Below are 67,313 nucleotides of genomic sequence, written 5' to 3'. Positions count from 1 at the left end.
CATGTACCAATATGCTGCTTTTTCGGTTTTTTTCATCCACCCTGCTTCGCATACAGCAAAAATGCCAGTGTTGATTTTCAGTGTTAGTAGAATTCAATAGAGTCCGAAGTTAGTCTAACACTCTAATCGAAAGTTAAAATAATACATCGAGTTGATCTCCTGAAAGTGTTGGTGTGATTTTAGTCGTTACTGCATTTTAACCACTGTGGGTGTTAAATTAGACCACACCTTCATTTCCTGTGGAGCTTCGTGATTGGGAATCTTCTGGTCGCCATTTTTCCTTGCTGCTGCGGTAAGTCTTCATCTGGCTAAATATTAAGCTTTAGATTGATGTTAGAATGGGTAACCATGACAATCTAGTAAAAAATAGTATTTATATCAAAACATACCATTCTTTAAGTGTTGCATTTGAATTTTAATTATTTTTGTTTTAGCTGGGCTCAATGTTAGCTAGAACTCTGCAAAAGTACCAAGCTACTTTCCTAATATTCATTTAGCACAATCTGGGTTATTGGCAGACTGTAATGAATATTTTTACGAATATATGTCGCCAGTTTTTATTAAATGCCTTTATCAGTTTTTAAATTAAACTACCAAAGCCTTAGGTCTGTGGTCCTAAACTCCTGCCCAGAGGCCACTTAAAGCGCCCACGCCATCTCTTCTTTAAGTGGGCCTTGTATGGCTGGAGAGGCAGAGAAGCAGGAATGCAAATTTGGGCTTTGAAGTGAATTTTTTTTTGTATTATTAGCCAAAAATGATTTAATATGGCAACAGTAAGAGTGTTGGTTACATTCCCTGCAAGGGCAGTGTGGAACTGTGGCCATGTAGTGGGAGAACGCCGTGTGTTTGAGCTGAGAGAGAGGGAGAGAGTAGTAGCTGTTACACGAGAGAAATGGGGAAGAAGAAAAGCATGTAAATATAATAATAAACCACTGGCCACCAAAAAGGAGCCTGGCTGCATGTGCTGTTACAGACTGACTGTACACTGTGTTCGCTTGAGAGTGCTATGTGTCTCGGCAACCCGGACGATAGCTTGAGGTGTCTCACGACGCCCGGTTTTGAGCCGCGGACCTGGCTGTAGGCAACAGAGAGAGTGGCAACATGTGGAGGAATTGGCTTTTGTTAGTTCAGTGAGAGTCTCAAAACTAATGTGTACACTTATTTCTATAGCTTTTTTTTTTGTTAAATATGAACAAATGACAGCAGAAGGGCTGCAAAAGGTCAGGATTAGAAAGAGAGTTCACCAGGCTCATTTGGTAGTCTAAATTAAAGGCATCATTAGTTAGATAAGAGGGGGAAAATGCGTTCATTTTGTAGTTTTGCCTTAGTTATATAATATTTGAAATTGAAACAAAATAAACTAAACGCTACATTGTTGTGGAAGATTTGTGGGTGTGTTCTAGGTTTCTGTTTTCTGTTTTTTACTACTTGAACACTGAAGTGGCCTCAGTTTGAGATGCCGTGACAGCTCATTTAAGTTTGAGACTCTGTCTTTAGGTGGAATTAGGACGCTTAAGGGCATCTGAGAGACTTTTACACTATAATGTGGTCTGCAGATCTTGTAAATTATGGGAATTTCATAATAGGCCATGTGACTTCGTAGCTAGCAGGGTATTTTTCCTTTTAGATTAAAATTTTTCTACAGTAAATTCAGGGCCTTCAGCCCAAAAATGAATAAGTAGCTTATATTAGGGTCTGTTAGAGAGTGGGGAGTGGTTTTTATGTATTTAAAATATATAAAATAAGAAAATAGAAATATATTTTAACTGACCCCTGGGATAATGGAGAGGAATACTGCTGGGCAGGCCATGTTACACAGTTTGAACTACTTCTAAGATGGATTCAAGGATGTTTTTCTCACAAAAATGAATTTGGCCTCAGCCTGAAGTGACTAGATATGCTAGATATTCCGTAAAGAAATGGTGCTATATGCTTCGACCTTATTCTCACTCTTTGGAAGGTGGTGATGTGCTGGTTCTTGATGTAGATGAAGAAATCAAAGTTAGCTTTTCAAGGAGGTCTTCTAAGTATTCCTGTGAACTTGTGTGTTCAAATGTGAGGGCTACACTGGTGGACAGAATGCAAGGGAGAGGTAGTAATTTCAACTGACATGTGGAAACATGCCAAAGATACAATAAGGAAGGTGACATTTCAATATAGGTAGTAAGTGGTCTAAGAACCTGCCACAGTCATCTACCGTCCTGACCTTTTCCCAAGATTTCAAAAGACCTGGCTTTGTAAGGCATAAAATGATGTAGTGAGCAGCTTTGGTTCCTTTGTTTGTTTTCTAAGTTAATGTGTTGTTTCGCTGTTATACTTTGTGTCGAAGATTGACCTGGCACTTGGCAATGCTGTTTGTTGGGGAGGAAGTGTCTACTAAGTTCCCTTGTGTAAAGCGGCCAAATTCAAGCCAAGGATCATTCCAGATTGCAAAAATCTGTCCTTAGAGTACAGAATTGGCTGAGTCGCTCATGTTATTCTGATTTAGGGTGGTATGTAAGTTGAAATGGTAGGATTTTGTACGCCTCACAGCATTTGCTTAATCTCTAAGCAACATACAATATATCATCGGACCATACCGTAAACCTTTTACTACAAAATTGGAACACAGAAAGCTGTCCATTTTCTAAATCACATTGGCCTTCTGTTCATGCCTTGTATGGTATATGAAATGTTTATAAACAAAGTTAAGTTCCTTGAAATGATATCGAATGTAGTTCTGAAATAATAAAAAAGTTACGAATCTTACTATTGTTATGACTCGATATGGATTAATGCGGTGGCTTGAAGATTTTAAGCCCTCTCAGAAATAATTTGTGGCGGCCAAGGCACTGGAAAACGGGGCTTTATCGGAAAAATTATCGGTGTCTAAAAATGTCACTGCAGAATTGCTAAGTAACGCGGAAAATGACTGTTGTGGTTCTTAAATGTCAGTAAATGTGCATGACCTTACCTTTTATCTGTAGCCTGGGATCATGGTGTTGGCCACAGCTTTTGCTGCTTCAAGGCGTTACTCCAAGACCTATGGGAGGGAAGTCTCAAAGATTAGCACATCTGATGCTGCTCACCACCCAACAGAAATTCCATCATGCATGATTTTTAGAATTGTATATTTCTCTTTGATGAGAATAAGATGCAAATTATCAAGGGCTGATATTTTAAGATGGCAAGTGAGATCCAACGTGCAGTGTGATGTGGTATCTATCCCAGATAGGCTTTGTGTTGCAGGACTTTGATATGTTATTGCTCTGGCTTAAACTAAATGTACACATTACTGAAATAAAAATAATTAAAGCGCACAGAGCAAAGACATTTTAATATTGTTATAATTTGTGGCAGCCATGCCTCAACATCAGATCACCAATTTGGGTTTTTCTAATGTGAATCACTTGCTCTTTCTCTCCCCAGGTGAGGGGAAGTGCGAGGCTTTTTCTTAAGGCTCACTTCCTCAGCCATCTGGTCCTGTGTGTTGGAGAAAGAAAGAACATCATCCAGAGTTTCTACAATTATCCTAGGATCAAAAGGTCTGTCCCTCGTGTGACATAGATGGGAGTTGTAGGTCTTTGATGGTGGCAAAACTTTCAAGGTACATTTTGGCTTTACGTCCTTGATAAGGCATTGGACAATTTCTATACATCTGGTCCAGACCTATCGTGTATGGTATTGATGTTGGCAGTGTGAAGGAGGAGTCCTCGGGCCAGGGAAACAAGAGGGAAGCCCTTTCTTATTGTGGGTTGTGCTTCCAAAGATATCCATCATCCAGTACTTTGACTGGAAAATGTCTATCCGTTAAGTACGGTAGATATACCGTTGTCGTTGCTCAGCGTTATTTAGATATCTGAAGTTCCAGCAGGCTGGTCAAATTTATAGAAGGCTTTTGGCTGTCGACCTGGGTGGAGAGCCTGATGTCTACCATCCTCTGCAGACGCATTTGGTTACAGGCGGCACTTATTCCAGAAAGCGCATGGATTATGTCTACACTGAGAGGTCACTAATACTTCTTTTGGTTTGTACCCACCGATGGAACTTCTGCTTACAGCTGCAAATGTGGCTCTATCCCATGACAATTACTACAGAATTCCAGCGAAAAATAATACTGAACATGTGCAGCTCTGCAGTCAAGTACAATCATCAGGAGTCTCCTGAAAGTACTGTGCAGTGTTTAGTTAGCTCCATTGGAGGAACTGGTTAGCTTAGCATCCATGTACATGCAAAACAATCTGGTTGCTGACTGTCAACTCTATTACGTCCAAGAGAAACCTTAGAAAAGTTGAGGATTGCTTTTGATCAGCTTGAAAAATCCATTTTCATGTCTTAACATGAATCTAAAAGGATAAGAGCATTTGACAGCACAAATGGAAACAGTTGAAACCGCGAGCATATGTTCTTGCGTGCGTTTTGATGTACGCAAAGATAGAACAACAGGACATACAGGCAAGTTCCTGTCAATGATAAACGCCATGTACGTTCCTATCATGGGATCCCTTTCATCTGTTTCTCAAACAGTGAACTTTGTAGCAGTTTCCAAAAAAAAAACAAAACCAACATGGAGGATTTTACAGAGATTTAAAATGATGGCTCTTACTTCAAAATCACAGTTTATTCTCACAACAAGAACATGCTCTCCAGATCCAGCTCTACTATGATGATTTTGAAACTGCTATAATCCTTTAGGCTCAAAAAAAGGGAGTGCACAAACTTGATTGTATCTATTTTGTTTTGAGAAATTTGCCACCAAAGTTAAATTCTGTGTTGATGAAACATTCATCTTGTAGCCCTTTTTCATCTAGTAAGACTTAAAAAATATGGGTTTGATCCCATCCTAAAGCCACTTGTTGATGATCTAAAGATTTTAGAGACTGAAGGAATGCAAGTGCCCTTTCACAGCCACACCTGTGAGTGAGGGTTCGTGACGCTTTTTCAGGGTCAAATTCAAGCACTTTTTTAAGCACTTTCAAGGTCCTTTTAAGCTTTTCCAGCACACAGTTGCAGCAACTGTGACGCCTACTAGTAGAACTGACACACAAAAACAAAACGACTACACTACACACTAACTACACAAGACAATGTACACTAACTTGAGACTCCAAACATGATAAACATCACAAATCAATCACGACAAACTCTCTCTTTTTTCGCCACTGCTGTCTCTTCCCAAACAACCAAATACTACATGTTGTCAGATTATTTTTTGATTGGTCGATTATGTTACATTTTTCCACCAATAGGAAGGAGCGTTTTTTTTCACCTACAAGCAAACAGTAGTTGCTAACTTAATAAACTTCTGTCATATTTGCAAAGTTTAGATTCCCTAGCATTTTTTCTTCATAAAAGTCAGTAAAAGATGAAAGCGCAGTATCAGCTTTTACTCTCAACAAGAAAGCGGGTGCAAACGCAGTCAGTTCTTCTAATCTTTTTACCTTAGTGCTGTTTTGTGGATCACAAGGGTTTAAAACACTTATAAACATACATAAACACAAAAGCTAACTCCACCAGAGTGCCTATTCTGGTCACTTTTGCCGTCCAAGCCCGGGTAAAGGAGCTGGCTTGAATTCGTGAGTATTAAAATAATAATTAAGTAAAAAGAAATTTAATTTGTAGTTCTAATAAACTCTAAATGCATTTAGATCGCTTTTTTTACTCACTTTATGTCTCTTCCATACATGTTATTTCTCTCTCCAACATAGGTTAATTATATTAGCGTGACTAATTATGCAAATTAGTATGACGCCATTTAGCGACTTCTAGCTGACTTTTAGGACAGCCAATAGCTATTTTCCTTACTGAGGAGTTGCAACACTGTGTTAAAGCGTGTTTACACCTGCTTCCGCTAAAACGAAGTTTTTACCGCTTTTTTCCGGAGTAAACGTACTGTTTTATCAGAACCCCAAAATGCCTTTACGTGACCTATCAACACAATTTAAAACTGGTATATAGCTTGAAGTCCGCACGTTCGACCCCCAGTTGAATGTGTGGGGTGGACTTGGGTCCGCCGACCCCAGAGGGTTAATCAGAAAGCCTGTTAGCTATAGCAGTGTATCGGGCTAATGTTTAAAGCTTTCTACTTGAGTAAATTAACTCTATATTACTGCTGGCGGTAATGTTAGCTAAGTTCACAGTTATATTCGTGATTAGCGCCTGCCATACTGCATCACACTCTCAGTGCATTTCAATCATTTTCTCCAGCGAGTTTGATAGCTAGCAAAATAATAACCATAATTTAAAAAATAGCATGTAACGTATACGTACTGGAAAATTATTTACTAGGACTCACCTATCATGCGACTGAGAACGCAAACTCCGCCATTGTTGTTTTCTCATCAAACACTCATTAAAACAGCAACCTACAGGTATGTTAGCGACCCATCCCCCGACTGTCCGAGGGAGGGCAACAGTATATTGAAACAGACGCAAGGGCAGCCCAGGCGGGAAACTTTTGCTTTTGCTTTTTTATGACTATTTTATTTCTTCATCTGATAAGAAAAACAATTCAATCAGATAGTTATGCCATTGCGAATGAAATACAGTTACATTTTCAAGCACTTTAAGCAACCACATCTGAAATTAAGAATTTTTCAAACTCTTGAAAGACGCATATTAGAATTCAAGCATTAAGGATTTCACACCCGATGAACCCTGTGTGTGAGAGGTTCGCTTTCTTCAGATTACAGGTGACAACTTGGCTTTTATATAGCATTTTTGGTTTTGTTGAATCATTTAGTGCAAACTATTGTTGTAGATTTTGTTTAACTGATAAGACAGTTGCAGTCAGTTTTTAGTGAAGATCATGTAGGCTTAACACTACGCCCAAAGAACTTCATTACAAACACTGTGGTGCCATTCAACAAAATCCTGCTTTGGCCTCAACATTTGGTGTAAAAAAGAAATTTCACTCAATTCACTTCAAGCTTTTCCATATTTCAGACAACTATGCTGTAGACATTATGTATGATCTACTAGAGGAGTGGTGCAGTATGAGTTAAAGCTTGTGCGTTTCAGTATTTGATTAAGACCTCTTTGATATCCTTGAATTCATTGTCACAGAGAATTATAAGCTTTAACTACGGATATGCACAGAGAAGGAACAGGCCAGGTGGCTAAAACTGGATGACAACAGCAAAGATCTTGGGCTTAATGCTGTGCAGTCATGGTGTCTTTTGAATAGCCCATTGATTTTTGGAGATATCGCTTGCAGAAATGATGGCCATTGAACTTGCTACTTTTGTTAGTTCAAATTAGAACATTGTTTTTTCTCACCCATTATAACTCACGGCATGACTTGCTATTTGAAACATCTGATTGCCGATCATCACAAGGCTTTTCAAATCTCTCTTTCCAGAACGGAATTTGATTCCAAAGCACCACCTAATGATCCATTACCCACGCTGTATTAGAAAAATTGGGCCACTCATACATATGTGGTGCACATGAGATTTGAAGTAAAGCACAAGTTCTTCAAAAAGATCTGTAAAGAACTTTAAAAATATCACAAAACACTAGTAAAAAAAAAAACATCAGAATCAATTAGCCTTTTCATTTTGAAAATTTTTATTTTAAAAGATTACTGTTTGGCTCCATTAATGAAGTCTTGGCCAGCAGTTTAAAAAGGCAGTGAAGCACTGAATAAAATGTTTGACGTTTCTTCTAGTGTTTCTACAACTTCCTGGGTCAAAAGCTATGGCACAGAATATCAAGTTGGGATGTATGTTTGTTCTGGTGTTGAAAATGAGATGCCTTGTTCAGTAAGATTGTCAATATAATTGTTAGAGATTGCAATGCTTATCTTCTAACTTGTAAGGCTTCAACAGTATATTTCAATGATCACTTAAATGCATTTGTTATTGAGGATGGATTAGATGTCTTTGCACCGATCTCTGTATATGATCTGGTGTACTATAGACCTTATGATAGGCAATTTTCAAATGAAAACTGATGACAAAAATGTACATTGTCCCATACTGTAATTTTGTATAACTTGTTTGCATGTGGTGTATCAGAATACAAAGTATTTTGGAACGTTAATGTCTTGTATTTCTTTGTAATGTAGATGTTAGGGGGTTAATTGTAGCAGTAGAGATATCAGATTAATGGGAGTTTATTGTAATCTGGTGGTATTAATGATTTGACTGACACTAGTGTTAGTGTTAGAAAATAAAACACTATTCAGTGTTGAATTTTTAAACACCAGGGCTAGTGTAAAGTACTACCAAAACACTATTCGGGTGTTAATTTTAACACTTAACACCAGTGTAGAATATTTTTGACACTGGTCAGTGTTACTTTAACTCTGTGCAGTGTTAAATAACACTAGCTCATTGTTAAAAATATAACACTTTAAAAAGTGTTAATTTAACACTCAAAAGAGTGGACACATATAGACACTTTTCTAGTGTTAAATTTAATTCACAGTGTCAATTTGACACTGGTGATTTTGCTGTAGGTTTAGTAATCAGAGGGTAGAACCCTCTTCCAAATAATAACTCAAAAATCTGATGATGCCTTATGATTGGACATTTTTAAAAATCAATATTATTATCACCGCAAATACAGAATGTCTTAATTCCCTTTACCTTGCTCAATAAAACTTCTACTACATCTGTGAATGTTTCTAGCAGTGTCCCAGGCCTCCTATACACATACAAGTAACAATTATATTACTCTTTTCTTTCCATTTCTATTTTACATGTCACACACTCCATTAAATCATCAATAGCCACAGACATATATTCAACCTGTTTACACTTCAAATCACTATCAACAAAAGTGCCACACCTCCTGCCTTCTTATTAGATCTATTTATATGATATAATTCATACCCATCCAAGGGCGTAGATTTGGTTTTGGCATTGGTGGGGACGGATGATCAACCAATCGTGAACTCCGCGCTGTTTCTTTTTTTTTGTTTTCCTTTTTTGTCTTTGCTTCTTTGATAAAAAAGCAAAAGGAGAAATATTCTTGCCTACATATGTTATTCTACATGCTTTTAAACCATTTAAAATTACAATTCATGGTTTTATATGTGAATTATATAATGTTAAATTATTTAAATAAATGACTGATTTTAGACTTTGAGTTTACTTCAGCCATGCTAGTATTCCATATAAATAACCAGGTATCATACAAAATAAAAAGCTTCAAATACAGTCATGACAATAAAGAATATGACTTAAGGACTTAATAACATTATTTGTTATAGTACACCAACATGTCTTTTATACATTAGTACTAAGGAACACTGAATGACCTGGTGGTTTTGGTCCATAAAACTACCATCTAAGATTACCACAAAGTAAAAGATCTCTCAGCAAAAATTATGCAACATTTTAGGCACTATTGCCCGATCAACTCAGTGAGCTGGGACTTTTATTCTAAACATGAACTACTGTTACAACAACTCAATGTCCACTTATGTGAAGGAGTAATATACTGTCTATACCAGGGTAGGCAACCTTCTGATGGCGAGCAAGCCATCTAAAATTTCCCTCAGAGGTCAGTGTGCCATATGATTGCATTAGCAATAAATTTAATAACGCCTATATTAACAGAAATACATACTATATAGAACAACTTTTATTGAATTATATTTGTTCACAGATGTTGGCAGCTATCAGATGTTGGCAGCTATCAGCTTAGTAGTTATCAAAATATTTCGAAACAAAAAAGACTTTTTATCAATAACAAGAACTCCATGACAGCAAATGAACTGTACAACAGAAAATACAAATGCTATTTATGGTCTCCTCACAACAATGATAAGTAAAATAAATCAAATAATATGGCATGTTTGTTAATACAGGGATACACATGTTAATGTGATCTTGGTCTCCCACCAGAGACACAGGTTCCCGAGCGGCTAAGACACTCTTCATGTGAGAGAAAATCTGCTCACACAGATATGTAGAGCCAAGTACTGTCAATAAGGCTCTGCAATGCTCTGAAGACAGTTAAACTTGTCAGTGTAGTGATGTCCGGCCTGTGAAAATGCAGCTCCATGAACACGCACAGCTGTGGATTCCAACTCAAGTTGGCGTTGCATTAACTGGCATTAACTCAGCCATTTAATGGGGAGACAAATCTAGCTGCTCATTAAAGATTTCTGGTTTGATCAGAAAAATAAAACATTGGTCCATACACCTGAAAGTCCCAAAAACACATTGGGAATTCTGTCTTGAGTTCACGGATGTATCCGTATCTCCGCAGGTTGATGCTGTGCTGAGCGAAAGCTCCCGAAGCTTTTGAAGTGTCGGAATGTGAAAGCTAACAACGCCCCCTCAAACAAGAGATGACGGACTTGGCGCCAGAAAAGTCGATCAGCTGATCATTGATCAGTTTCATGATTGAAGTAGCAACAGGAGGGGAGAGAATGAGAGAAGAAGAGGCAGCTGTGCAGATTAACTCCAGCTTTGTGTCTTTTTCCATTGTAGCTGAAGTCCGGGACAAACTGCGCCCTTTTAAGCTCAATACTGAAACGCAGAATATTTTCTCTGAATACGAGACGATTCCGCCTTTTTACGGGACGTGTTGGCAACTCAACTAACTAACCTTATGAATAAAATAAAGTTCACTACAACAATGTTGATGAAAACTCAATATGCTAGCTAGCACGAGTATTTAGTTATTGTAACTGACTGTAAAAAGTCAGCACAATGAAAATAAACTCCACCTAAACTTGGTTTATATCTGACCCATATAGACTGCAGGCAGTGGCGGTCCTAGCTCTGCTTGGCGCCCGGCGAACACTCCTCTGGCGCCCCCAACCACCACCACCACACACACACACACACACACACACATAAACACATTAAGGATTATACATTAACATAAAACTGTTGTCGAACCATACTGAATTTCGCCAGAAAACACACACACAGACACACACACACACACACACAAACAGCCATCATAATTGCTCATAGAATGAGAACAGGACAAATCAATTGACAATGACTAATTAATATTAAAATCTGTAACATAATGTATTGTTTGAGTTTAGTCTGTTACTGTTACTATTTTTACCATTTTCTTGGAGCAACTGTAACTCACATTATTTCCTTAGGGATTAATAAAGTATTCTGGTTCTGATTGTTTCAGGATGACCTGCCATTATCCAATGACACATCTGCTTACCTGGATCTTTTGGCTCGTTTCTCCTCCTCTCTTTTCTTTTTTCTAAACTGAGTAATTCTGATGGCTTTGAAATTATCTTGTCCATCTTACATTGGTTTTAATTGTGCACTCCAGTATGAACACAAATCCCCAACCGAGGATCGCCACAATATAACCTAATAGACCTGCACCTTAGTTCACAGATTCACTTTATCTATGTGTATTACTGGGATTTCGCACAACCCAGGATTCATATCGAATACATAATAGGCTTGGATTTACAAATTATGAATGAAATGTGTTCTATTTGGAAGCAGCACATGAATGCACTTTAGAGCCATTAATGTAGCTATGTGTGTGACAGAATGCAGAAATCTAGCTTATTGAACATATTCCAACCCCCCAAAAAGACAAATTATGGAATTTTCTGCAACTGAATATTTCATTAATTTTGGTTGGTCTTCCTTGAGTTTACCATTGGCTCAGTGGGCATTATAACCTACAACTCTTGCACCAACTTTGAAGATAACAATGAAGTTGAAAATGTAGTTGTTCACCAGCATCGCAATTCCATTACTTTTTATCATGGCTTACCTTTGGTGTGGTTTGCAAAGTGCTTCAGAAAGATGAGAAAATCTGTTTCTTGCACCCATCCTGATTTATTTCCACTACCAATACTTCCTACTGGTCCATCTCGACACAGTGGTTCGCATAATGTATGTGGGGAACACAAACAGTGGAGGAATTGTGTTGCCAATGGCATTAACCGCATATACATAGGCTTAATTAGTGAACCTCTCTCTCTGCTGATGTCGCTGTCTCAACTTGTTTAATATAAGTTAGTAATGGTGGTAAGTTGTAACATCTGCATTATTGTTACAACTAACCCAGACTGTTGCTGTTACAACCGGACCCAGACTCCTTATAGCTACGAACTAGCTAACATTACAGCCAACGGCAAAACATTAGCACTAAAGACCTACACAGAATATATCCCCTTATGACATACAAGCAACATAATTTAAGTTTGATGAGTTTAACTGCAAAGCAGATAATGCTATTAGAAATTGAAATAAAGTAGAAAACTTACTTTTTGGCATACAAATTACTTTTTTCAGTGTTAAATTGTCTGTGTTTGACAAAATGTGCTGATTTTTCACATGTGATAGCAGAACTGAATTGGGCATGCACAGGATGAATCACATCATTTGAAACTTAGTCTCTGATTGGAGAAATTGGAAGTGTTACAATCTGACCCATCGTTACATCTATCCTCGGTCTCCCCATATTTATTTTCTTACTCTTTCTTATATTTATTAGTTTGTTTCACTTGCACTGTTGTGTAACTGGAGCCTCGTCGCCTCGCCCCTCTATATCCTGGACTGTATGTGAAGTAGATGACAATAAGTTTACTTTGACTTCAGCGCTGTAGCGCACCGAGGCTCTCGCTCACTTCTTCTTCGTGTATAATTTCAGAAAACATCGCAAATTATAAGTCTGTATCATAATGTCTGGTGTTTGTTTGTTGCCTTTGTTTTATTTAGTTTTATTTTGCGAGTTGGCTATTAGACGCCGCCCAGCCAGCCACAGAACTCTCACGCCCCGCCTCTCCTCCTCCCTGAGTCATAAAGCAGCAGGCTACACCTTTGCAACCAGGGCGCCTCATCTCCAGCAATGGGCGACATAGAAACCCATCGGTGCCTATGTTATTCCCAGATACGCGCTGGCATGATGTCGGGCAGCATGAGTATGAGCAATTTTTTTTTTTACCGACAACCAGGATGCCGCCCGGGCAACCGCCTCCGTGTCGCCTCGTATCTAAACCGCTTACTGACTGCAGGTCATAACTTCTACCCAGTTCAGTTCACCTGACACTCGGACCGGTGCTGCCTCGGGTCTCTGCTCCTCCTGCCTCCCCTTTCCCTCATCCACCTGCTGGCCTCCACCACTTGCTAATGTTACTGAATCAGTGGAAGCTACGCCATAGCCACCACCAAACAACTGAGTTATTTTACACACCGGCCAGAATCTGGCCAATCCACCACCTTTCATTGTTTATACCACTACAAAAATCATCGGCTCCACCGAGCGTGCCATCAGTTGTGGCACGCGTGCCCAGGGTTGCCGACCCCTGGTCTATACTATGCTGTCCTGGTGGACATGGCAACACTTTTTTTCATGGTTACATACAGTTTTAGACTGATGTGGGCCAAAGCCTAGCACATACCTGCCAACCTTGAGACCTCAGAATTAGGGAGACATTCAAAGGGGTTTTTACAGTGTTTACTTATCGGAAAAAAATAAGTTAAATGTCACCGGCCTGTTCCGGGGGTGTCCAAATTCAGAGGGTGCGTCCACCTGAGGACCCGACCTTCGTGGTCTAAGTGGGCCGGGTCCTCCGGAAGCCGGGTAGACCGGAAATAGCGACTGTGAAATTGGGGGTCTAGCCTTCATAATTACGCTCACCTCTGCCGTCTGCTCCTTGCTGTGTAAATAAAAATAAAAATATAACCGGACGCTTGCGTAGATTCTCGACCATCTCACGCTTCTGTTTAATCAGTTTTCTGTTTGACATTTATTCAGCTGTGTGAAAAACCCCGGAGGAACCCTCCCGAGGATTAATAAAGTTTTATTTAATCTAATCTAATCTAATAACTTTAATCTCAGCCAAACCGATTTACTCACGAACAAATAAAAACACTGAAAAAGGCCAAACAATAACATGTTTAAGTTATTTGAGGTTTACACAACTACATTCTCGCCTGAAAATATGTTAAAAAGTTTATTTCACGACCCAGAAAGAGTAATTAGAGTAATATTATACTAAGTAGCTGCAGTAGTAGCAGCTATTGTTGGAAACTGGGAATTGGCTGGGCCAATCTAGGATACGGGTCTAGCAGATTCACTTGTGGTGTTGACCTCTAGTTGTACTTTCACACTGAGAGTGGTGACATCAGTAGGTGTCGGGATATTGTAGTGGACAGAAATCTGAGAAACAAACTTGGGTCAGGTCCACAGAATTAATCATACCTCACTCCACCCTGCTGTCACTTTTCTACACCACGACATATATTTGCACACATACTTTTCCTTTTATATTCATGCCTATATGTATCTTTTTTATCTTATTATTTATCTGTCATATCTCTGTTTCTACACTCATTTTATACGAGTGATTGATGTTTGTTGTGCATTTGCTGCTATCACATCTCAGTTTCCCTCTGAGATGAATAAAGTTTCTCTGATTCTGATACAGACAGAAAGTGAGTTTATTAATTTTTGCTCAATTCTCTAATTTAGTGTAAAATAGAATTGTACTAGGTTTCTTCCTGTTAAAGGGAGTTTTTCCTTCCGACTGTCGCGCGTGCTTGCTCACAGGGGGTCATATGATTGTTGGGTTTTCTCTGTATCTATTATTGTACGATCTACTGTACAATATAAAACATATGAGGCGACTGTTTTTGTGATTTGGCGCTATATCAATAAAATTGAATTGAATTGAATTGAATGAAAACACATTTATGACATCTGAAAATGCTAATCTTCTTTACCATTTTATAAGGACAAAAAAAGCCTTTGTTTGTCACCAACCAGGAACTGGTCACATGATGCTGTCACTGACCTGCACTGAAGCACATGCAGTGCCCTTCACCTCCAGCCTGTATTTTCCTGACACGTCCTGCAGCGCCTCCTCCTGGTAGAGCAGTTTGTTGCCCTGATTGACATCAAATGTCAGCTGACTGCTGGGAGCCTGAACTGTCACTGTGCTCCAACCTTCAGGACTGAACACCAGAGTGGAGTAGAGAGCCAGAGCCTGAAGAGCCACCACTGTGTCCTACAAGATGGATTCATTTTGGTTAACATACACAGCAGCTGTCATTTGTAAGATAAGATAAGATAAGATAAGATAGATAAGATAAGATAAGATAAGATAAGATGACCTTTATTAGTCCCACAGGTGGGAAATTTGTTTTACTATTACAGAAAAAAGTGCAAGTTATATAGCAGAAATTAGAAAACACTGGAATGCAATAAAATACAATACAAATACTACTATACAATAGAATAAAATAGAATAGAATAGAATAATATATACAATAGAAAAAATAGAAATACAAATATATACAATCTATATACAACTGAGTAAGAAAATACAAAAGTACAACTTCAGAAGAAGAATTGCACATATAGCAGTCTTATTGCACGTGTGACGGTTTGATCAGCTGCAAAAGTCTTTGTTGTGGAGTCTGACAGCAGTGGAAAGACCTGCAAATCTCTCCGTCCCACACCGTGTGCTGTGGGTCCTCACATACTGTGGTCGGTCGGTGAGGTAGTCCAGAATCCAGGTAGTGAGGTGATGGTCCACTCCTGAGTTCTCCAGCTTGTCCTTCAGAACCGAGGGAAGAATAGTGTTGAAGGCACTGGAGAAATCAAAGAACATGATTCTCACAGTGCTCCCAGCGGTCTCCAGGTGAGCGAGGGAACGATGTAGGAGGTGAATGACGGCATCATCCGCCTCCAATGCCAGGCTGGTAGGCAAATTGAAGTGGGTCCAGTGATGAGCTCACCAGGTGCCGAAGCTGAGCCAGGACCAGCCGCTCCAGGTCTTCATCAGGTGGGATGTCAGAGCCACCGGCCTGTAGCTGTTGAGGTCCTTGGGGCGTGAAGTCTTTGGCACTGGTACAACACAGGAGGTTTTCCAGAGCTGTGCGACTCTTCCCAGCCTCAGGCTCAGGTTGAAGAGGTGCTCCATCACACCACACAGTTGGTCCGCGCAGCACCTGACGACCCTTGAGCTGATGCCATCTGGGCCCGCTGCCTTCTTGCCATTAATCCTCCTCAGTTCCCTCCTAACCTGGGTGGTTGAGAGAGACAGGCTGGAGCCTTGTGTTGAGTGTGTATTGGATGCTGTTGTTGGGGGTGGGAGGAGTGAGCAGGGTGAATAGAGGAAGTGTGAAGTGTCTGAGGTGTCAGAGGTGGAACAGCAACAGTGGGGTGGGTGAGTCTGCAGCCGATGTTGGAGACTGCCTCATGGCTGAATCAAATCTGTTGAAGAAATGATTCAGTTCATTTGCCCACCTCACATCCCTCCCAGGCAGAGAGTTCTGATGTTTGTGGCCTGAGATGGTTCTGAGGCCTCTCCAGACTTCACCAACGTTGTTTTGCTGAAGCTGGTTCTCCATCTTCTGCCTGTAGCTATCCTTCCCATTCCTTATCAGTCCCCTCAACTCTCTCTGCACCCTTTTCAACTCCTCTTTGTCTCTGGATTTGAAGGCCCTCCTCTTCTGCTTGAGGACGGCTTTTAATGGGATTCCAGGACTCCATATTACATAGTGTTGAGTGTAATAGACATTAAGGTAAAACTGCCTGTGTTACTTCAACACACTCTCACAAAAGAGTTTCTAACTTTCACTTCCTGGTTAAAAAACATTAAAACAGGTTAAATGTGTTTAACAGAGATGATCTCAGAGAAACAAAGTAGAGAAATCACAGGTAGAAACTTACAGACTGCAGCTGAGCTGTTATTTACAGGCTGTTACGTGTAGTTGGTGCACAGAAGGCTGTTCTGTTAAAACAACACATTTTTAGACCAAAGTAAATTTCATATTGTAAAAAAAAAAAGAATAAAACATCCCTGCCTGCTAAAACAAGTCTGCATATCTGAGAGAAAAGCAACAACATGAAAGCTTCAGGATCATTTCTTCTGATTTGGTCCAAGATTGTATATGAACTCAAACATTAGCTTCATGCTGTTCAGGTGGTGTAGTACCTGAGTGGAGGAGAAGCCTCCGTAATAGTTCTGCTGCCCAGTCAGCCACCTCATAATACCAGAGGCATATGCCAGATCCTCAGCAGTTGGGGAGACGCTGAGTTTGGCCAACAGCACATAAGAACTGATCTCCACTGACAGGGAGGCTGATTTTTCTGCTGCTGTCTGAGACCAGTAGAGGAAACCTCCTACAAACACAATAACAGTCACAGTTATGCTAATAAAGCCTGAATGATGTCCTGCTAAAGGATGACTCACCTTCCCTCACTGCAACTGTGTCTAAGTGCTGCAGAAGGTGAGCGCGGGTCTCCACGTCTCCTGCCAGGGTGAACACATAGGCCAGCAGAGCTGTAGTGTAGGTGTTGCTCAGGTCACTGATAGACTCCTTGAGACAAGCCAGGCTCTTGTTCATCACAGGATCCTTTAAAAGATCAAAAGAAAACACTTCAGGTAAAGAAATTAATGGACGTGCACAAACAGAAGTCTTCTTCCATTAAACCCAGTATGAGAACAAAAGGAGGTAGTATTACTGATTTAGTGACTCAAAGCATCAGTGTGATAATACAGAGTGGGAGCTGTCGTCAAACAAAGCAATTACAGGAAAGTATAGATCAAGCAAAGAGATATAAAAAAAAACACTGTACAGGTTGGGTGGTGATAAAAGTACTTGCTGGTGAGAGTTCAGGTATGTGGATGACACCTGGGTGAAAATCAAATCTCAGGATGTACCACATTTCACGGATCACATTAACTCGGTGGACCGACACATCAAATTCACCAGGGAGGATATGAAAAGTGGTAGGTTAGCCTTCTTAGACCGAGAGATTTCCGTCAGTAATGGGGGACATCTAAAAGCTGATGAATACCGTAAACCTACACATACGGATCAGTATTTAAGGTTTGACTCTCATCATCCACTGGAGCACAAACTGGGTGTCATCAGGACGCTACAACACAGAGCGAACACCATCCCCACTGACACAGCGGCCAGGGAGGCAGAAGAACAGCACATCAAGAAGGCCCTGAGTAAATGTGGTTGTCCCAGCTGAGGGAAGTTGTACACAGTTATACAAAGTGCACTGGTCTAGGGGGAAGTTATACCAAGTGCACTGGTCTAGAGGGAAGTTATACCAAGTGCAGTGGTCTAGAGGGAAGTTATACCAAGTGCACTGGTCTAGAGGGAAGTTATACCAAGTGCACTGGTCTAGGGGGAAGTTATACCAAGTGCACTGGTCTAGGGGGAAGTTATACCAAGTGCACTGGTCTAGGGGGAAGTTATACCAAGTGCACTGGTCTAGGGGGAAGTTATACCAAGTGCACTGGGCTAGAGGGAAGTTATACCAAGTGCACTGGTCTAGAGGGAAGTTATACCAAGTGCACTGGTCTAGGGGGAAGTTATACCAAGTGCACTGGTCTAGAGGGAAGTTATACCAAGTGCACTGGTCTAGGGGGAAGTTATACCAAGTGCACTGGTCTAGGGGGAAGTTATACCAAGTGCAGGGGTCTAGGGGGAAGTTGTACCAAGTGCAGTGGTCTAGGGGGAAGTTATACCAAGTGCAGGGGTCTAGGGGGAAGTTGTACCAAGTGCAGTGGTCTAGGGGGAAGTTGTACCAAGTGCACTGGTCAAGAAGTGGCCAATGAACACCAGGCCTGCAAGGCTGCTCAGGTCGCCTGTTTTTATTAGAGACACACAGGGTAGACATTTGGATGGAGGCAGTTAGAACTGAGAGAGTCTCCTCACCCATTACACTCCACCCAAGTTCTTTACTGCTTCCTGAGTAAAACCCATAAGATTAGAGATTAGGACTTTTGAGACAGAGAGGTGATCCAGACTGCACTAGGGTGCTGGTTCCATAGGTCGACACATCATGGCACACTCAGACCCCGAATTGTTTGACAAGTGCTGGTTTTTGATATGAATCCAATGGAAATATTGTGACTAAAATTTATGGAAGTTTTAAAAAACGTGTCATCAATGGCATTTCAGCCTTTATTTTGACACAACAGTTTAGAGAGTACATGGGAAAAATGGGAATGGGTGGAATGACATACAGAAAATTATTTTCGATGGAGCCAACCGAGGCACCTGCAATAAGTCAGCAGCCGTGCACCAAATGACTTGCAGAGGAACTGTGAAACTTAAATAGCTTGATGCATGCTCCATATAAAAATGCCAAAAGAAATAGCAAAGGTGAGCTGTGTCATCTGGTGATCCTGGCTGTTAGTGAGACCAGCTTATCTGTAGGGACTGCTGCTTTTTTGTTTTTGCCTGTCCCGTTTGGTACTGTAGCAGTCAGAATTGTTGTCCAAAGCCCAGGAAAGATGCCCAATGGATTTTTTTCAAGTGGAGAAAATATGCCACTGCCATATTGTTCCACTTGATTAATTTATATTATCATTGTTTGTTTATTTTATTTTATTTTAAGTTGTTACAAATTGGACAGACAATTATACTGAAAGGGAGAAAGAAAAAGAAAGAAAGAGAGAATACAGAGGGGAAGGGGGGACAGTAAAATAAGACACTGAGACTGCTGGCTAAGCTTAACTCCATGGCTCAGTAGGGCTAACTCTATGTTCAATTTTTGTTTAAATAGCTCGATATTCTTTGAGTCTACTCACATGTTGGGATATATTCATTTCCAAGAAGGCAGCAGTAACGTACGCACTGAGAGTCACTTCATCAGATACACCACCCTGTCAACAGAAGGCATCATAGACATCATCAAAGCACCAACAACATTCAGGGATATGACATCATGAAAATGATTTTCAGCTGCATATGGTTTTAGTATCATCTTTGATTAAGGATTGTGACTCGCAGTTCTATGGAGCAAGTGTCAAAATGAATGTCTTGGTCCATGTTCAATGCTTTTACAGTGTTTAATACACTGTTTTCCATGTATGAATGAAATTATTAATAAAATTGTTAAAGTGCTTCCACACTGGAGGCTATTTCCACAGTCTACACGTTACCTTCATTCTGTTGTTGAAGAGTTCCCCAGACTTTTCAAAACAGCCAGTTTCTTGTTGTTTATGTTCCAGCCAGGTCTTAGACTCGTCGATCGTTCTGGGATCAATATAGATGAAAGACTGAGCTTTGGCAAAACCTCTTACCACAAACGCAGTCAGCCTGGCAAAAAGAAGAAGAAAAAAAAAACACTTACACATCTTACAACAATGGAAATGTTCGGCTTGGTGTTTGGATGTAAAGTCACATTAAGAGAAAAATACTGATCATTTTGAAAATAAAGTTGAAATTTCAAGATTACATTTGAAAATGTATTTTGAGAAAAAAGCGAGAAGATTACAGTTGTTCCAGGGCAAACTGCCACGGTTGCTATACCCTCTGAATTAGGGAAATCGTACTTCATAATCAGTTTTAGTAACAAGGAAGGAACCGATGTCCCTTTTAGCAAATAAAAACAGTGTGGCAGTAAGTATAAGTGCATTAAAAAGCAGAAAGTGGTACAGAAATCTGTATGTGGTCAGATGGAGATTAGTATATAATGAAATGGCTGGTAATGGACACATGTGAGGATACCGATGATTACATGCTCGTGGAATAAAAAGCATCTATACTGTATCACAAGACGACTGGTTTATTTCACTGAGTCATCTACACAATCTACAGGGTATAGCAGCTGTGGTAGTTTGAAACAACAACCGTAATCATTTCAACTGTTTTCTTAGAATTGAATTTGACTTTTTACAAAAAACAGTATTACGACTTTATTATCGAAATAGCATTTTGGCTTTATTTGAAATAAATAAATAAATAATAGAATTACAACTTTAATCTCTAAATTTTGACTTTTTTACTGTGGCCCTAATACTCCTCCCTACTAAATTACACAGTATTAACCAAAAGTTATTTTTAATGTTAGGGGAGTCAAAGGACTAAAGGTAATTATGCTAAATTGTGAATTATTTTAATTATTAGAGGTTGACTATTATATTAATAGCATAAACATGTCTAACTTTGAGAAACGTCTTCTGTTTGGTGGGATATTTAAAAACCAGTGTAACCGTTCTGATTTATGTAGGACATAATTGATCAGTGATGTTCTCACCAAGTGTTTCCTGGTCCTGTTCCAAATGTGGTGTAAGCACCGTCGTCACTTTTGTAGTTGAGCTGTCTTTGGTATCCTGTAACAACAGAGACACAATGATCAAGACATTGTTGCTATGGTGATGATTGGACTCCATTTGTTTATGGATCTGCATGTGTACATCAAGATTTGAGAAATTCTATGACTATGGCTGACAGATGAGGAAAATGACACATTTGACCAAAAACTGTGGCTAACATTCTGCCTCATGTCGGCTTGTTTCTTGAACCGTGTGTGTTGAAGTGATTAAAATGATTTCCTTCTTAGAGGAAACAATAAAAACTTGCCACTGGTGAGGAAGTTAGTAGCTTTTTCCATGATGGCTTCGGTGAGCTGCTGTGTGCCTTTCAGGTAGTGGAGGATGTAGATGTTGGGGGCCAGGAGAGCCATGTTCTGCTCCCCACATCCATGCGGCATCTGCAGCAATCCATCCAGGTTCTTCAGAGCCCGGCCGAGGATGACACCTGATCAAAAACACTGATTCACTAAAACTAACAAAACTAGAGTAAAACAACTTTGTATTATTGGGCAGAGATAACCTGAATAATTTCAATATGCAATTTTAAATGATGATTTCATTTGCTGAGCGAAAAAACATCCAAACTGAAAATTGTAGATTGACTGTGATTAACCAAATATTTCTGAGAAGACTGAGTTTCATTTCACCAACCAGACCCAGGCCTGATTAAGGTCACACCTGCTGGATCAAGAAATCACTCAAGTACAATCTGTTTGACAAAGGGAAGCAAGCTAAAAGATGTCGAAAAGAAACACGTCGTTGCCATGATTTTAAAAAATTCAAAAATAGGCAAGAAGTCTTGAGATCTATCAGTTTCTAAGCTGCAGATTCTAAATGTGTGCTTAGAAACCATCAAAGGTTGGATGGCTGACAACTTCCTCCAACTTAATGAAGAAAAGACTGAAGTCCTTGTATGTGCTCCAGACAGACATTTACCTAACATAATGAATGCTCTTGGTCCTCTTTCAACATTTGTGAAATCGTCTATCAGGAATCTAGGCTTCTGACAAGAACATCTAAATACTCTCATGTGACACCGTTGCTTATACAGCTGCACTGGCTCCCCGTTGAATTCAGAGTCCATTTTAAGATACTGGTTCTGACATTTAAAGCTCTTCAAGGACAAGCACCAGCCTACATCATTGAACTTTTACAGCCCTATGCCCCTAGTAGGTCCCTGAGGTCTTGTGATCAGGGCCTACTTGTTATTCAGCATACTAGGCTGAAAACCAAGGGTGGTAGAGCTTTTGCCCCTGTGGCCGCCAGACTGTGGAACTCTCTTCCTCAGAACTTAAGATCTGCAGACTCAGTGATTACTTTTAAAAAACAGCTAAAAACACATCTTTTTAGAATTGCATTTTATTAACTTTGGACTGTTTTTGTTTTATACCTTGTGAAGCACTTTGTGATCTTTTATCTAGAAATGTGCTATATAAATAAAATTTTACTTACTTACTTACTTTGGACAGGGTTAAAAAAACAATTTCTACAGCTTTGGAGCGCCAGTGCACCATGTTGGAACCCATTATCCACAAACTGAGAAAACTTGAAAAGATGTGGCCGACATTAATCCATAAGCACATCTACAACTCACCAAAAAAGTCAAGCGAATCCCAACAACACCCAGAACTGAAGGCCTTGCCTTACTCTGTAAAGGTCAGAGTTTACGATACAACACTACAAAGGAGACGGGGCAAAAACAGCATTCATGGACAAAACCACTGCTGACCAAAAAGAACACAAAAGCTTATCTCACATTTGCCAAAAAAACATCTCCATGCTCCACAAGATATTTGGGAGAATATTATATGGACTGAAGAGAAAAAGTTTTGAGTTTTGTTGCATCATTTCATAGAAAGAACATCATACCAACAGTGGTGGTAGCAGTGTGATGCCCTGGGGCTATGTGGCGTAGGGTGGTCTGTGGCTCAGCTGCAGGGAGGGGTGGGGCATTGGGTTCAGGTGGTTAGCGACGGAGGAGTCTGGTTAAGGTAGCTGGTGCCCAGTGTTAAATCATGCCTCTGCTGTTTCAGTAGCATGCCACGACCTGGAGGAAGAACTCTCTACCAGGAGAATGTCCAGCTATCAGTTTGTGCCTTGAATCTCAAACTTGTGCTATTAAGATGGAAAATGATCCAGAACGCCTGAAAGTGGCCAAGTCAAAATATGGACTTAAATCCTACTGACATGATTCTGCATGACCAGAACGATTACGCTGGAAAACCCTCTGGTGTGACTGGGCCAAAGCTCCTCCACAGCATTTCAAAAAACACTTATGACAAAAGCTAGACTGCAGTTCTTCCTGCAAAGAATGGCACAACCAGCCTTTTGATTTTTGGGGTCCATTTATTTTAAAGCCTACAGACTGCCTCAATAATGTGTAATTGTTTTGTGTAATTTTTAACTTTGTTTGTTCGTATGTATTTGTTTGGAAATGTGCTGCCTCTTGGCCAGGACTCCCTTGAAAAAGAGGTTTTTGATCTCAGCGGGACATTCCTGGTTAAATAAAGGTTAAATAAAAAAAAAATTAAAAAAATTCACATAAGGCCAGGAAGATGTGGGTCGCTTTTTTCTATTTATAAATGAAATCATCTTTTAAAAGCTGAATACGGTTTTTACTTTTACTTGAACATGATGTCTCTTTTATTTTCTGTTGTTTTAGTAATTTACTATTTGTCTTTTTATCAAAGCTTTAACTTGCCATATTTTTATTTGGCTGAATCAAAATTCATTGAGATGAAATCATGAGGTTTACCCAGGACTGATACAGAAGTGCGGGCAGATCCTTCAATCACATTCTCAGGCAGATGTATCTCTGCTTCCTCTATCGGTGTGTTTCCTGTGTACAGAATCAGGAAGTCATGTTTACAACAGAGTTACTGTTCAAAGTCACCAGGTGGCCTGATCTTCAGCACATATCATTACATTTTGTTTAAGTGCTGGATGAAAATTTGGTACATTTTATGTACACAGTGCACTCCACTGCTAACTTTCAGCATTTAGGTCATTTCTTTATTTAAACTTTGTAACTGATGGAAATCATACTGACCTTTTGGACAAAGAAGCCCGTTGTACGTCTTTGTCATCTCAGTTCCCTCAGCCTGAAGAAAATTATCTTTAAAATGAGTGAAAATTAAAAATGTTTTTCTCGTCTTGTATTTATGGTACTGACCTTTACAATGAGAGATTTGGTGACAACGTCGATGCGACCTCTGTCCGGTACGCTCACAACCTCATTATCACATGACACATGGGACGCTACGGCCTCAGCAGACACAGTCACATTCACAGCCCCTAACAACAGCAACACAGGTCACCTTCTTTATCTCATTAAAATAAAGCTTCCTGAGGTTATTTTACAGATTTTCTAGAAACTAGAAGGAAATGCGTTGGGACAAAAGAAGACAGTTAACTGTGATTACACTAGATCTAAAACTAGATCTCTAGATTTAATGTTGGTTCTAAATCAAAGATAACGTCTAACTGAAAATTTTACAGCATCAGGTGTGAAAAACATGAGGTAGAAAATAAATAGTCCAAAATAATTTCAGGGTCCTGCTGGAGGCTGAGGTAATGTAAGTCATAAAAAGTATCTCGTCAGAGACGACACTTTTAGGGCCACATACAATAATGTCAGTTTGGCTCAATTTAGAAAACTGCAGGTCATCCTTAACACATGCCTGTAGCTAAGTAACTGATTCAATTCCGTTTTATTCATACTGCGCTAAATCACAACAACAGTCGCCTCAAGGTGCTTTATATTGTAAGGTAGACCCTACAATAATACATCATCTGTTGCTTCTGACTTCACTAACCGATTAAGATATAAATCATTGGGATGGCAATGAAACTGCAAGCAGTCTTTTGTATTATATATCATTATATATACTGTCTAAGGGACGCATACATAATGGAAATAATTGATGAGAATTGAAAGGCAGGTTACAAAATGATTTATAATTAGTTAAAACAGCTGCATTAAGTAAACCATGAGGATGGAGGCAGCTTCTACCCTCAGACTGGAAGGATAGAAGTGTGAAATCTAGACCTTGCAGACCCAACAGCTGTGTCCCAATTCAGGGGCCACATCCTCCTGAGGCCGCATTTGAAGGCCGATTACGTCACAGCTACACGCTGAAGGCTGTCCAAATTCAAAGGCTGCTCCAAATGTGGCGACAAATGCATCCTTCATTTCCCCAGATTTGAAGGATGGGTCGGGTGTGTCCTTCGTGGCCCACCGTATCCCAGAATTCAAAGCGCGACCAAGATTTGGCTACTCAGGTTAGACATGATCAGAGACCGTGGCTCAGGGGATTGGGAAGCTCATCTGTAACCGTAAGGCTGCCGGTTCGATCCCCCTGCTCTCTCTGTTCTGGTCGTTGTGTCCTTGGGCAAGACACTTTACCCTACTGGTGTTGGCCAGAGGGGCCGATGGTGCTTCTGTCAGTCTGCCCCAGGGCAGCTGTGGCTACAACTGTAGCTTGCCTCCACCAGTGTATGAATGTGAGAGTGAATGAAAAGTGGAATTGCAAAGCGCTTTGGGTGCCTAGAAAAGCGCTATATAAATGCAATCCAATCCATTATTATGATATACAAGTCACTTAGATAAATCAAAAATGTTACTGTTTGGCTTTTTTCAGTGTTTTATTTGTTCCCGAGTAAATCGGTTTGGCTGAGATTAAAGTTATAGTTTTCACACAGCTGAATAAACGTCAAACAGAAAACTGATTGAACAGAAATGTGAGATAGTCGAGAATTTACTCCAGTGTCCTGTTATATTTTAGATAGCAAGGAGCACACAGCTGAGTTTATTAAACCCCACCGAGACAGCAGTGATGCAAATCTGAAGGCTAAACTGTCCAATTTCACAGCCTCGCACTTCTGGTCTACCCGACCTTCTAAAGACCCGACCCACGTAAACCGCGAAGGCCGGGTCCTCTAAAGGATGCGGCCTAGGAATTGAGACACAGCTAATAATTCTTTCTGCCCCACTCCCAACACAGGGGTTTATAGTCTTGCTTTACCTCAATTTGCAACTGTGCTCGTTGGCACATAAACAGGCTGTGTACTCAGTCTGCCACACACGGTTTCCTGACAGTGTTGAGGACCAAAGCCTGATTCTCACCTAAGGCTGTTGGGATCATGGTCCACCTGAGGGTCTTGCGCTCGTTGGCACACAAACAGGATGTGTACAGATCACCAGAGAGAGGCGTGAGGGTGTAATCTGAGGACGGCCCAGGAGTGACAGTAACCTGTACGAGGAACACAGACGGTATATTTTAAACTAGTTCAACAATCTCACGGCAACATTTAAAACTGAGTTCAAATGTGAACACATTTTTTAAGCATCTAAATGAATGCACAAGTTTGCTTTTATGAACTCATGCTGAAAGTAGCCTTTATTTTACTTGGTTACTTTAAACATGCCCTTCCTAATCGTTTCCCTCCATCTATTTTCTTACAGCTTCCACACTAAACTCTGTTCTACAAGGTGCATGAGCGCACAAAGAAAGGTAGAGGAGGGTTGGTTGTGTAAAGACGTGATTGGGCGATCCTGTTGTCAGTGCTTGCAGGTGAGCTTGTAGGTGTTGGTGAGCAGGGGCCCTTCAAGAACGGCCTGTATCCTGTATAATTACATTGCCAAAGAAAAATCTTTTCTATATAAATTTTGCTTAGAAAGTAATGTTTTCAGTATGGTTTTCCTTGGCTATGAACAGAAATGTATTTAAACACTTTAATCATTCATTACCATGATGCAGCTGGTCAGGTAGTTAAAGACAGTCGCCTTCAGTTCAAAGTGCTCCCCCCGGATGATAGAGTAGGGCATGGTGAGTTCAAGGAAGAAAGGTTGGAAGACTTTCATTTCTTTACGAGGAGCCAAACCAAAACCCTGAGAGGACAAACAGAAAGCCTCCGTCTCCCAGGTGGTGATGGTGTCTGGGACAGTCAGGGACACGTCCCTTTTTCCATCGTCTCTGAAGTAGCAGATACACACAAACATATTCTATAACATTATAAAACATGTTTGTATGTCTGTAAATTACTTGTATAACAGTACAGTTACATCCTGCAGTGTGAATTGCTTGTATATGTTGCATTGACAAAGTAAAAGAGCTCCGCGCTGCTGAAGAAAAAACTCACAATTATTCTATTTTCATGTTATTCATGTGTGCAAAGACACAGCAGAAAGTTCACATGGGTTTCTAAATGTGATCGTATATACTTTTTAAAAATGGAATATGCATCAGATCTCTTCACAACAGATACTTACCCAACTTCCACCAGATCCCAGATCCAAGTCTCAGGGAAGAAAGAGCGAGCTGTCTCTATTGGTGGAGGAAGCTGCCCAGCAGATCCCAGACTACTTAGTCCATGTACGTGATAATCTCTAACCCGGGGACTTAACCCCGAACCAATACCTGAATAAAAAAAGAAAAATAATTGCCTGTTTTCTTTTTGGTAAATACAAAGCAAACTGTATAGCCAGACACAACACAAACAAGCGAATGATTCACCGTAGGAGACAAGATGAGAGCCATCATGGTAAAATTTTCCTTTGAACTTGAGGCATGAAGGCAATCGAAAAACCAAGTTTGTCGCCATCTTCAGTCCGACTTTCTAGATATTTCAGCAGCAGACAAAGATCAGCAAAAACCTGTGCAACAACAAAAACTATTGCATTTACATTATGTTTGACTGACTCACAGGTATACATGTATTTTACCTGGAAAACTGCATAGGCGTCATTTTGCTCTTGACTGGGGTACGGCAAAACATATCTTTTTGGTCTCACATTAAGGCATTCTTCAGCATCTCGAACCTCATATGGGATACCTGAGGATTTCTTGAGTGGGAGCAAGTCAAATATCTGAAAAGAAAAGTGCAGTTCAACAAAACTTCCAAACATTTTTTGCCTGCCTGCCCGGTCACATTTGATCCACATATTTTTTTTAACTGTTACATGTAGTACTGGTGTAAATACGAGTACAGATTAGGCTTAAATCAATTGCTGATTATCTAAGAAGACTTAAAATGATCAAGTTAGCAGTAAGTGTCCGCAGATGTGAGGTGTTATAGTTGAAGTATCTGTTTACCAAATTTTACAGCAGTTCTACAATTTTACTATAAACACCACATTGTTCTTACTGACCTATATGGCTACAGTAAGTCTTCTCCATTTGAAACTGTCTCTGTAGCTCCTTTACCTCACTAAGTCTCACTTTTTCCAGGTTTTGCTGTATGTTTAACATCAACAAATACTCACGTATTTGAGAAGTTTTGATGCAAAGTTAAATTCTTCTCAAGTAAAGCAGACACTGACTGGCAGGTGATACACTTACAGATTGTTACATGGTTGAATTATTTGCTAAAAAAAAAGTCATGATCCTGGATTTATCTCCATGCTGAAATATTAATTTGCCCAAAAGGAATTAATTTTATAAGATTAAAATATTGCTGTCTGCAACCACATGAGCAACAAGTGATCCTGAAACATACATTTAACCACACATGCATATGTAACCTTGTATTATATATTATTACTGTTTAAAACAGTTGAATGCAGGACTGCCCAAAGAATACTTATCAGGACACAAGTACCAGAGCGAAGGCGTGAGCTGTTGGTAACTCACAACACTACGGGCTCTGGAAATAAGGGATGTGTCCATCTCACTGGTGTTAATATCAGCAGTTACCTTATCTGCATCCAGAGTCTTCCCAGGCTCCTTGATGAGAACGCTCTTGTCGATGGCACTCACACCACACAGAGAACGTGGCAGGGCCGTCACCTGCATGTTGGTCTCTTCACCTGGGATGGCTGAAGACGGTGAAAACTCCACTGACACCTGACACAAAACACTCGTAGATGTTACTGTGATGAGTCCCCACTCACTGCTAGCTAAATGTGCTGTTCATTGTGGTGAGTGACAAATCATAAGTCCCAGTGGGATGGCTGTAGCCCAAGCTGCACACTGTATGAATCTGTGTCAGTGTTAGATAGAAAGGACTTGCATCATCATTGAAAAAAGTGCTTGTATAAATGGTAGTGAGCGAATGAGGTGGTATAAAGCACTTTGAGTCCTCAGGTAGAGTAGAAAACAGCTGTGGAACAACCAGTCCATTTACTGATGCTATAAATCCTCACGTGATTTAGCCAACTGGAGATGACTTTGATTTGAATTTGACTGCAGACAAATGACACCAAACACACAGCACACCTCTAGAATTACACTCACCTTGTTGCTGAAGCATTTTTCAGTAGAGAAGTTGGCACTGTGGGCAATTACATCCTCACTTGGCAGGACAGCATAAGCCACAAGCTGGAACTCTGGTGACATCTCAGGAGACACTCTAAACTGAAAGTTCACCTGGCCCTCAGTCACTGAAACAAAGGTCCATACATACATCCACAGATCAACAAAACAGGCCAAAGTCCATGCTTGGCTGTGGCATATGTGGAAATATGGGAATTTTACCCGATCTGTCTTGCACTTGAACCTGTGTTTGTCCTTGCATGGTGACAGCTCCTCTGGACAACACCTGGAAGATAGAAATCATTTAAAAAACAAGACTGAACTAGCAATGATATCTGTGGACATCACTACCAGTTAAAAGTTTTGACACACCACCTCATTCAGTGTTTTCTTTTTATTTTTTTTTTATTTTAATACTTTCTACATTGTAGGTGAAGCAAAGACAAATATATAAATAACTCTAAATATGTTTTATGTTTTAGAGTCCTCGGAGTAGTCCTCAGATGGTCTCTACATGCATGGTTCCCACTGTGAAGCATGGAGGAGGAGGTGTGATAGTGTGGGGGGCTTTGCTGGTGACACAGTTGGGGATTTATTCAAAACTGAAGGCACACTGAACCAGCATGGCTGCCACAGCATCCTGCAGCAACATGCCATCGCATCATTTATTTTCCAACAGGACAACGACCCCAAACACACCTCCAGGCTGTGTGAGTGCTGTTTGACCAAGAAGGAGAGTGATGGAGTGCTGCACCTGATGGCCTGGCCTCCAGTCACCTGACTTAAGATGGTTTGGGATGAGATGGAGGGCAAAAAGGCCAACAAGTGCTCAGCATTGTTCACCAAATGATTAAATATGTGTTCATTCATAGTTTTGATGCCTTCAGTGAGAATCTACAATGGAAATAATTCAATTTATTTATACAGCTCAAAATCAAAAAAACTGTCACCTCAAGGTGCTTTATATTGTAAGGTAGACCCTACAATAAGGTTAATAACAGGTATGATTCGATGCAGAGAGGTCTATTAACACATAGTGAGTGAGAAAGGTGACTGGAAAGGAGAAACTCAATGCATCATGGGAATCCCCGGCAGCCTACGTCTATTGCAGCATAACTAAGGGAGGATTCAGGGTCACCTGGTCCTGTTAGGATGCCTGGGTCGTTGACCCAGGGTTTTTGGGTTTATTATATTATTTATAATTTCTAGTCTTTGGGTTTTTGTTAGAGTCATGTCTTATGGTTTGTCTCGGTGTAATCCTTAGTTGCTGTCTCCCCTGTCCGCCATATCCCCGTGTCCAGTCAGTGTCTGTGTCTGCCCTGGTCCCACGTCTCTGTTCCCTCTGTAGTGCCTGCATGTGAGTCTGTGTCTTTTGTTCAGTCTGTGTTATGTGTTTCATGTTTTACTTTGAAGGTCTGTCTTATCTCAGTGTGTTCAGTTTACGCTTCCTGGTCTCGTCAGTTCTGATTTGCCCCAGCTGTGTTTCCCTCCTGTTGTCCATTCCCTGATTGCTCCCTCTATGTATTTAAGCCCTGTGTTTCTTTGTGCCTGTGTCGTGATCTACCATTCATTTTGCTGTGTGTTCCGTCTGCCTGTTTCATGTAAGTTTATTTTGTATTTTCGGGGTTTTTGTTACTTTTTGCCGTCCAGCATTAAAGCTGAGTTTTTGAAATACACTTTTGCCTTCGAGCGTCTGCACTTTGGGTCCTCCTTACCACCACTCCTGCCTGCACGCAGCCTTAACCTAACAGGTCCAGCCCTAACTATATGCTTTAGCAAAAAAAAAAAATTAAAAAAAATAGTCATGAAAATATGGAAAAACCATAAAATAAGTAGGTGTCCAAACTTTTGACTGTAAATTGGTGCAGTTTTGTGGCTGAAATTCTGATATCTTATGAATTTTAAAAGTTGCTCGTAGAAAATTGTCTTCAGACCTTCAAAGCATCCTCAGGCCTAAAGGATAAAATCAGCCAATGGAAAGGAGTGAAATAACAGCTCTTAGTAATTAAACTGTTTAAAGACAAGTTACAGACCCAATTTTGGGTCTGTAACTGTAAACGATGTACTATAAATCTCTCTGTTCAATTTGACTAGATCACTAATTTATCTTGTGACAGCTTTACTATGTTGCTTTATTTGCAGTACTAGTACTTGTCTTTTGTTATTATATTTTTCTAATTCTTTATATGTCTCTAGCATCTGTTTCGTGACCTAACTTGTTCATACCCAGTGTAGCTGTCATAGTGAAATGTGTTTATTTGTTCTCAATTTTTGTGATTATAATGTTTTTTATGATTATAAAACAGGGTATTTAATCTAAATCCCATGTTGTATTATTGCCGCCTACTGATGGAGCTGAGTATTGTGCTTTGGAGGGATGTTCAATTAAGGCGCATATGCCACCAGAGACTAAAGACTCGAGCCAGACAAACAAGCTAGCTTGTGAATAAGGAGGAAAAAATATGAACTACAACTGCTCACAAATGTTTTGTAGAAAGGCACACGTGGTATGGTTGTGTATTTTTGTGTGTACGTTTTTTTTTTTTGTTTTTGTTTTTTTTTTGCGGTTATAATTTTATTTTGCTGACACAATATGTGTTTTCATTTCTTTTTTCACTGTACTTTTTCACGGTGTTTGCTGGTGAAGACGAGATTAAAATTTTGGTTAAACATCAGTTGGAGCATGTCCCTTTATTCTACACCAAACATCAACAATAAACTTCAGGAGCAGTTACACCCAAGTTAGAGAAAGCTACAAACTACTGCTGTGGTAGCCATCATATCCGTTTGGGGTTTTAGGCTGTGTAGCAATCAGGGTACAGACCCAAATGCAAAACTCAAGACACAGAAGTGGGAAGAAAAACAAGTGGACGGTTTTTCAACACAGCAAGTTCAAGATAGTCCACTGGAAATACTAACTAAGGAAATACACTTCTAGGAAAACTGGAATCCCAGGAAACAGTGTTTGGGAACAGGAGAATAAACAGAACAGAGAGGAAACACCTGTGGAACACTGCTATAACTCAATGTGGAAAACAAGAGAAGATGCATAAAACAAAGGACTGGAAAATAAAACAGAAAATAACTAAACATGGAGTCACTAAAAGACGAGACTTGAAAAGTGCAGGAGAAACACAGGGAAAGCACGATTAACTGAGAACAGAACCCAGATGACTAAATCTACGAAGGCCTAAGAATATAAACCATTAACAGAGAGAGAAAACTAAGGATATCATCAACAAACGACTAAACACTGAGGCTAATTACTAAGCTGACAGAAAATGATGATGGACAGAACAGAGGAACCAGACATGAAGTCTGTGAAACCAGCTTCCAGTTTGGATTCAGGAGACAGACGCCCTCCCTAGTTTCCCTTTTTGCTAAAGCATATAGTTTGGGCTGGATCAGGTATTTATGCTGAAATAGATCGAGGTTGCTGGATTCCTATGATGGACTGAAAGTTTCTTCTTCAGTCATGATGGGCGTTACAACAGTACTTTCTTAGCAAACACACAAAAGGTCTGGCCATGGTGAACTTTGTAGTAATGCCATAAAGTGACAAGCTAAGAGACAACTCACCAGATAAATGACATCCACAGACCCCGGAGACTCTCCCACTATAGTGTAGTTGACTGATATGTCTTCTTCTGCGTCACAGGACACTGGTTTGTCCTTCTTCTGTACCTCTAGAGAGCTGATTGTTTTAATTTCAGGAGAAGACGGCTGGAACATGGATAATGTGTGAAATCCCCTGTCATAGTGTGCAGTTCTGTATCCTGGGTTGCCCACTGTTGGTGTCAGGCTTGCCTAGTTGGAGATAGGAAACAAAAATTTAAAAAAAACTTATCTAAAAATAACATTGGACAATTTATAAGCAAGGCAAATGTGGAGGAAGATGACTCATAAACTGTTTCAGTATAGCCACTTTTTACTGTGTTAGATCTTTGGACATTTGAACCTATGAGAAACCAGTCGAGGTTTCAGGCTGCTGTGCATTAAATTACAGTGTTGTTTCAGTGTACCAGCTCACATGGAGTTGGATATCCCCATCAAAGTTATCAGTGCTGAAAGAAAATGAGGCCACACCGTTGCTGTCAGTTGTCAGATTTTGTAGTGAGCGTGTTTGCCACATTTGTCCCGTGAACAGGTAGACCGGTGCATCACAAACTGGTGTATTATTGTGGTACACTGCTCTGACCTGTTGACAAACACACAATGCTCTATCAATGGAAAATACAAACAATTTAAATGTGCTTTGTACGACAAACTGAGCTGAAAACAACATTTTAGGCTTACTTTTCCTTCCACATCAGATCCCCGTTCCCAAATCTTGGGCACGTTAATAAAAGACACTTTTCCAAGGACGTAAGAAATCGTGACTCTCTTCTCTTGTGGGAGTGAAACACCTGAATATAAAAACATTCACGTTACAATATTGTGAATGCCTTTTTGGTTAAATACACATTAATGTGTCATTTTAAAGGAATAACACAACTTGCCTGTTCCCTCTTCTTTCACTTTGGCCCTGATATCCAGAACATCTTGAAGCTTTTCGTCCATTTTAGTAAAAATTGACATGTTGAAGGAAAAAGTTGCACAGCCAGTCTTGTCTGCCTGGAAAGAATAAAGAAAGAAAATCACTGCTGTGTGCGATACAATCTTACTAGAATAAATCAAAATTAGAATCAAATCTCATTCACAATCAAATCTATAAAATATATTAAATGTTCAAACTAAATTAAATGTTCAAAAATGTAGAGTGGGGGAACAAAAGTCTGGAGGGCTCAGTTGTACTAGACAAAAACAGCTGAAGGAACATTTTGCAACTAACTATGTTACCTGGCAACAGGTCATTCAGATAAATGTGTATAAAAAGATCGTCATAGAGAGGCAGAGTTTCTCAGAAATACAGATGGGCAGAGGTTTACAAATCTGCAAAAGACTGTGTCCACAAATTGTAGAGCAATGACAGAATAATTTCATTAATGAAAAATTATCAAGATGGGGAATATCTCATCATCTGCAGCGCATAATGTCATCAAAAGGTTCAATTGATAAGGCCGAAATTCACTATCGGATGCCTGCAGTCTCCAGGCCCCCAGGCAGCGCTGCATTGAAAACTGTCATCATTCTGCCACTCAGATCACTGCATGGCCTCAGGTATACTTCCACTGCCACAAATCCACAATATCTGAACACAGTTCACCGTGTCATCCATAAACGCAGGTTAGAGCTCCAAGCAAAGAAGTCAAACGTGAATATGAACAGGAAACGCTGCAACGGAGCAAACGCAGCAAAAGACTCATTGCCCCGAAGTAAATCCTTTGTACCGGTGGCAATAAGAGTGTTTAACTCTTCCTCACTCTGTAGGTGATTCTCCTGAGACTATTCCCTATATTATTCTGTTCCCTCCCAGACCGTGCAATATTACCCAAGAGTACTTATTGAATATTTGTTTCATCCCCCATCATACGCTCCTACTCCCTTTAATCTATTGCACAATACTTTGTCACTTTCTAGAATCGCCTGCACTGATAGTTAAGTTATTTATTCACCAGGATATAGTTATGTATATTACTTCGTTAGAGTTGTCCGATACTATGTCTTGCACTATCCTACTGTATATTACTGTACACTATTCTCATTGTATATATTGTATATCTTATTCATCTGTTCCTCTGTCTCTCCTGCTGCTTTGAGCATGTACATGACAAAAGTATTTCCCTCGGGATAAATAAAGTTGTTCTTATTCTTATTCTTTTATTCTTGCATTCTTAATCTGTGCTCAGATGATTCAAAATGTGAAATTCTTTTTGGAAAACACAGACGCCATATCCTCCACAACATCCAAGATGGCGGCGCACACTGTTGCAGCGGCTTACGGCTCTCTGTCTCAGTACTACTTTCTTTTGTTTAGTTTGCTTAGTTTGTCCGTCCTTCTTATTTCTTTTTGCACTATCGGCTCTGCTTTCAAAGTTCGCTACACCCGCCAGGGCCTCATTAACATCGGTGACCAGCACCAGACATGTGTTTCATGAGACTTTCATCGCACGCACTACATCCTAGATCACATAGCGAGACCAACGGGCTCCCCGTGGATTGTTATCTGATCTAAGCGGCGGCACAGATGGAGGAAGAGGAAGCAAAACCGAGGCCGCAGATCCGGCATCATGCTGAGGCTAAAAAAACAACCACACAAGCCACCTCTGCTGAGCCTCTATCTCTCCAAAGCCAGATCCCTTATAAAAAAAACGGATGACCTGGAATTCCAACTAGAGGGAAATCGCTATGTTCGTGACTGCTGTGCCATGATCATCACCGAAACCTGGCTTCACCTGGGAATACCCAATGTTAGCGTGCAGCTAGCAGGCTGCACTCTGCTCTGCTGGGACAGGACAAAGGACTCCGGTAAAAGCAGAGGAGGGGGTTCCGTATCTATGTGCATGAAAGCTGGTGCAACAACGGGACCAGAGGAGAGAACACTCTAGATCATGTTTATGTGATGCCCACAAGTGTATGGTCACAATTGTAATTTTTTTGTAAAACATTTATTGATGTAAAAGACCTGATTTTATGGTGGTATTGCACTTTCATTTTGACTTATGGAGAATGTAATTGCGTGGCATGGCCACAAGGGTGAGATAGTGGTGAGTGCGATAGGCCGTTGCAACGCTTCTCTGCCTCAGACAAGGAAGAGCCTGCAGACCGAACGCAACTGATGTCTCCTGTCTCTGCTTTTCTGTTAAAAAAACAGGTTAGTAGTTCAAGTTTGCTCACTGCAATGCACATGTAAAGGCAAGAAACCTTTTATTGTCTTAGTTTAAAGACCACGAATGTTGTTTTCACCGATTGAAAATAAAAGCTAAATATACCGCCATTTGTAATGGAAGCCGCCATTTCACTCGTAGTCTAAATAGGCAGCGGGTCTTATTACCTGTTTTATTTTGTGACAAATGCAGCTCTTAGACAATTCTTTTATCCTGACATTATTTGAAGTTATAGTTGATTAGAACCTACCCAGTTCTTATGTGTCAAATGTAAATAGTCTGATGTGTACTGTTTGTGGACGACTGTAAACTGTTTGTGAGCAATGCTAGAATATTTTTGTTTATTGTTTACAAAAGTAATATATTGTTTGAATCTGTTAAAGTATAAAGAAAGTATAATGGCGACATAAACAGGTTAATTGCAGTGTTAATGGTGCTGCACAGAAATGTTTTTGATGCTGAACAGCACTAGAATGTGGTTACAGATTTATTGTAAATAAGGACACTCATATACAATGATTATATTGTAAGTTTATTCTTGCAAGAAAGCAAGGTAACCAAAAGGGTTTGACCTAAGGACCTGATTGAATGTGTTTGTGTTGTTAAAAGAGAAAGGTGTATGTCTGAATGAAAAGAAAAGTAACTGTTTAATTCTGTTAATAAATCAGATGAGGAAGAGCCTGCAGACCAAACGCAACTCATGTCTCCTGTCTCTGCTTTTCTGTTAAAAAAACAGTTTAAAAACAGACCCCATCGAAGGCCTGTAACATTTACTCAAACATCAAGCATGCATACAGAGCCATACCCCCCCCAACCTCGGCCAGTCCGACCACCTCTTCCTCCTGCTCTCCCCAGCCTACACCCCCCTCAGACGCACTGCCAGGCCCACCACGAAGACTGTTACAACCTGGCCTGAAAATGCACAAACTACAGGACTGCTTCACACAGACAGACTGGGACATATTTGAACACCAGGACCTAGAAACTTTCACAGGATCAGTACTGGACTGTATCAAGTTCTGTATTTTAACAACGTGACATTGTTAAAAAGCATTTTTGGTTTGGTTTGGTTTTCCCAAACCAAAAACCTTAGATGACCAGCGAGGTCCGCTCACTCCTCAAAGCCCGCGATGCCGCCTTCAGGTCAGGTGACAGAGCTCTGCACAGGGCTCCTTGAGCGGACCTGAAAAGGGGGATTAAAAAAGCCAAGACAGACCACAAAAGGAACATCGAGTCCCACCTGTCCAGCAACAACACACGGGAGGTGTGGCAGGGAATACAAGACATCATCAACCACCAAGGCTGTGAAAACAGAAAACCTGAGTGTGCAGCTGGCAGAGGAAATAAACAGCTTCTTCGCCCGCTTTGAAACACCACAACAGCAGCACTCATCTGCCTCAGCCCTGCTCCCATCCTCATCTGGTTCCTGCACCGCTCCACTCACTGTAACAGAGCACGATGTCAGACGTGTGCTCCTAGCAGTGAACCCCAGGAAGGCCGCCGGTCCAGATGGATTACCTAGCAAGGTGCTAAGAGCATGTGCACACCAGCTCACCCTCATCTTCACCAGACTCTTCAACCTCTCACTGGATCAGGCAGCCATCCCATCCTGTCTAAAATCAGCCACAATCATCCCAGTGCCAAAGAAGTCTCCCATCTCCAGCCTGAATGATTACCACCCTCACGCTGGTAATCATGAAATGTTTCAAGAGACTAGTCCTTCAGCACATCAAGGATTACCTCCCCCCAGAATTCGACCCCCACCAGTTTGCATACTGCGCAAACAGATCCACAGAAGACGCCATCGCCACAGCCCTCCACGCTGTGCTGACTCACCTGGAACAGCAGCAAAGCTACAAACGAATGCTTTTTGTGTACTACAGCTCAGCTTTCAATACAATCATCCCAGACATCCTCATCACCAAACTGGTCACTCTTGGCCTCCCCCCTCTCACATCTGTCTGGATAAAGGACTGTGTGCTGTGTGCTGAGCCCCCTCCTGTATTCTCTCTACACCCATGACTGCAGTTCGACCCACAACAACAACCTCATCATCAAGTTTGCTGATGACACCACGGTACTCGGACTCATCTCAAAGGAAGACGAGGCAGACTACAGAGAGGAAGTCCTGAAGTTGGCAGCCTGGTGTTCAGAAAACAACCTGGGACTGAACACTACGAAAACCAAAGAGGCCATCGTCGACTTCAGGAGGTAAAGCACTGACTTGGGGGGGGGGACACCTTCCGGTTCCTTGGTGTCCTCATCTCTGCTGACATCTCCTGGACAGAGCGAGACTTTACAGTGTAGTCAAGGCAGCACAGAAGATCATCGGCCACCCTCTCCCCTCCCTGATGGACATTTATTCCTCCCGCTGCCTCAGCAGATCAGCAAACATCATCAAGGACAGCTCCCACCCTGGTTTCAACATGTTCAGCCTGTTTCCCTCAGGGAAGTGCTACAGGTGCATCAGCACAAAGGCCCACAGACTCAAAAACAGTTTCTTCCCAAAGGCCATAACCACCCTAATTCCTCGCTGGTGGAACCCAAACAAACACGCATTAAGAGGCTCTAATGCCTGTGTCTTAATCTCGCAGCGCATGTCAGAATTTAATATGAAGGCAACAGGCAGAGTGTTATAGGCATCGCCCTAAAGAATGGGCAGTGTAGTCCGTGCTGCAGGGAGAATGGACTGCCATACCTGTTATGTGTCTGTGAGCGACGGAGGGAGAAAAAGGAGAAAAGTCTGAGCTGTCATCGAGCAGAAACGGGAGCTGGAAGCATGTAAATATAATAATAACCACTGCAGCCAAAAGCCCAGCTGTAAGTAAGCTATTAAGACTCGACTGTACACCGTGTTCGTGTTTTCCTCTGAAACAATAAGTTCCGTTGGAGCAGCCCTTCAACGCCTCTCTCTGTCTCTTGCAAGCAAAGTTGACCCAGACAACAAAGCAAAGCTAGTTTTCAGCTACGAGCCCGACACGGAACCCAACATATTAGCCAGAGGTCCCTTTACTACGGTTCGGAGCCGCGGACCTGTTTTATATACGCACAGAATAGTTTTCTATACGAGATCACTGCAAAAAGTGCAGCCTTACCTAATGTCCACCTACTGTTACTCATTTATATTAAGATTTAAACATCTAGTTGGTATTGGTATGGCGAGTAACCTTCAGTAACAGTAATAAATCACAGCAATAGTACATTCATGTAGTTGTAAAAAGCATGATAATATATTAAATAATCCAAAGTATTCAGAATATATTACTCTCCTTGAGTAACGTAATAGAATACGTTACAAAATACATTTTGGGGCGTGTAATCTGTAATCGAATACATTTTAAAAGTAACCTTCCCAACACTGAGCACATTGTTAAGCAGCCTGTAGCCAAAACACATCCTTTATTCCAATTTCGTTCTTTGAGTCTAAAACAAACGCCAACAACAGCAGGGCTTGAACTGATGAAAGCTTGCCTGAGAGAGTTCAGGCTGCATTTCCATTTGTGTTTGCATGTGTCAGTAAACCACTGCTATTTCCCATGTACATGGAACATATAAACAAAGAGGAGTGGCTCAATATTTTTGCACTGTACCGCATTATGATGCCATAATGTGGCCTGCCAACTACTAAAATACTGTGTATATAGCACAAACAGACAAAACAACACTGTACTGTACCAGTAACTCAGTAAATCAGTCAAAATTGTTCAAATCTTTGGATATGTGTATATTCATTCAGCTTGTTTAAGTGTCACAATCTGATCAGAGTATTTTTGAAGTTTTCTCACAGAAATTGTATTTTTTTCTGTGACAGACATAATGAGACACACCACTTGGCTTAGCCCTACCAGTAATGCTAATTATCTAGCAGGTATTAGAAGCACCAAAACAACCTTTGCAGCCATTTAGGCCCAACAATAACCACTTCACTCCTTTGGAGCTGACATGTCCATCCAAGAAAGATCAGTTGATCAGTCACTAAAAAATTCAAACGCATGGAGGAAACAAGTATGAGCCGGTTTAACTGGGTAGAGCAGGCAACCCGTATGCTGTAATGCTAATGCAGTGGATGAATGTACCCAAAGAATCAGAGAAAAAAGAGAAATATATCCATAACTGTACCTGCTTTGTCTCTGTGTGGCAGGAGCCACCCATCTGCCATAGGGCCATAAGATCGTAATCGTACAGCGATATACTAAAACTGCTATACCTATTAATAGGTCGGCACACATTGACTGTAACACGTCCTGGTACAGGCTGTCCATACGTGTACCTATTTAAATAAAAATAAATAAACATTATGAGTCGAGTTTGCTCTCCAAACTCCAGATTTTACAATACATAATTTGTCCTGAAAGAACTTTTCCTTACTTTGCACACACTTTAGCTTCAACGTCTTCCTGCCCAATAAGCACTTCTTCAGATATATTTACTGTCACATCATATTTGGGTAAAACTGGGGAAAAATATGAATGTCAGCATTTACACTCCATTACAACAAAGAATTTAAGAATAAATAACAGTAACTTACCATATTTCTCCACTTTGAACTTGTGAGATATATTCCTCTCACCCATTGACACAATAATCTGGTACGGTCCCTCACGGGCCTCAGTGTCCAAGGAGTAAGAAAGCTGCAGTATTCTGCTATTGGATGTTTCATTTAGCCACTGTCCAATCCTGTTACTATTAGGATCCTGTTAAATCAAATGACAGTGACACCTAATTCAAGATTCAAGATTGTATGTAGGTGTGTCCTCGCTGTATCTTTTAACACATGCAAAATTTTGGATAAGCTTGACACTGTACCTGTCATCATGTTAACTTTTTGTACAGCAAAACATCAAATTGCTATGCCTTTACATGATAAGTAACAATATTTGCAATATCATTAAAGACTGAGGATATTTGAGCTAAACTGATCCACATATTTCTTCCTGAAGTATAACTAAACACTGACATTTGCATTGCTACATACACCAAACAATGAAAACTGAGTCAAAAACAGTACAGCATGTGTAAATAGTAAAAATACATCAAAGTTGTAGTGATTAAAAATGGCTGACTTCCTCTTACCTGTGTATACTATGTCAAACTGTCTCCACTACAAGATCAGAGCCACTTTGATATGTGCCCACTATGGAGATGCACAGAGCCCCCCTGTCTCTATAAATTTAGAGGGACTTAAAAATGACCTGTCTTCATTTGTAGCCAGCTTAGTCCCCTTGTGAATGTGAAGCACTTGTTTGAAAATGTTTAAAAATTAAATAATATAAAGAAACCAAGCTGTAAAGACAGGGAAGCTGTGGCTGTGTTTATGGAGTCATTAAATCAAAATTATTATTACATGCGAGGAATCAAGTGACAAAAAGCTATTGCATACAGCCCTAAAAATCCAACAACCCTGCAAAAGATGTTGTAGTGAAGTGACTTTAGTGTACAGTTTGCCCTGCTTCCCTGCTTCCAATGAAAAGGCAGATGTAAAAACACAATAATTCTTTTGAACATTTGTTTATTTGTTCATTTTCTATAATACCAATTAAAGGAATAAAAAGCCGGTAATGCCATTGTCAGCTATGAGTCACAGGGCTTTCTAACTTTACTGGCAGTGCAAAGTTGTGGTGACAGCAGGGCTTGACTGGTAATCTGGTATTCTGGATATTTTCCTGTTGGCTGTAAGACCAGTACAACTCTTAGTTGTCAATATCATTATACAGGCTTACAGGCTGGCTGGAATGGCAGCTGCACCTGACCCTACGAGCACTGACAGCAATCTCTCGGTGTGTTTTTTTGACCACTACTTTTCACTTTTACTTAATAATATTTTAAAGCAATGCTACTCTTACTTGAATAACATTTTTGGATACTTGACCCACCTCTGTATATATGCAACCCAATTTGTCCAATGTGAAACGTTGCACTGTCAGTGACTTTGAGTAATACTGCAGAAGCAGCGTATGCAAGCAGTGAACAGGGAACAATCAAGTCTGACTGACTCCATGTGTTCAGCATTGTGTTGATGCATTACAAGAGAAGTAAAAACCTTTTCTGGAGATATTCTCTTACCTGAAGTTCAATGACATCATACTGAAAGAAAGAACCACAGACAGGCGGAGTTAAGAAATTGTTGTGTAAATCACTGCATGCCAATTCTAAACAGCATTAATAACACTGTTCAAAAACTCACCAACTGATTGGCCGGTCGCATCTTATTATCCATCGTAACGACTCTAAAATTCACTGTGAGAAAAAGTTTAAAGAGATTATCTCTCTGTTTCTCTCCTTATACTTTAAAAGAAAGGTCCATTAGGGTTGGGGCCATGACTGCTAAAATTAACAAAATAGACACATAATTAATTAACTAATTAAAATTGAAATAATTAATTAAATATCTAAAAAAATGTATTATTAATTAAATTATGTATTTTGTTTTTCAATTTTTAATTAAATATTTCATGGTTGCTGTGCTGCAGTGCATCGTGAATTAATCTGTCACTGCAATTTATCAACAAACACAACATCTGATTTTTACCCTACATAGCAAGTCAATACAGATCTCAGATAATGGACTAATGGTGGTAACGTGGACAGACCGGCCAAATACTCGAAGGTTACACTACATAAAAATATTCAAAACATATTTAGTGACGCGGCAAGTATTTCAAAATACTGCTTATGGTGTAGCTCCATCAGGTCCAAATGAACTGTGTGTATTAAGCAGGGCACACTAGATAACCAAACACCAGGCCAAAGCATTACTTTGGACTCTGTCTAAATTGTCTCTGTTTGATGGGTGACAGATAAAACTGATTAATGAACACTGAAGAAGAGGAAACATACAATAATTAATTAAATTGAAAATCATTAATTGGACAGTTAAATAATTAAATATCCTTATAAATAATCAAAATGAGAAATAATGAATGAAATATATAACAAGGTCATTAAATATGTGTTGGAAACTGGAAATTAGACATAAATACCTAAATATCTGTTAGTGTACACTCAATCATCCAGGTAAGGAAAACCCCCAGAGTTGATTCTGTTCATGTGGACGTTTTCAGTGGGAGAAACGTTTCGTCACTGATCCAGGTGACTTCTTCAATCTCAGATGACTGCAGGTTTCCTCAATCGTATAAACAGTACATTTGCATAATGACTGACACAAGCACCACTGACTAACAATGGGCTGTTAGGTTCTGCACACAGAGGAAGTCCAAAGCAGAGCTCTGGTATCGTACCCAAAAGAAAGTCATTGGTTCAGGGTTTCCCCAAATTCAAATTCTTTACTGTCCCACAAGGGGACAGCTTTAATCATAGTAGGTGATGAGCTATAAGAGGACTTCCTAAAATCAATAATCATGTCTTTAGTTTTTGACACACTCAGTGAAAGGAAAGACTCATCATACGAAGCCACAAAACCATCTACAACCTGTCCATGGCCTGACTCGTCCCCCACAGGAAGACTGACGATCACTGTGTCATCAGCAAACTTCAGGATGTGTCTGTTTGTGAAATTGCTGCGACACTCATTTGTGTACAGAACGAACATAAGGGGAGAGAGGCAGCACCCCTGGGAGATCCAGTAGAGGCGGAGAGCACGTCAGAAAGTACATGATTCACCCTCACGCATTGTGACCTTAGTTAAAAAGTCTGTCAGCCAGCCAATCAGACTAGTGTCAAGTTTAAAATGATTGTAAAGCCTGTCAGCAAGTAAGAAGGGTTTAATTGTGTTGAATGCCGATGAAAAGTCAGCAGATAATAACCTTGCATGGGTGTGAGGGGCCTCAAGATGCTTATACGAGAGATGCAGGCGTCTGACAACAGCATCCTCCACACCTCTCCCTGCTCTACAGGCAAACTGGAAGGGGTCAAGATGTTGTTCAACATGCATTAAAATCTCCTTAATTATCTTCTCAAATGACTTCATCACTAAAGAATTGAGAACCACAGGCCTAAAATCATTCGATGCCTTAGGAGAACTGGCCTTAGCAACTGGAACTGAAAACATCCAGATGAACAGAAACTTTTTCACATGATTTAAATAATTTATTACATTTTTTAAATGAAGTAATTAATATTTAATTAATGTCTATTGTATATATATATATATGTCTATATTTATATCTATATCTATCTATATATATAATTTATTGAAATTTAATTGATATCACTAATATCACTAATTTATATTTTAATTAATGAGACATTTAATTTATTATCTAATTATGTGTTTCATACATTTTGGCACCCGTGGCCCTCCATATACTTCACTCATGTTTTTTTGTACTTTGAATTCCATGTTTGAACATAATTATTTAATTGTGAACAATAAAACTATTAAAGATAAAACCATTAAACTTTCACATAAAATGAATTTGACTCTGTAATCGGGGACAAAAAATAAATCATGTCTGAGTAATGCCCCTTAGTTTATTCCTAAATTAATCTCAATTACTGTCTAATTCTCCATCACAGCGAAGGTCTCAAAATGGAAAATATAACTTGGCCTTTGCTCTTTGGGGGAAGTTGTGCACTCTGAGTATTCTGCATGTTTTATTTTGCATTACTGTGAAATACAACTACATACCATTCAGACGTTGTCACTGGCTGTCTTTGTTGCAATGTGAAGTTCTTCATTAGTGTGAGCTCAAACATGAAGCTTGTGAGAATTTTTTTTAAATAGTTCTGTTCGACTCAAAGATCGACTCAAAGTGCAAACAAACATCTCGGTCAATGGACGTTTAAAATATGGTGAAAAGCATTTGCTATATGAACCAAACACTTCACATCAATCACTGTATGTGTGTCCAAATTTTACACCATAAAACTTGTTATACAAATTGAAGATGGTGGAGCAGCTGGTTCATGATGATTTGATATGGAATGAACTACATGTCATATATAAAATAACAGCACATTGTTACCTTTTTGTCCAGGGAGGTAGATGGGTTTGTCTGTTTGGATGAATGTGAAGGTATCAGACGCTCGGATCATCACTTTTCTGACTTGTTTGGAGTAAAATGTGTCTCCTCGTACCTCCACCTGAAAGTCTTGCACCTCCTTTTGTACCAAAGGAGCCTGGGACAGTGGGATATTTAGATAGTCATTTAAGCCAATAATGCTTGCTATAAAAACTAACAAACACACTTTGTGTGTGAAAGTGCTGGTTGCGGACCTCAAACTGAACACAGGTTTGAAAGGCCTCATTTGACGTATGTGTGAATAAGGTCGTGTTCTTCTCTCTCGACTTCAAAGTGACAGTCATGACCAGAGTCCCAGTGGGCTGTCGGAGAGTTGCACAGAATTTGGCCTCAGCTCCAGCGTCAATAACTGCAGGAATGGCCACCAGGTACTGGCTGCATACAGCATTGCACATACAGCAGTTACTGCAGTGAACAACTTACACAGACAAAAACACGCTGAAGACAAACTCACGGTTCAGCCACTGCTTGATCCACATGCATCCAGCTCAGGAGGACACAGAGAGTGCAGCTCAGGATCCAGAGACGGTCCATGACTGATTGTGACAATCCTCAGTGTCACCTCCTGCTAAATATTGGCTGACACAGATCGTCCCCACCCACATATACTGTAACAGCCACGTGTTTGAAACGCACTCATGTACTCTGATCTCCACAAAGTCAATCACTTACACATTTACAGTTCAAAATCCAAATCCTGCTTTCAGCACTGAACACTAAACTATACACAACACTAAAGTTTGTCGTTCAGTGTAAAACATTACAGTAACATACAGTGCTCCGATTTTAACAGTGCTAAATCACCTCCAAATTTAATTTGGCTTTCACAAAAAATGTTATTTCTATTCTGTATGTGTCCATGTTTGACTTAACATCAGTGCTGGGATACACCGCTGTAGCCTGTAACTACTGATATTTTCTAAAATCACTGGGAGTTACAGTAGGTTTAACTCCCTTTACCCAGCGTGGGATGTCTGACTGTGCCATGTTTTTGACCTTATTTTTCAGGAAAGACTAAACAAATGTTTGTGTAGTGATAACAGGCTCAAAAAGAGCTGGTGGATTCATCAGTGAAGGCACAGTCTGCTATACACACTTTAAGACAAATATGACAATGTTTCTGTAAGAATTCAAAATGAATCATGTTAAACAGCTATTTGTTGCACTTTGGTAAACAACACAGATCATAATTCAGCCCACTGAAATAACTGCAGTGACAGTCACACTGCTGCTGTGGATGGAAATGTAGTCTGGTTTTTAAACTGTAACATTGCTGAGAATGAGTCATTATCTCTGACCCTCTGGACCCAGCAGTATTACCCCATGTCATTCTATTTGCCTTGTTTACCCTCGATTTGCCTTTACGGGAATAGGATTTTTGTTTGTTCTGGATCACTAAGGCGCTGTGGGGGGGCATGCTTTACACACATACAGATGTGTTAATCCATAAATGTTAATACAGTTTGTTAATACTTATTAACAAATGCAGAAAATAAAGTTTGTTTAAAAACAGTTAAATGAAAGACTGGAGTCTGTACTGATATACTGAATATTTGCTGCTGTTATCATTATTAGATATTTATTATGATACATTTATTTATGACATGAGCTCACTCACAGTGAAAGCGCTTGAACGTGTGACCAAGGACCCTAAACAGCATGCTCATTTAAATTGTGACAAACTTCATAAATGTGGGTGAAAATGATTGTGATTGTCTCCAATTTTAACAGCTCAACAATGTTCTCTTATAAATTTTACTACACAAAGGAATTCTGTAATAAAGTCCTTTAAGCCAAATTAATACTTTTATGAAATCAATTTTAAAACAGTGAATGCCAAGTTTTATTTCGTGCACGTTAGTTAATTAAAACACGAAGGGTGTTGTTAGGCAGAAAAGCAGCTCCAGCACCCACATTACTGACATCCACCAGTATTACCTCATGAGGAGCTGGAGCATTTCTTAGGCACAAATGCATAACCTTGTATGAGTAACTCTGGACGAAAGCAGTGACATTAGTGATGTGTCGGTCGCGAACAAAACTCAGCTTAGAGACGATTTTTTTTTTTTTTCCTTTCTCTCACCCTCTCTCTCTCTCGCACTTTTTTTCCGCTTCACTCCGCACGTGAGCCTTGTGCTTGCGCTGAGCAGAGGGGGGAGGGGCGGTAGTTACACTGGCAGTAGCACAGGAACAGAGTAGTGATGGGAATTCCGACTCTTTCGGCTTGACTCACTAAAAAGAGCCGGCTCTTTCGGCTCTGAACCAGCTTTTCAGGTTGTTTTGTTGCTTTAATTAATGTATTATCAACAACAATATAAAATTATGCACAAAAGGAATTACTAATGTAAAATAAGTGGTTTTATTTTATTACCGTATATGTTTATATATAAAAATATACGGTGGCCCCTTGAGACCAAGCACGTGCAAACTCCAAAAAGCACATACAAACTAAAACACATTGCTTGTCACAATCTGAAAGCAGGGACTCAAGCGCAGAGCAGGTTGACGTCTCAGAACACCATTTATTTACACACCAGTGCAGTAATATATACAGTGACGGGGAAAAGTTCAGGGTTCCAGGGGATTAGGGGAAGGCTCTCTCTCTCACGCTCGCTCACGTCCTCACATCCAACTCACACACGTTCGTACCGCGGGGAGGTCACAGGTCCGGGAAGATAAACTGGAACAAGAAAGGGAGAAATCACTCACAAGTCACGAAGGTAGGGCGTAAAGGTATGAGACCATGGGAGCTGGAAAGAAAGACTAACGTCAGTAGCACAATCATCCAGCGATGAGAGGATCTGTGGCCCAGCCTCAAATAGTAGATTGGTAATCAGCTGATCGCCAACAGCTGTGTGAGCCAAGGGCGGGAGCCAGCTGTGAGCTCCGCCCAGGCAGAGAGGTAGAGGAGAGAGAGTGAAAGCAAAAACACAAGTGTAGCCTTGTGAGGCCGGCTGGGCAGGCACGGGGACCATGACATTGCTAGCGTTAACTGAACTTCCAAAGCACAGCTACGTAGATCACTTAAATTACACAATTGAAAGCATATGTGTATTGTTTGTGTATTTATACACAAGCACTCATATATATTCAAATAATTTTAAAAAAAGTTCATTTACCTGTTACTACCACACACCAAATCCGGTCGTTGGTACTTGCTGGCTTGTGTAGCCACTAGGTGACAAAGCTCAACACTGCCCCTAGCATCCTGGAGCACTTCTGTTGTATTTAAGAATTTGTTCGTGCTTCTGAGTTTTTACGTGTTTTGGAGTTTTTGCGAGTTTTGGAGTTTTTACGTGCTTCAGAGTTCGTACGTGTTTTGGAGTTTTTGCGTATTTTGGAGTTTTTACGTGCTTCTGACTTTTTACGTGCTTCTGAGTTTTTACGTGTTTTGGAGTTTGTAAATACTTTTATTTACTTACTCCACATAAAATGTAATAAATAAATCATATAATACAAAAACCAACGATTCACATTTCAACTTTTAACTATTCAAATTTTCAGCTTTTTCCTTTTAAACAAAATTAAAGTGAAACAACACAAAACACTGCAAACCACAGCACAATTAAATGTCAATTAAAATATGAAAACAAAAAGAAGATGCACATTCTCTGTCATATGGGCCTGCATGAAAAAACTTTCTGAATTCTTTATCATCTGCAACTGAAAATAGTTGTGGATGATTACTATACCTTTCTAATGTGACGTTGTTGTGCCTGGCTTTCTTTCTCTCTGTCTTTCCCTCCTGCTCTGTTCCTGTGCTACTGAGTGTAACTATGGCGTTATTTTTGTTTTATTTTTTTTTTGTGCCACTATTCCGAGCGCAGGTTATAAAAATTTGCAGGTGCAAGTGTTGCATTTTGAGAAGAAATTTATTTTGAGCGAAGAAAAGCTAAATTTGAGTGAACAAAATTCATTGCTGCGTGCAAAAACTGTATTTCAGTGTTCGCTATTATCCATATATAAACACAACAGCAGCCCCTCTCGCTCAGTTTTTGCACTTGTTCGCAATGTGTTGCTTGCGCTCTCAACATTTCTGCCTTGCGCACAGTAGCGGTTTTAGATACGGGCGACACGGGCGGTTGCCCGGGGCGGCATCGTGGTGGGGGGCGGCATCACTGGCATCGTCAAAAAAAAAAGAAAAATATTGCTGCCCCGACATCATGCCAGCGCATATTGGGAATGGCATAGGCACCGATCGGTTTTCTATCGCCCATTTGCTGGGAGTAAGGGCGCCCTTCGTTTGCGAGGTGCGTCTGCTGCTTGCGGCACAGGGAGGAGAGGGCGGGGCGGCGGACGATTCTCTGGCTGGCTCGAGCAGCATCTAATAACCAACTCGCAAAATAAAACAAAATAAAAACAAACCAACAAACACGAAAACACCAGACATTATGATAAATGGCCTGTATTTATATAGCGCTTTAATAGTCCCTAAGGACCCCAAAGCGCTTTACACATCCAGTCATCCACCCATTCACACACACATTCACACACTGGTGATGGCAGCTACATTGTAGCCACAGCCACCCTGGGGCGCACTGACAGAGGCGAGGCTGCCGGACACTGGCGCCACCGGGCCCTCTGACCACCACCAGCTGGCAACGGGTGAAGTGTCTTGCCCAAGGACACAACGACCGAGACTATCCAAGCCGGGGCTCGAACCGCCAACCTTCCGATTACAAGGCGAACTCTCAACTCTTGAGCCACGATTATAATTTGCACCGATGTTTTTCTATACACGAAAAGTGAGTGCAAGAGCCCTCGGTGCGCCTGCTCGCTGCTGAAGTCAAAGTAAACTTTATTGTCATCTCCGCTACATACAGTCCAGTATATAGAGAGACGAGACGACGAGGCTCCAGTTACAGCACTGCAAGTAAACAAACAATAAATATTTAAGAGTAAAAACATGAATATACACTTTAGGACCAGGGGTAAAGGGATCAATAATAATTTAAAATGTATATTTTATATTTTGTTGATTTAAAGTCTCACACACAACCCGTTTTTAAAGTTTAAAAAAAGAGAAAAGAAGAGGAGGAGTGTAGCGACTTCCACAGTCGCTAGAGGCCGGGGACTGAGCCTATTTGCCTGACGCGCTGTCAACTTTACGCAATAATGCGAGAGGTGGAATTGCTTGCTTGTTTATTAAAGTGCTTGAAAAGTTTACAGAGCAATGTGATCGGCTCGCGATTCAAACTCTTAAAACATCACAGGCTCTAATGCAAGAAGGGGAAACTCGTTGTGCTGTGGTCAACAAAAACTACGGCTACCCAGCCCTCCTCTCTGTCAAAATCAAACCAGTGAAAGACTCACTGACAACGCCCTCTTAATGTCACCGCTAGCACCCACGTGACTCCCGTTACACATCACCATAGCAACCAAACAAATGAAAACCCAGTGATCATTAAAATTCAATACATTTAATTATGGCTCCTAGAAGGAGAAACGAGCAAAAGATACAGGTAAGCAGATGTGTCATTGGATAATGGCAGGTCATGTATCCTAAAACATTAAGAATCAGAATACTTTATTAATCCCTAAGGAAATTATGTGGGTTACAGTTCCTCCAAGAAGAAATGGTAAAAATAGTTACAGTAACAGACTAAACTCCAAACAATATATACAATAATATAATATTAATTAGTCAGTGTTAATTGTTGATTTGTCCTGTTCTCATTGTATGATGAATTATGATGTCTGTTTAGTAGCCGTTTGCATACTATGCATACTCTCTCTCTCTCTTCATATGTGTGTGTGTGTGTGTGTGTGGGGGGCGCCAGAGGGAGTGTTCGCCCAGGGCGCCAAACAGGCTAGGACCGCCACTGTGTGCGCATTCAACTCTTTCTGTACACCGCTATATTTGTGCCACAAAACCAGCCAACCACAGACTTGGATGCAAAAAATCTGATTGGTTTGGGTTTGGGGGAGGAATATGGGCAGAACTTTGTGCCATCAAAAATTGCTCAACTTGAATAAAAGCTTCTAAAAATAAATTTGAATTAGTCCAATTTGAAATCCAATGAATTGGTTTGAAAGTGATCGTCACTAAATTGAATTTTATATTTTGAAAATGAAATAATTTAAGCCCAGAGTAATCGAGTACCGGTTAATAAACTCTCAGGTTGGTAATAAATGTATTACATGTATAAGAAAAAGTGTCATGTTAACAAATGATTGCCTAACAGTAACTGTTATGCTTATTGTAGCTGTAAGCTAAAAAATACTAATTTAGCGTAGTTATCCCTGGGTTCAGCTTTGACAAAAATGATCGACTGTTTCTAGTAGAATTACACAGTTGTCATCTAACATCTCTTTGTTTCTATTTACACATATATGTGTACTATGTTTGTTAATAGAGATGAAGCCAGTGTTTCTGTCATGTACTGACTATTGGTGCTTAACTGTATGAGGCTTATTAGACATTATGGAACGGATCAAAAATAAAAGGGGCGGGGCCATCTGCTGTGATTTGTTGGGGTGAGAGAAGGAAAACAGGATAAAGACATGCTGTGGAAGAGAGACAGAGATTAATAACAAGTATGATTCAATGCAGAGAGGTCTATTAACACATAGTGAGTGAGAAAGGTGACTGGAATGGAAAAACTCAATGCATCATGGGAATCCCCAGGCAACCTACACCTAATGCAGCATAACTAAGGGAGGATTCAGGGTCACCTGGTCCAGCCCTAACTATATGCTTTAGCAAAAAGGAAAGTTTGAAGCCTAATCTTGAAAGTAGAGATAGTGTCTGTCTCCCGAATCCAAACTGGAAGCTGGTTCCACAGAAGAGGGGCCTTAAAACTGAAGGCTTTGCCTCCCATTCTTTTTTTAAATACTCTAGGAGTAAGGAAGTGCCTCAGATAAGGCCATAAGAGCTGACCGTGGAGTACTGCAAAGTCTACAACCAGGTGACATGGTCATTGCAGATAAGGGCTTCACAATTCAAGACATCCCACCAGAAGAACGTTCCATCTTTCCTTACCAATGGACAATTCACATAGGAGGACGTGAACGATAACAGGCTGATCTCCCACACAAGAATACATGTAGAGCGTTCCATTCATAGAGTGAAACTGAAACTTTTCTCAATTTTGCATCACATCCCTCATCACTTCAGAACAAATATTAATAAAATCCTGAAAGCATGTGTGCGTCTTACAAATTTACAAATTCTCCATGAAATTGAATGAATTATACCTGTGACCAGACAATACAACTGTTGAATAAGTTTACTTGTATTGTTGCTATGGCAGATTTCTTTTCTCATTTATTAATCATATATTTTAATCATATTACCTTAGTATTAGTAATGTACCTTTTCTCCCTTAGTTGTATGCATGTGTTCTATAAATGGGTCTTATGTTCTACACACACACTGACACAGTGAGACCATTGTAATGGGAGACGTTAAACAGATAGTGTAAATCTTTAGGTGATGGCCAAGCAGAAAAAAAGATCATAATTCTCTCTGTGAGGGAGGAGAAAATCCTGGAAAAAATGTATTTTTTCAGCTCCAGGCTTTTCTGGAAATTAATGACATCTCAGAAACATTTCAGTCTGGTTTCAAAGCACTACATAGCACTGAGATGGTGCTTTTAAAAGTTCTTAATGATCTTTCATTAATTGTTGACTCTGGTAAGTCTGCCATTTTAGTGCTTTTAGATCTGTGTGGGTATTAAAGGAACTGCACTTGAATGGTTCAGATCCTATTTAACTGATAGAAGTTTTTCTGTCAGGTTTGGTGACAGAAACACCCCCCCCCAAAAAAAAAAAAAATGTGGGGTCCCTCAAGGATCTATCCTGGGCCCAGTACTCTTTTCCCTTTACATGCTCCCATTAGGCTCTATTTTCAGGAAACATGGAATCTCATTTCGCTGCTATGCCAATGATTCTCAAATTTACTTTCCTCTAAAAAGAATTCTACAGACTCTCTAAAAGTTTTGCTAGACGGCTTTGATGACATTAAATTATGGTTTGCATTTAATTTTTTTAATGTAAACGACCAAAAAACTGAGATTGTTCTCTTTGGACCTTCTGACCCTCATTCTTCTCTTAAGGTTGACCTTGGTCCTCTGCAAAAGTCCAGAAATCCCTATGCAAAGAATCTGGGAGTGTTCTTTGATAGCAGCTTTTCATTTGAGAAACATAAATTCTGTTGTAAAATCCAACCTCTTCCTGCTCAGGGCCCTTACTAAAACTAACAACATTTTTTCATTTGCTGACTTTGAGAAAGTGATACATGCATTTATTTCACCCTGGCTTGACTACTGTAATAGTCTTTATTTTGGTACCTACGGTGGCCCTGAAGTGCAAACCACAAAAACAAATCACAAAACGCACAACAAATTGAAAAGCGCAACAACAAATTGAAAAGCGCAAAAACAAATTCACTAAACGCAAAAACAAATTGAAAAGCGCAAAAACAAATCACAAAACGCACAACAAATTGAAAAGCGCAACAACAAATTGAAAAGCGCAAAAACAAATTGAAAAGCGCAAAAACACATTCACTAAACGCAAAAACAAATTGAAAAGCGCAAAAACAAATTCACTAAACGCAAAAACAAATTGAAAAGCGCAAAAACAAATTGAAAAGCGCAAAAACAAATTGAAAAGCGCAAAAACAAATTGAAAAGCGCAACAACAAATTCACTAAACGCAACAACAAATTGAAAAGCGCAAAAACAAAAGAAGAATCACAAAAACAAATTGAGAAGCACAAAATAAAATTAAGATGCACGAAAACAAAAGAAGAATCACAAAAACAAATTGAGAAGCACAATTACATTAAGAAAACCGGAAAGGGTAGGTACCAGTCGGCAACAGGAGACATCACTGATTGGATGTCCGCTGTTGTTCGTCTTTGGAACCGGAAGTTACTCTGCCTGTAGCGCATTTCGTTTGAAAAACGGCGGAATGTTTTGTCCTAGCTATGGGAAAAAGCTGGTTGAGGAGTCACCAAACTTTTGCAGCGGCTGTGGCGAGAGGCTTTATCACGCATCTTGCATCGGAGACACTTCACTCCCATTGAGTAAGTTAATAAGCATAATAAAATGTTTGTTATTTATTGATTTATTAGCCTAGCGTTTCCAGACCATAGCAGACCAGAGGGCTGTTCCACTAAGCGAGCTCAGAAAATCGAGGCTCATTTGAAAATGCACGCAGCTGTCAAAATGACTGCTCAAGACCTTTCTAGTAGTGAAGGTTTGAGGGCAGTTCTAGTGTTAACAAACCTCGCAGCTAGGGTGCCACGGACCAGACTTGTCCACAAGCATATTGCATAATGAATGAGCAGAAAGACTGCAGGTTAGCCTGGTTCCTGGAACCGAATTTGGGGCAATCGAGCCTGGATTTTCAGAGTGAGCCTGGCTTTTGGGATTAGCTTGCTTCGTGGAACAGTCCTCTGAGCATTTCCACAACTGAAACGATAATAAATTAGTTCATTTATTATGTTTGGTTAACTTTAGGAACTAACACTATTATGTGTCTATACATTAAAACTTAGTGGTGTAGAATTGTATTGGTCAATAGTATCAGTTACATTGTCATTCCTTGGTAGAAATTTTCTAGTGAGATTATTCAGTGTTGTCCTTATTTGCGTGTTGTGTGGACAATGGAATGTCACATGAATGAATGTCTTTAATGTGTGACATTGTAGTACATTTTCCTTTGTTTCCTTTAGCATCACAGACTACCTCAAACTGCCCGACTCAACCTTCAGCACCTTCTTAGAATACAGAAAAAGAAAAAAAATGAAGAGAGGCAAAAGTTTTCTGAAGGAGGAAGGGCTTAAAGAAAAAGAAAAAAGAAAGGTTCAGGTAGTTTGGCTAGCTCTGTCTGAAAACAAGTTGAGGTTAATTTTCTAATGACATTCTTTTGTTATTCCTTAGGGGAGTTGTGTAAAAATGTTCAGTGTAGTAAAGCTATCCAGAATAAGAACAATTGTTTATGAGTAATTGTACATTTAGGTTGTCAGGAAGATCCCTCTTTTGCAGTTAATAAATATTCAAGTTTGAATAGATCTGCTTAGAGTCATATTAGTATCTACTTGGCCCATTGTTCATGTCTTTTTCCTTACAGATAAATGTCGGCTTGATGACCATTAAAAGGGTGGTTTGAAGCCATACCGTGGAAAAACTATTTTCCTAACAACAGACCCTGACGCTACTGCCACAAGTCTGCTCAATCAAGCTGTTAAAAAATGAAGGACTTTAACAAAGATCTAAAAGATGAACCTTTCCTTCTTCTGTATCCGGATGGCACTGAGGTCATTACTGTCCCTGGAACACAAAGACCATTTACACTTGAGGCTTATAAGGCTGAAGTTGGCAAGCCTTATCAAAGAATCACTGTTTTCATCTGCTTGAAGAGTGACTTTGAAGATGGTAAGCTGCTAATGTTTGTTTGGATTTTGACACACATTCCCTTAGTTTCAACAAATGCTAATTTTGAAATTGTGAAATGATAACATTACGCATAAAGCACCCAAGTCAATAGCATACCTACATTAAAATGGTGAATGGCCTGTATTTGATATAGCACCTTCTAGGGTTCTACAACCCCCCCAAGACACTTCACAACAAAACCAGCCATTCACCCACACACATTCACACACTGCTGGTGATTAGCTACAATGTGGACACAACTGTCCTGGGACTCACTGACTGAAGCAAGGCTGCTGTACACAGATGCCACCTATCCCTCCCACTACCACCACCTGGCATGGAGGGTGAAGTGTCTTGCCCAAGGACACAACAAATGTGACAGACTGAGCAGGGCTCAAACCTTCAACCTTTTGATTACAGGGCGGGCGTTTAACTCCTCTGCCACCATTGCTCCCTAAATTAGCTTGTATATGTTATGTTTCTTCCTGGAAACATGAAATTCAGCCATTTTTGGATCTACTGAGTCATGAGTTTTAAATGCTAACTTTATGCCTTTCGTATTAATCTATTATTGATGATCAAATAAAGTTTCATACATTAGTATGAATTTAGTTAGCTTAGCTTAATTTGTTTTCATGTTTTGTAGTTGGAGAAAACTCAGACTTGTCTGACTCTGACCCAGAGATTGTTATTAAAAGGCCCTCTGAGTTTGATCTTGCTGATACACTGGTAAGTACAATTTAAAATTTTTTATAGAGTTTTCTTGTTGTTTAGCCACCACCATTTGCCTCAGTTCAGTAAAACAGTTAATAGTCATATGTGAAATACATTTTGTGTGTGTGTGTGCGTGCTCGCGTGTGTGTGTTTGTTTGTTTGTTTCAGCCATTGGAACTTCAACATGAAAGCAGTCCTTTACAGAAAGCGGCAGAATATGAGTAAGTGATATTTGAAGAACATGTAATCTTTTACTGTTTTTGCCTACACTTTGTATTAATGAGATATACACTTTTGTCATTCATTCTGTATATGCTTTTGGAACATGGACTACATAATACTTGTATTGCTTGTTTGTTAGTTAATCAAGATGCTTAAATATTTTCAAAGTGTCAATTAATATTTTCACAGTACACAACAAAAATGCTTTTCTTTGTTCTCTAAGGAAGGGTGCTGGGGATCTTATGCTTGCTAATGAAGTACAACAGGTAAAAACTATTTTATTAGTAAAACAGTGCAGCAGACAATCTCCACCGCCTTTACTTTGCAATTAGATAACGATTCACTGTTTGCTGAGCCCCCAGAAGAACCTGTGTTAGTAATTTAAACATTTGAATCCATTAACCGCCATCTTGTTCTGTACAAGACATCATGCAATCATGAGAGAAGTATATATACCTTTAAAAAAAGTTTCCCTTTTTTAGAGACACCAATTTGCAGGCACATGGAATTATTGCAAATTTGGCACTGGAACTTGACCACAAGAAGGTCGGCAGGTTCAATATATCAAGGTCAGCTGTATGGGATGGAGCTGTTAGAGGATTTCGACGCAGCACATACTCTGACAACTACGACATGTTCATCAAGTTTAATGATGATGCTGGCAGCTTTGAAGAAGGTTTGGATACAGGTGGCCCGGTGAATTCCTCACACTTCTTATGGGCAGTCTCATGAAATCGCCCCATCTTTGATGGACCTCCAGAGAGCCGTTATCTTGTATATAATTCAAGAGGTGGATGTTTTCTCCGTAATTATTACAATGGAAATTTTAATAAAATTGGCGTATTTTTTTTTATTAGCATATTTAATAGCAATTAACCATGATAATTATGTGCCCTGTATAACAGCTGCCAGGCAAGATGAGTACTTTTAGCAGGAAAGATGATCGCTGTATCCATTGTGCATGGGGACCAGCACCACATTTCCTCTCCAAGAACCTGGTCAACCACATCACAGGGAATCAGAGTTTCAGCGCCACTGTAGAAGATGTGCAAGATGAGGAGATCACAAAAATTTTACATCAGGTAGAAAATTACCTAGGCTCAGGGAATGGGTTTACTTAGAAGACACTTGGGGCCAGTTTAAAAGATTTAATTGGGATAAAAGTTATCCGGGTTGGATCATATCTTGAAAGTAGATTCTGTAATCTAAAAGGACGGATTTCCAACTCCCAACAACACAAGTGAAATAACAAATTGATTATTTTTTAATCCAATGTTTGAATGAATCGTAAAAGTAGTGAAAATTATATTTTGTTTTTTCTTACAGTAAACCTTTTTTTTTTTTTTTTTTTTTATAGGTTCTGAAAGCTGAATCAGAGGAGTCTTTGCATAATCTTATTTTGCAAAACAGCACAATCTTCCAAACTGCTGGATGCCTCAGAAACGTCAAGCCTTTTGAGAAACAAGCATTTGTGGAGGAGTACCTCAGATGGTACATCCTTGAAAGAAACCAAAGTGTCATTCAACGGTAAACTCATTACTCCTTTTAAATTCAGGATGGCCAGTTGCTCATCACAGCAGCCACTGACATTTTCAGACCTTCAGATGTATATGAAAAACTGATTCAGTAGCATCGGTGATCTGATGAACAACTAGTTAATTCCTGAGCCACTGTCGCACGCTATTAACCTTTTGACACTAGAACTCTAATTTAGTATACATTTATTGTTCACAATGACCCATAATAATCATAGTCATGCAACATGATTAATTTTTCAGTTATTTATAAAAAGAGGTGATCCCTTGTTTGACACACGTGTTTATTCCAGTGTGAAAGCACTATTTTTTTTTTTTAATGCTAAAATCCCAATGAGCTCTTCTTTTTTTTTGCTGTCACAGTTAATTTCTGAGCGCTATGAATTGTTTTTGTGTATGAGTGATTCTATGCATTTGAAATCTGTCCAAATTTATAATGAAAGTTCTAGTAGTTAAAGACATTTAAACACAATTTAGAAGACTGCAATAGTTATAGCTATAAACCAATTATTAGTTATTTGTCTATCCTTTGCAGATTTAAAGATGGACTGGAAAGTCTGAATTTTTAAGTGCACTGCAACAAAATTCCAGTGTGCTGGCCCCACTCCTATGCTTCTCTGCCAAGGCCCTGACTGCTTCAGAACTGGAGAGCATGTTCAGACCAGATCTCAGCCCAGCAGGAAGCAACAAAAGCGGCATAAGGAGGTCCTAACACTTGGCTTTTGGGCAGATTATCTCCTTGATTGTGAAGGTTTGAATGACCATTTTATTTGTTTATAGTTTTATGAAAGGAGAGGTGAGGAAATAAATTTTCTGTAATGTACTACAGTGTTTACTTTCTTCTTTCAGAGAAGGCAACAGCAGTGTGTCTGGAAGATTTGATGATGTTTGCCACAGGGCTGACGGCAGTTCCACCGGCAGGAATGACACCACCACCACGCATCCAGTTTTTAAGTGTTTCGCCTTTTCCAGTTGCAAACATCTGTGCAAATACTCTGAAACTACCCATCTGTGACTCATACAGCATCTTTAAGGCCAACATGGACTTTGGAATTCAAAATGCTCCAGGATTTGGATGTTCTTAAATCAGCAAGGTCATCAAGTTACAGTTACTGAGTTACCCTGTTAGGTTCAGCTGCCGTTGGCATACTACTTAACACATTTATGTGACAAGCAACTTCCATATTGTTAAACATTTAGTTGTTTTTTCTGAATATTGTGTATGTTGGAAAAGTGACAGAAATGCTGGACACTATTTGTAAATGGTTTTATTAAAGAAAATTTTAAATGTTTCATTGTGGTTAAATGTTAATATTTAAATCCATGCCAGTTGCTGTATATTATGAACAATATTATATTCAATTTAGCAAGAGGGAAAGGAAACACTACTAACATTAAAAAATGAAGGAAAAACAGAAGGGCTGGAGCACTCAAGTCCAAAGGTTTTATTAGGTGCAAAAAAAGGAAAGAAACTAACGTTTCGACACCGTGTGTGTCTTCGTCAGAGTAACTCTGACAAATGTCATTACAAACTGAAGTTCAGTTGGTATCTAAAACCCAGCTATGTCCTTCAGGGCCAAATACAGTTCTGTGGCCGATTCCCAGTCTTGTGGCTGCTGCAGTGTGTTTTGTTGTACAGCCTGTTGTAAATATTCCCCAATGTTTGGATCACCACCAGCTAACAGAGTGGATAAAGAGTAACAAGAGGTGCTGGCGCTGCGCACGGTCACACCAGGCAGCCCAGTGTAATCTGAGGAAGACGTGCAGCCTCTGCCAAGGGAAGCACCTGCAGGTACTGCATGATGTCAACGTTAGAACACTGAAAGGGTCACCAACAACAGCGATGGTGAGCGGTGACTCGAAGGTGGCGACCGACGTCCTGTATCTAGACAGACCCACTGAAGGCTGCAGAGTCCTTCTAAAGATCGTCAAAGTCTGCATTCATTATGGCAAGCGAACAATCAGCACTTATGCCGTCTTGGATGACGGGTCAGAGAGGACAATGCTTCTGCCAGAGGCTGCCGAGAAGTTAGGCATGCAAGGGGTCACAGAGGATGTCCCACTGCGCACGATTAGGCAGGACGTGCAGACTCTCAGAGGTGAGTCAGTATCGTTCTCTGTTTCCTCTCCCTCAAGGCCCAGGACCAGGTTCAAGATTGCTGGGGCCTTCACTGCTGCACGCATCGGACTTGCAGGCCACACTTATCCCATGGAGCAACTCAGAGAAAGGTATAAACACCTGATTGGCCTTCCGATCCACACCTTGATAAATGTGAAACCCTTGCTACTCATTGGCAGTGACCATCCCCATCTGGTTACCCCCGTTGAACCAGTCGGGCTGGGACCTCCAGGAGGGCCTGCTGCTATTCGCACCAGGCTAGGTTGGGCGCTACAAGGGCCAGCAAGTATAGTCGGCCAGCTTGCCCAACCACAGCAGTGCTTGCTGACAACTGTGGCACCTCAGGTCAGTGAGTTAATGAAACATGTAGAGAAACTATGGCAGGTCGACATCGTTCCGTTCCGAAACGAGAAGGTTGTTACTCGTTCAAGGCAAGACCAAGAGGCCATACGCATTCTGGAGACCAGAACTGTCCGAGTAGAGGTTGAGGGCATACTTCGCTATGCCACCCCACTGCTTCGCCGGAAGGGGATGCCTCTACTGCAGGCCACTAAAGACGCCGTCATGCCAAGTCTACGGGGTGTGGAGAGAAGGCTGGCTAAAGACCCAGAACGAGCTGAAGCCTACAAGGTGGAGATGGAGAAGCTTATCAAGGCTGGCTCCATCGTTAAGTGTGGCTCTGAGACACCTGCGACAGAAGGTCAGGAGGCGTGGTACATCCCCCATCACATGGTGAGCCATAATGGCAAGAACCGCTTGGTTTTCAACTGCTCATTTCAGTACAGAGGACAGAACTTGAACGACTACCTGCTGCCCCTGCCCACCTTAGGTGCGTCGCTTCTGGGAGTTCTATTACGCTTCAGAGAGCATGCAGTTGTAGTGAGTGGGGACATTAAAGGCATGTTCCACCAGGTTCGTCTCTTACCAGAAGATTGTGCCCTGCTCAGATTTGTCTGGCGTGACATCAGTGACGAGAGCCCTCCAGCAGTCTATGAGTGGCGGGTGCTCCCGTTCGGAACCACGTGTAGCCCCTGCTGTGCCACATTCGCCCTGCAGCGTCACGTCATGGACAACAGCCAGCTAGGTGATGGCGTGAGACTCTCAGTCGAAAGGTGTTTTTATGTGGACAACTGCCTTCAGAGTTTCCCTACCGTGGGAGAGGCGAGGAACCTTGTCGACAAGTTACGGGCCATCCTAGCCCCAGCAGGGTTTGACCTACGACAGTGGGCCAGCAATGAACGTGACGTCATCAGTCATTTACCAGAAGAGAGCTGCTCTGCTAGTGTGGAGCTATGGCTGGCCCAGAACAAGGTAGATACCCCAGAATCTACCCTGGGATTGAGCTGGCTATTCCACACAGATGTCCTAGGCTACAAGCATCGTCAAGTTCCATATGCAGTTCCCACGATGCGCAATATCTACAAGGTCCTGGCCAGCCAGTACGACCCCCTAGGGTTCATCTTACCCTACACAACCAGAGCGAAGGTAATCATCCGCCATCTTTGGGACAAGCAAAGGGGTTGGGATGACCCACATCTACCTCAGGAGCTCATGCAGCAGTGGACAGCCTGGGAGGAAGAGTTGCAGTTTCTGCCTGAAGTTACTCTTCCTCGACCATATGTGCCTAAGCAAGTGGACACCTTCAGCTGTCAGAGAGAGGTACACATATTTTGTGATGCCTCTGAGGAAGCTTATGGCTCAGTAGCTTACCTCCGGACCGCTGGCAGAAATGGAGAAGTGCATCTGTCGTTCTTGGTGGCCCGGTCCAGGGTTGCCCCCAAGCGGTTTCACTCTATGCCCAGATTGGAGCTCTGTGCTGCACTCACTGGGGCCCAGCTCTCACAAGTGCTGGAAAGGGAGCTCACCCTTAGAATCGACCAGACGGTCCTATGGTCTGATTCTACAACAGTGCTGACATGGCTGGGGTCTGAATCCTGCCGATTCAAGGTCTTCGTTGGCACTCGTGTAGCCAAGATACAAGAGCTGACAGACAGGCACTCCTGGAGATACGTCGACTCTGGAAGGAATCCAGCCGATGACGTGACACGTGGGAAGAAGCTGAAGGAGCTCGCTGTACCAAATAGATGAGCCAAGGACCATCCTTTCTCCTGCACAGTCCAGACTCCTGGCCAGAAGATCTCACGGTTGACCAAGCAGATGATGCCGCGGAGCTGCGCAAAGCTGTGTTCTGTGGGACCACTGCAGCTGCTCCGTCAGGTCAGCCAACTTCAGATTTGAGCCGCTACAGAACCTGGAGTGAGATGTTAGAGGTTACAGCGCAGGAGCTACATGGGGCGGCCCAACCAGATGGTCATCCCACTGCTGAGGACTATCGCAGGGCAGAGAGGCTGATCCTACAGAGGGCCCAGATGGATAGTTTTCCGGAGGAGTACAATCTGCTGAAAGTCGGTAAGCCAGTTCCCAGGAGCAGTCGTCTTCTCTCTCTGTCACCCGAGGTGGATGAGACCAGACAGCTCATTTGTGTTGGAGGACGACTTCGTCGATCTGAAGATTTGGCACTGGAGACACTCCATCCGATTATCCTAGACCCAAGCCACCCAGTGACCAAACTCCTGATCTAAGACTTTGACAACCGCCTCCATCGGAAGCCTCCAGACTTCTCCCACAACTCCACCCAGTGCTTCCTGCAGAAGTTCTCTGATGACTCTGCAATAGTCGGCCTCATCACTGATGGGGACGACAAGGAGTACAGAGGACTGACTCAAGACTTTGTGGACTGGTGCCAGCTGAACTACCTCCAGATCAACGCCAGTAAAACCAAGGAGCTGGTGGTAGACTTCCATGAGGCACAAGCATCCTCCACTGCAACCACTGAACATCCAAGGTATGGACATCGAGGCTGTGGACAGCTACAGGTACCTTGGTGTTCATCTGAACAACAAACTGGACTGGACTCATAACTCAGACGCCCTCTACAGGAAAGGGCAGAGCAGGCTGTACCTGCTTGGGAGACTCAGGTCGTTTGGGAGTGGAGGGCCCACTCCTGAAGACCTTCTATGACTCTGTGGTGGCCTCAGCCATCTTTTATGGTGTGATCTGCTGGGGGCAGCATCTCTGCTGGGGACAGGAAGAGACTGAACAGGCTGATCCGAAGGGCCAGCTCTGTTCTAGGATGCCCTCTGGACCCAGTGGAGGTGGTGAGTGACAGGAGAATGGCGGCTAAGCTGTCATCCCTGTTGGACAACATCTCCCACCCCATGCATGAGACTGTGACAGCACTGAGCAGCTCCTTCAGTGGGAGACTGCGGCACCCACGGTGTGGGACGGAGAGATTTCGCAGGTCTTTCCTCCCCACTGCTGTCAGACTCTACAATAAAGACTTTTGCAGCTGATCAAACACACAAACCCACACATGTGCAATAAGACTGCTATACGTGCAATTCTTCTTCTGACGAAGTTGTGTTTTTGTATTTTCCTACTCAGTTGTATATAGTATTTGTATTTCTATTTTATTCTATTGTATATATTATTCTATTCTATTTTATTCTATTGTATATAGTATTTTATTTTATTTTATTTTATTGTATTTTATTGCATTCCAGTGTTTTCTAATTTCTGCTACATAACTTTGCACTTTTGCTGTAACAAAACAAATTTCCCACCTGTGGGACTAATAAAGGCCATCTTATCTTATCTTATCTTATCTTATCATCCTGGCCCAGAGCGGGTGTTCGCAGAGCTTCGGCGCTCCTACTGGATTCTGCGAGGGCGTGAAGATGTCCGGCGCTACCAACACCTTTGTGCTGATTGTCAAAGGTGGAGAGCTAGACCTACAGTGCTGAAGATGGCAGACCTGCCAGCAGCCCGGCTACGTCTATATAAACCGGCTTTCTACTCTACGGGAATGGACTGCTTCGGGCCGTTTGAGGTCAAGGTTGGACGGCGTATTGAGAAGAGATGGGGAATCATATTCAAGTGCCTTACCACCAGGGCGGTCCACTTGGATGTTCTTAACACCATTGATGCAGACGCATTCCTGATGGCTCTTCGGCGATTTGTCGCTCGTAGAGGTACACCTGCCGAGCTGTTTTCAGACCAGGGGACCAACTTCAGGGGAGGTGAGAGGGAACTGCGTGAGACCTTTCTGAAGATGTGCCCGGAACTACAACAGCTTCTAGCACCCCAGAAGATCAGCTTCCGCTTTAATCCTCCAGGTGCCCCACACTTTGGGGGAGCATGGGAAAGGGAGATCCGGTCAGTTAAGTATGCCCTCTATGCTACAGTTGGTGCTCAGTCAGTTCCAGAAGAAGTGCTTCGCACAGTACTCATCGAAGTGGAGGGGATACTTAATAGTAAACCCCTGGGGTATGTGTCTTCCGATGCCAGAGATGCAGATCCAGTGACTCCCAATGTTCTTCTGATGGGGCGGCCGGATGGAGCCCTACCTCAGATAGTATACCCAGAGAATGAGCTCCTCAGTCGCCGTCGCTGGAAGCATTCCCAGGTGTTGGCTGACCATTTCTGGTCACGTTTCATCCGTCAGTACATTCCCAGTCTGCAGGCTCGCCAGAAGTGGCAATCGACAGCAGCTGATTTGGCTGAGGACTCTGTGGTGATGATCGCTGATCCACAGCTTCCCAGGGCTCTCTGGCCTGTGGGGAGGGTGATTAAAACTCATCCGAGCCCTGATGGACGCATCAGGTCGGCTGACGTGAAGGTGAAGGAGAGAGTCTACACTCGGCCAGTTGCCAGACTGGTTGTCCTCCCTGCGCTGCCCTCTGGAGAAGATGAGGACAGCTCTGCGTCGAACTCACCACAACCCTAGAACTTTGTTGCCTTATTGATGAGCAAATGTCTTACATACATTTGGGGGCGGCTGTATAAAAGGCCCCAAAGTTCATAGAATAGTTTTCTGGTGTTTATAAGTTTATATAAGTTCATTTAATATTCAGTCTTCTGTCAGTTTGGGCCAGCCCACCTTCTAGTGACATCATCCGGTTAGTAAGGTGGGCAGTTTAATGTCGGATGAGCAGTTTTGGTCTGGAGGGGTTGCACTAATTCCTGGGGAATGTTATGTGTGCATAAATGACAAGTGAGTATTGACCTGTGTTGTATTTTGCCTTTGTTTCTGTCAGTACTGTAGTATGCTTACCATTTAGGAGTTAATGTAGTCCGTAGTTGGAGCGGTAGGCCACGCATGCAACGCGTGAGTTCACCCTCATTTTATATGCTAACTTATGTCGTTAGCTTATCCTGGTTTAGCTTTGTTGACGCATGTACGGCCGTTCGTATGTCCATAACGTCATTCCTGTGTTATCAGACCTTCTCTGTATGTTGTATGTGATGCTTGTGATTGTTTACTTTAAAGTAGCGGCGTTTGTAGCAACAATTAGGTACGAGGATTAATAAAATAGCGATCGTAGTTTGACCGGAAGGATCGCGTTCCCGCTTGCCCTTCACAATAAGAGCATTACGGCTGATTATAATGGGGAAGCTTTTATTTTGTACAACTACCGGAAGTAGTTCCTGTGTACTGACGGTAACTTAACCTCGCACTAATGCGGTTTAGTTGCATAGTGTGAGCAGTTTGAAGTGTACTGTATTGTCTTATTTCTATATATGTGATTATGTTAACTATGTTGGATCATGTTTATATTTGAGTGTTTTACTTGTCTATTCTCTTTATTTATCTTGTATTTCCATTGTTTATTTCTTTTGTAGGAAACCACACACACACCCACACACACCTATGTACACTTGCTGTGTTTACAGCCCCAGGAATTGAGTGGTGACAATAAAGTGCCTCAAACGGAACCTCAAGCTCCCTTCTTATTTCCTACTCTGGGATTCTTTGGCCTTAAGTGGTGTTCTGGCCGACACACCAGGGTGACCGTAGTGCTCCAAGTCTGAATCAGTGCCACAGCCGTGCCTCTCTTTGATAGGTGTCGAAAACCCGCTGGAGTCCTGGAAGACATCCGTGTTTGGACAATGGAAAGGTGTGGCTATGTCAGCGATGTTTTCCTTGGCTGTACGTTTAGGAATACTGGTCATCGTTGGTTGTTGTACCGTTCCTTGTGTCAGAGGATTGTTGGTAAAGATAATGGCGAGGGTTGCGAACCCTGGCTGGGTTGAGGGCATCTACCAGATGAATTTAGAACCCATAGAGTGGGGCAGGGAGTGATACAACATGAATTGTGGTGACATTCCTTGTTGGAATGTCAAAAGAGGGAATGTTGGGATTTAGAGATTCTTTTATTGCTACCATATAATCTGCCTTATGATAAATGCATCAGTAACATGTTCTACAGTATTATTTTATCAGTAATATTTCTTACAGGGTTCATATTGCATTGAATATGTTTGTCATCACATTCATTCTATTCACAGGTAGAGTTCATTTTATACACGTTGCATATCTGTGCTTGTTTAGAGTTGATGTTCCATCCAAGAGGGTTTTAAGCTTCACTGGTGAGAGTGTCCAGGTGATACATGTTGAGGGAAGATGAGGACATAGCAGGTTAATTGCATGCATGCTTACAATACACAAATTAATCTAGTAGCAGGCCTGAGCGAAGGCCCCAGTGTCTTCTGCTTCTTATTTGAGACCTGCGCCAATTCTGTCTACTTAGTGATTGATGACGAGGGTCCATTATTAGCTCTTAGAGACCCTGAAGCTTGAAGTTTATTACCTTAAAAGGCAAGTGTTATAGAAAAGAGAAGTTACATGTCTGTTTATAGTTATTAGAGATGTACAAGATGTACCCTTGTCTGTAAACAATGACTGTACACAATGTATTTTTGACCTGTATTGACGTGTATGTGTGGGCGTTAATTTTCTTTGCTATAAAACCAGCATTCAGTGTATTTTTGACAGAGGAAGCCATATGCTGATGTTTCCTCTCCGGTGTTAATAAACTCATCGTTTGATTGCACTTGTCTGGTGCCTCCGTCGTTTGTTGTTCTGATCTCCAATTGATTGATCTCGCACGATAACATGATCAGGGGAAACACTGGGGGCTCAGCCCTGGAGCCACAGCAGCTGTTTAAAGTTACTGAGTGTATTTGACAGTAAAAAACGTCTTGATGCATTCTCAATCATCCAGGAAAGTAAATCTCCAAAAGTTGAATCTGTTCATCTGGACGTAGCGTTTTGTGGGAGAAAACGCCTACTTCACATACAAGGGTCAGTTCTACAGGCAGAAACATGGGTGTGCCATGGGCTCCCCAGTTTCACCCATCGTGGCCATTTTTTGTACATGGAAGAAGTGGAAAAGAGGGCTTTGCTATCCTACCCTGGAACACCACCAAGCCATTGGTTCAGATATGTGGATGACACCTGGGTGAAAATCAAATCTCAGGACGTTCTACATTTC

General features: G+C 41.0%; 2 protein-coding genes, 1 long non-coding RNA gene and 1 pseudogene across 3 annotated transcripts in view; 2 read left to right on the top strand and 2 right to left on the bottom strand.

The window, feature by feature from the left end:
* LOC120434790 (alpha-2-macroglobulin-like protein 1) overlaps nt 1-304 on the bottom strand; it is a 6,219-nt gene extending 5,915 nt beyond the window's left edge. The window contains exon 1 of the mRNA XM_039603171.1: nt 229-304. Coding sequence (XP_039459105.1) covers nt 229-304 — 76 coding nt within the window. The remainder of the gene's footprint in view (nt 1-228) is intronic.
* Nucleotides 305-14,802: 14,498 nt separating this feature from the next.
* Nucleotides 14,803-45,553, bottom strand: LOC116329289 (alpha-2-macroglobulin-like). Its single transcript, XM_039608899.1, has 31 exons — nt 45,459-45,553; nt 45,199-45,379; nt 44,948-45,101; nt 42,208-42,260; nt 42,087-42,107; nt 40,552-40,717; nt 40,392-40,476; nt 40,143-40,293; nt 33,756-33,870; nt 33,553-33,662; nt 33,287-33,454; nt 32,836-33,063; nt 29,479-29,542; nt 29,239-29,384; nt 28,699-28,848; nt 27,729-27,872; nt 27,520-27,622; nt 27,276-27,423; nt 26,754-26,979; nt 26,130-26,256; nt 24,177-24,298; nt 24,054-24,105; nt 23,760-23,843; nt 21,273-21,449; nt 20,947-21,022; nt 19,850-20,006; nt 19,496-19,570; nt 17,135-17,297; nt 16,877-17,064; nt 16,612-16,672; nt 14,803-14,941 (listed from the first exon to the last, which is right to left on the bottom strand). Exons 1-30 carry the CDS (start codon nt 45,536-45,538, stop codon nt 16,643-16,645), a joined length of 3,744 nt encoding a protein of 1,247 aa, XP_039464833.1. The 5' UTR covers nt 45,539-45,553; the 3' UTR covers nt 14,803-14,941; nt 16,612-16,642.
* A 9,690-nt stretch (nt 45,554-55,243) lies between these two features.
* On the top strand, nt 55,244-56,567 carry LOC120438579. The gene is made up of 4 exons (XR_005611997.1): nt 55,244-55,389; nt 56,036-56,118; nt 56,272-56,324; nt 56,549-56,567. It is a non-coding gene; the product is annotated as an uncharacterized LOC120438579 (long non-coding RNA).
* A 7-nt stretch (nt 56,568-56,574) lies between these two features.
* Nucleotides 56,575-58,945, top strand: LOC120434787 (annotated as a pseudogene).
* The last annotated feature ends 8,368 nt before the right edge of the window (nt 58,946-67,313 follow it).

The sequence above is a fragment of the Oreochromis aureus genome, linkage group 3 (genome assembly GCF_013358895.1).
Source record: "Oreochromis aureus strain Israel breed Guangdong linkage group 3, ZZ_aureus, whole genome shotgun sequence".
NCBI classification, from domain to species: Eukaryota; Metazoa; Chordata; class Actinopteri; order Cichliformes; family Cichlidae; genus Oreochromis; species Oreochromis aureus.
The sequence above is the reverse complement of the archived record's forward strand: the minus strand, read 5'-3'. Positions and strand labels throughout refer to the sequence as shown.

Excerpts from the sequence above, each read along its gene's own strand:
- LOC116329289 (XM_039608899.1), bottom strand. The coding sequence starts at position 45,538 with ATGGACCGTCTCTGGATCCTGAGCTGCACTCTCTGTGTCCTCCTGAGC. Across the intron at positions 26,980-27,275 it reads TGGGATCTGGTGGAAGTTGG|AGACGATGGAAAAAGGGACG; the intron begins GTAAGTATCTGT and ends CTGCTACTTCAG. Across the intron at positions 24,299-26,129 it reads CATGATCCCAACAGCCTTAG|GGGCTGTGAATGTGACTGTG; the intron begins GTGAGAATCAGG and ends TGCTGTTGTTAG.